Source organism: Oncorhynchus mykiss, chromosome 18, assembly GCF_057628025.1.
Source record: "Oncorhynchus mykiss isolate SJ-2025 chromosome 18, ASM5762802v1, whole genome shotgun sequence".
NCBI lineage: Eukaryota > Metazoa > Chordata > Actinopteri > Salmoniformes > Salmonidae > Oncorhynchus > Oncorhynchus mykiss.
In genome coordinates, this window is record NC_143039.1 from 72,282,334 (window position 1) to 72,346,913 (window position 64,580).

Here is a 64,580-nt window from a genome sequence, read left to right on the forward strand (position 1 = left end):
TTGAGCAAAGGACAGAATGAACTAATTGAGTATTGTATTGGCATTATGTGTGGATATCTTAAACATGGTTCACCCCCCCCCCCCCCCAAAACTGTGATTACGCTTTTCTTTTTACACAGATTTCTAGAATCATTCAATATTTAAATATTAAATATGTATTTATTTGCCTGTAAGAACTATAGCAAATGCGGTGAAAGTTGTAAGTGCACACAAAACAAAACACTCCATTTTGCACAATTCTCTGAAGGTTACAATATGTTCCAGTTTATTATTGAACATGTGAAATATACCACGTATAGTATTTATGAGCAAAGGGAAAATCAAGGTTGAAACTTCATATCAATGATAACTGCAAAAGCATCCATTCTGATCATGAATAAAATAGTCTGCACTGGATCGGTATGGTGCTTAATAGGAACGGATGGCGGGAGGGATAGCAGCACAGTCCTCTGCATCCAGTGAGTTATCAATAACAGGTCTGTATTTCAGAGTTACCTGTAACAAAAGCACAGAAGGGAGAAATGAGTGAGTGATGGCAAATGTACATTGGCATGTACCTAGACTCCGCTATCATTGTGCTGTTAAGCATGAACGTATGTTACAATTAGGCTTGAGGGATATACCGTATACAAACGTATGCTTTTGATTGGGGACCGGAGGAGGTGCTACGCCACTGCTTATAACTAACTATAAAGTTGTTATAACTAACTATAAAGTTGTTATAACTAACTATAATTGGAATTGGCTTCAGACCAATCAGACCAAGCTAAATGTCATTGACAGAAAACTTGAATTGTTGCATCTCATTGTGTGGTTGTCCTCCGGTGGGCTAAAATTGTCCCTTTCCTAAATTAGCCATGGATGGCGATAGGGAGTTGGACTTGTGGTTTTACTTAATTATCTGTACTGGCCAATGATTAGAACAGCGATTCTGATCTAACCCTAAATTCATACATTGTGTCTCTGGACGGAGAGGATGCAAGTTCAATATGTAGCTAGATGTAGTAGGCTAATGTTAACTAACTAATCGTTACCCATGAAATCAAGTTGGGCTAGCAAGCAAGTATTTTAGCCAGGTAGCCTAGGTCAATTTTTTATTTTTATTTTAAAGTGTAGAGTCATAGACCACGTCGCTAACATGAAAGAGGATGGCATTGGCGTTTCTCTACAAGTAGGGTGAATCAACATGTTTTTCTACTTACGCGCACACACACACACAAATCAGCGCCATTGGTAGCCACATTTCACTTCCGTTGATTGGACTAAATTGTTTTTGGAATCTTTTATTTGTTACTATTAGACTAAAACAGAGGTGATTTGATGATGTTGAAGTTGAAATGGTTCTCGAGTAGTGGAGGCAGCTCCTGTTTTCTATTTGGACTTGCGACAACTGTGGTTCTAAATCTGTGGTTCTAAATCTGTGGTTCTAAATGTGTGGTTCTAAATGTGTGGTTCTAAATGTGTGGTTCTAAATCAATAGTTGTGAAAATGTCAGCAACATTAACTTGATTGACCATGCTGTAGGTCCTTTAACTGTTTGTTACATGCAATGTGTTTTCTCGACTTCACCGGACATGTTGCTCTCTAGTTTTGTGATGAAACAAATGGTTGACTTTATATCACAGTGTCAAGGCATATGAACTAACAGGTTATAGAGCAACACAATTATCACAACACATAGGTTGTAATATGGCTTTTTTTCCCCCACTGGCTTGGCTTCCCCAGTTATACCACCCAACCCTAGTTACAATTAATCCTGTCATTTATATTTAGAAAAATGAAGTTAACGCAATCATTAGGCATCAATTTGGGTTTACCTTCCCGGTCTTTGGATCCACAGTGGACAGGGTGTGTTTCCTCCAGTGCTCTTCAATGGGCTTCCTCACCTGTCCTGCCAGAGGCTTGGCGTAGTCCAGCTCATCCATACGGTCCTGCAATGTTAAATAGGCCTCTTTCAGAATGACATCAGTCTACAACTACTGCTGGAGAGAGTGCGCCTATAATTGTTTTATGGTGCATGTCTACACAAAAGCATTGACTGTCAATATGCATTACTTTATTATGTCCACATCGAGACCCCTACTGTGAAGAAAAATGCAACCATTGGATGCATAGAAGTAAATCTCACTTTACCAGACAAAATGTTATTTGTGGACCAGGCTTGTATAGGAGTGGTTTGTGTCTTCAGTAAATTGTCATTGCAGACCAGGCTAGCATAGGAGTGGTTTGTTTCTTCAGTAAATTGTCATTGCAGACCAGGCTTGTATAGGAGTGGTTTGTGTCTTCAGTAAATTGTCATTGCAGACCAGGCTAGCATAGGAGTGGTTTGTTTCTTCAGTAAATTGTCATTGCAGACCAGGCTAGCATAGGAGTGGTTTGTTTCTTCAGTAAATTGTCATTGCAGACCAGGCTAGTGTAGGAGTGGTTTGTGTCTTCAGTAAATTGTCATTGCAGACCAGGCTTGTATAGGAGTGGTTTGTGTCTTCAGTTCTTACCTTGAAGTCCTCTCTGGAGTGGGCTCCCCTGCTCTCCTGGCGCTGCTCGGCAGAGTTGATGGTCTGCACAGCATTCAGCATAAGGTTCTGCAGCTCCAGGGTCTCCACCAGGTCAGTGTTCCACACAATACCTGAGGGGGAGGGAGACAGAGTGAATACCTGAGGGGGAGGGAGACAGAGTGAATACCTGAGGGGGAGGGAGACAGAGTGAATACCTGAGGGGGAGGGAGACAGAGTGAATACCTGAGGGGGAGGGAGACAGAGTGAATACCTGAGGGGGAGGGAGACAGAGTGAATACCTGAGGGGGAGGGAGACAGAGTGAATACCTGAGGGGGAGGGAGACAGAGTGAATACCTGAGGGGGAGGGAGACAGAGTGAATACCTGAGGGGGAGGGAGACAGAGTGAATACCTGAGGGGGAGGGAGACAGAGTGAATACCTGAGGGGGAGACAGACAGAGTGAACGAGAGTGCTACAGAACATCTTTACGTGCATGTTTGAAGTTTTTACAACCAAGCCCAACAAATGGGACAACAAAGATCGGCCTCTGTTAGAAGGGGCAATTGAAAGTCTATTCTTATCACATCAGCAGAGGGAATGAGATGCTGACCTCTGTCGAAGGTCTTGATGTCGTCCAGGGTTTGGTAGATGGCGTCCATCTTGTCACATCCCTCCTTCAGGACCTTGCCGGTACGGAACACAGCAGCGTGGTTCTGCATGGTCTGACAGCGGAGAGAGGGACACATGCTTAGAGAAGACGTGATGATACTGTACAAGTCCTCATTAAAGCCCATTACCTGTACTTTTGACAAACATCCAAGGTCAATTCCCTATCATGGATGTTAAGACATCCGTTCCATTTTTAGGATCCATACCTTCTGCATGTTCACTCTGATCTCAGAGGTCCTCATGTTGCCATCAGCAAACCTCAGCTTGTCCAGGTTGGCCACAGACTCCTCTCCTGCGTTGGGCTTCAGGGGGGAGAGCTTCTCTCCTTCAGAACCATCACATTGCCAGGATTGTAAAAAAGCATTTAACCATTTAAAAATCTGTTAGTCATCCAGGTTAGTCCCATTGTGATAATTTTTCAAGGGAGTCTTAGCATTCACATTGAAAAGGCTGTGGGACAATCCATTAATTCATGTGATTTTTGTCTTGAGGGCAAAGGTTTAAAAAAAATAAATAAATAAAAAACGGAGAGTATGAAGTTGTTACCTGGGGTGCAGATGTCAGCGATTGTGTGAGCGCAGGCGCGTCCAAACACCACCAGATCCAGCAGGGAGTTGGCTCCCAGACGGTTGGCACCGTGGACACTGGCACAGGCCGCCTCGCCACAGGCAAACAGCCCTGGCACCACCTTATCACCCTCCTCGGTTGTGTGGGTGATAACCTGTGGGAGAACAGGACAGTAAATAACTATATAATAAAAAGGTTAATGTAATCAAAACTAGGGGAGACCCAGTTAAGACTCGACACAGAGCTCTCATTGTATCTGTCTACTTATTTTAGAGTTATTCAACAGGACTTTTAAAAAGAAAAACATGCAGATCTAGTGCATTTATTTGGTTATGGGTACTGCTAGTTACCTGTCCCCTGTAGTTGGTGGGGATTCCTCCCATGTTGTAGTGTACAGTGGGCAGGACGGGGATGGGCTCTTTGGTGACGTCCACGCCGGCGAAGATCATGGCAGTCTCAGAGATGCCGGGGAGACGAGTGGCCAGCTGCTGTGGGGGGAGATGGTGCAGCTGCAGGTATGCATGGTCCTTCTCTGGGCCACATCCCCTAGGGACACATATTCAGGGCTGTTAGCATGACAGGTTCACGTGGGGCTTCTCTGGGTCACTCAGATACAGGGCTGTTGGCATGACAGGTTCACGTGGGGTTTCTCTGGGTCACTCAGATACAGGGCTGTTGGAATGACAGGTTCACGTGGGGTTTCTCTGGGTCACTCAGATACAGGGCTGTTGGCATGACAGGTTCACGTGGGGTTTCTCTGGGTCACTCAGATACAGGGCTGTTGGCATGACAGGTTCACGTGGGGTTTCTCTGGGTCACTCAGATACAGGGCTGTTGGCATGACAGGTTCACGTGGGGTTTCTCTGGGTCACTCAGATACAGGGCTGTTGGCATGACAGGTTCACGTGGGGTTTCTCTGGGTCCCTCAGACACAGGGCTGTTGGCATGACAGGTTCACGTGGGGTTTCTCTGGGTCCCTCAGACACAGGGCTGTTGGCATGACAGGTTCACGTGGGGTTTCTCTGGGTCCCTCAGACACAGGGCTGTTGGCATGACAGGTTCACGTGGGGTTTCTCTGGGTCCCTCAGACACAGGGCTGTTGGCATGACAGGTTCACGTGGGGTTTCTCTGGGTCCCTCAGACACAGGGCTGTTGGCATGACAGGTTCACGTGGGGTTTCTCTGGGTCCCTCAGACACAGGGCTGTTGGCATGACAGGTTCACGTGGGGTTTCTCTGGGTCCCTCAGACACAGGGCTGTTGGCATGACAGGTTCACGTGGGGTTTCTCTGGGTCCCTCAGATACAGGGCTGTTGGCATGACAGTAGTCTTTCACAACTGAAACTCATAGCAAGGTGGGGTCATCCCCATTGGAATTTGGAAGTTATGGGTAGATTACAAATTAATTCCATTTCCTGTTTCCAAATTCAAGTGCATTTCTTGCAGCTCGATTTTAGTTTACCAAAGCATTTTAAATGGATCTAGATTGACTATTTGAAGCCATTTGACTGGTTATTTTAAAACCGTGTATGTCGATATCAAATCACTGGTCTGACAGCCATGGAGCATGCAGTGCCTTCAGAAAGTATTCATACCCCTTGACTTATTCCACATTTTGTTGTGTTACAGCCTGAATTCAAAATTGATTTAAAAAAATAAAAAAATAAATAAATACATAACCCATCTACACACAATACCCCATAATGACAAAGCAAACACATCTTTAGATTTCTTTGCTAATTTATTCAAAATGAAATACAGATGTCTAATGTAAGTATTAACATCCAATACGTTAGAATCATCTTTGCCAGTGATTACAGCTGTGAGTCTTTCTGTGTAAGGCTTTCCACACCTGGATTGTATAATATTTGCATATTATTCTTTTAAATAATTAATTCTTCAAGCTCTGTCAATTTGGTTGTTGATCATTGCTAGACAACCATTTTCAATTCTTGCCATAGATTTTCAAGCCAATTTAAGTCAAAACTGTAACTAGGCCACTCAGGAACGTTCAATGTCGTCTTGGTAAGCAGCTCCAGTGTCTATTTGGCCTTGTGTTTTAGGTTATTGTCCTGCTGAAAGGTGAATTTGTCTCCCAGTATCTGTGTGAAAGCAGACAACCAGGTTTTTACCTGTGCTTAGCACTATTCTATCTTTTTATCATTAAAAAAACTCCCTAGTCCTTGCCGATTGACAAGCATACCCATTACATGATGCAGCCACTACTATGCTTAGAAATATGAAGGGTGGTACTCAGTGTTGTGTTTGCCCTAAACATAATGCTTTGTATTTAGGACATAAAGCTAATTTCTTTGCCACATTTTTGTACAGTTTTACTTTAGTGCCTTATTGCCACCATGATGCATGCTTTGGAATAGTTGTATTCTGTACAGGCTTCCTTCTTTTCACTCTGTCATTTAGGTTAGTATTGTGGAGTAACTACAATGGTGTTGATCTATCCTCAGATTTGGTCTTATCACAGCAATTCAACTCAAACTGTTTTAAAGTCACAATTGGCCTCAATGTTAAATCCCTGAGCAGTTTCCTTCCTCTCCGGCAAATAAGTTAGGAAGGGCACCTTTATCTTTGTAGTGACTGGGTGTATTGATACACCATCCAAAGTGCAATTAATAACTTCAACATGTTCAAAGAAAAATTAAAAAGCAGATATTACATTTTTGACCCATCTACCAATAGGTGCCTTTCTTTGTGAGGCACTGGAAAATCTCCCCGGTCTTTGAGATTGAATCTGTGTTTGAAATTCACTGCTCGACTAAGGGACCTCATAGATAATTGTATGTGTGGGTTACAGACATGAGGTAGTAACTCAAATCTGATTAGACACAGTGAGTCAATGCAACTTATTATGAGACTTGTTCAGCAAATTTTTACCCCTGAACTTATTTAGACAGGCCCTAACAAAGCGGTTGTATACTTTCTGAAGACAACTGTATGTATCAGTTATCCAGTGCAATGATTCTGTGGGTTGCTCAGGGAAGACGGGGCCTTGGCGGTGATCTTACCTGCCCTCTCGAATCTCGATGGTAATGGAGCGGGACACCACGTCTCTGGAGGCCAGGTCCTTGGCGTTAGGAGCGTAGCGTTCCATAAAGCGCTCACCCTCACTGTTGATAAGGATTCCTCCCTCGCCACGGCAACCCTCTGTGATCAGACAGCCGGCTCCATAGATGCCTAGAGGGATAACGTTATATGAAATATCAGCATTGAGGGAGGGCACTTCACACCCAATGACATTTATAGTATGATTATGTAGCCACAGTATGTAAAGGGTTAGTCTGCCAGCCCTCTGACTTACATCATCATGTGATTGACTTATCCGACATCAACAATACTATGTTATGAAACACACAGGATTATTCAGCAGTTACCTTCCGACTAAGCACAGAAACATTTTCAAGACGACACCTCTGATAGGCCTATTCTGAGCGCTAATCCAGTCTTCTCCAATAAATGTTTTATTTAAATGTTATTTTTGTCTCATAAGTCCATTCCCTAGCAGACAGGCCTGTATTGCCAATCCGATATGGGACTGACCTGTAGGGTGGAACTGGACAAACTCCAGGTCTTGGCAGGGCAGGCCTGCACGGGTCACCATGGCATTACCGTCTCCTGTGCTGGTGTGGGCTGAGGTGCAGCTGAAGTAGGTACGGCCATAACCACTAGATCGAGCAGAGAGGCAGGAGTAAGAATCAGGGCACAATAGGAGCACTTTAAATTGTCATCAAGGAGGCACCTTCTGTTCAGGTGCGAATTGTTAAAAAGTTAATGTTATAAACTGGGTATAACTGGTAAAACAAAGCTCACACACCCAAATTACTTGGGTAGCCTAGTGGTTAGAGCGTTGGACTAGTAACCGGAAGGTTGCAAGTTCAAACCCCCGAGCTGACAAGATAAAAATCTGTCTTTCTGCCCCTGAACAGGCAGTTAACCCACTGTTCCTAGTCCGACATTGAAAATAAGAATTTGTTCTTAACTGACTTGCCTATAAAGGTAAAATAAATAAAAGTCTTCTAAGTATACTTATTCACAACAGAAACACCCGACACAGAGACAGATACATACCCTGTGGCGATGACCGTGTTCTTGGATCTGAAGCGGTGGATCGATCCGTCCTCCATACACAGAGCAATTACTCCCTTGCATTCTCCATCCTCCATCAGCAGGTCCAGGGCAAAGTACTCCACAAAGTAGCTGGTGTCGTACCTCAGAGACTAAAATAGTGAGAAGCATAGAAGAGCGATAGATGACCGACTGGCAAAAACAGGCCAGAATTTGAGATTCTAAAAGCAGTGTGTCAGCAAAAGGGGATTCAGAGGACTGCAAGTGGTGAATTATGAGATTTAGAGTCCAGAGAGTGTGACGTACTCGCCCGTAGAGTGTGTGCAGGAGGGAGTGGCCAGTTCTGTCAGCTACGCAGCAACACCGGTGGGCCTGGCCTCCCTTGCCAAACTTCAGACTCTGGCCTCCAAAAGCCCTCTGGTAGATTTTACCATCCTCGGTACGGCTGAAGGGCATGCCAAAGTTCTCCAGCTGGGGACACAAAAACAAAAAAAAAGTCAACGCTGCTTCACAACAGTTTTCATAACAGGAAGTTAGACAAATTCAGTTAGCTAAGAAATAATACATGAACGTTTTAATTTGATCAGCCTATCAGTGTTTGTGTTGATGTTGTGCAAATCCTTTGTGATTAAGGGGATTTCAACTGAATCCCCCCCCAAAAGTAGAGGCTACATAATTACATTTGCATTTTAGCTCAATATTGAATTACACAGAATGTACTAAATCAAATTGTTTAAGTCTACAGAAAGGCAGCTATGCAACATTGCAGAACAGATTAAGGGCATTGAAAGGCCACTTCCACTTGTTTGGACACATCAGAAGGTATGAAAAAGGACATCCCATGAAGAGTCCAAGGATGAGGGGCCCTTGAGTTCTACTGCAGCTCTTTTAGAATGGACCCGTCTTCCACCTCCCCTGTTAGCAGGCCACATTCCCCTGTTAGCAGGCCACATTCCCCTGATGGACCCTTCTTCCACCTCCCCTGTTAGCAGGCCACATTCCCCTGACGGACCCTTCTTCCACCTCCCCTGTTAGCAGGCCACATTCCCCTGACGGACCCTTCTTCCACCTCCACTGTTAGCAGGCCACATTCCCCTGTTAGCAGGCCACATTCCCCTGACGGACCCTTCTTCCACCTCCCCTGTTAGCAGGCCACATTCCCCTGACGGACCCTTCTTCCACCTCCCCTGTTAGCAGGCCACATTCCCCTGACGGACCCTTCTTCCACCTCCCCTGTTAGCAGGCCACATTCCCCTGTTAGCAGGCCACATTCCCCTGACGGACCCTTCTTCCACCTCCACTGTTAGCAGGCCACATTCCCCTGTTAGCAGGCCACATTCCCCTGACGGACCCTTCTTCCACCTCCCCTGTTAGCAGGCCACATTCCCCTGATGGACCCTTCTTCCACCTCCCCTGTTAGCAGGCCACATTCCCCTGACGGACCCTTCTTCCACCTCCACTGTTAGCAGGCCACATTCCCCTGTTAGCAGGCCACATTCCCCTGATGGACCCTTCTTCCACCTCCCCTGTTAGCAGGCCACATTCCCCTGACGGACCCTTCTTCCACCTCCCCTGTTAGCAGGCCACATTCCCCTGACGGACCCTTCTTCCACCTCCCCTGTTAGCAGGCCACATTCCCCTGTTAGCAGGCCACATTCCCCTGACGGACCCTTCTTCCACCTCCCCTGTTAGCAGGCCACATTCCCCTGACGGACCCTTCTTCCACCTCCCCTGTTAGCAGGCCACATTCCCCTGATGGACCCTTCTTCCACCTCCCCTGTTAGCAGGCCACATTCCCCTGTTAGCAGGCCACATTCCCCTGACGGACCCTTCTTCCACCTCCACTGTTAGCAGGCCACATTCCCCTGTTAGCAGGCCACATTCCCCTGACGGACCCTTCTTCCACCTCCCCTGTTAGCAGGCCACATTCCCCTGATGGACCCTTCTTCCACCTCCCCTGTTAGCAGGCCACATTCCCCTGACGGACCCTTCTTCCACCTCCCCTGTTAGCAGGCCACATTCCCCTGACGGACCCTTCTTCCACCTCCCCTTTCAATAGGCTGTTGGTTAGGTTTCCATACAGGGCAATATTTGCTATAGAAGAACTGTCAGAGGCATAGTTTAATTTAAGTTACTCTGTGTGTGTGTGTGTGTGTGTGTGTGTGTGTGTGTGTGTGTGTGTGTGTGTGTGTGTGCGTCACCTCCACCACAGCATGTGGAGCCTGCTCTGTCATGTAATGGATGGCGTCCTGGTCTCCCAGCCAATCAGATCCCTTCACCGTGTCGTAGAAGTGCCACCTCCAATCATCTCCCTCCATGTTTCCAAGGGCTGCGTTGATCCCGCCCTAAATGCAAAAACAACTGTTTAGGACCACTGGGAGAAAGATAAATAATCTTAAAGGAATAATGGCCATTTTGTCAGTGCAGAGAGTGCGTCAACGGCAGTTTCAAAGTGCATGATCAGCATGAACTTTGGACGGCTTTATGTCAAGACCGCATGGAGGTAGGCTTAATACAAGTGTAACACATTAAGGTGGCTGATAACGCCACTGCAGTGGGATATGATTGATTCATTGGGACTTTAAAATGGCATTGCTGCCTTCCGTGGACAGAGTGAAAGTGGCCTCATTTTAATGAACAGTTACAAATGCAACACTACACTTAACTTCTCTAGGGTAGGGGGCAGCATTTGGAATTTTGGATGAAAAGCGTGCCCAAATTAAACTGCCTTCTACTCAGGGCCAGATGATAGGATAAAGTTAAAGTTTCCAAAACTGTTAAAATAATGTCTGAGTATAACAGAACTGATTTGGCAGGCGAAAACCTGAGAAAAATCCATTCAGGAAGTAGGATTTGTTTTGTTTGTTGTAGTTTTCTATTCAATGCTATTACAGTATCCATTCACTTACAACTCAAATTGCAGTTCCTATGCCTTCCACTAGATGCCAACAGTCTTTAGAAATTGTTTCAGGCTTGTATTCTGAAAAATGAGGGAGTAAGAGCAGTCTGGTTGAAATATTATTGATTATTTAGGCTAAAAACAACCTGAGGATTGAATATAAACATCATTTACGGATACAATTTGGATTTTTTTGTCTGTTGTGACTGCGTTTGAGCCTGTGGATTACTGAAGAAAACGCGAACAAAACAGAGGTTTTCAGATATAAAGAGACACTATCAAACAAAAGGAACATTTATTGAATAAATGAATGTCTTCTGAGTGCAACCATATGAAGATCATCAAAGGTAAGTGATTAATTTGTATCTCTTTCTGACTTGCGTAACTCTTCTACTTGGCTGGTTACTGTTTGTAATGATTTGTCTGCTGGGCTATGTTCTCAAATAATCCTAAAGGTATGCTTTCGCCGTAAAGCATTTTTTAAATCTGATACCGTGGTTGGATTCACAAGAAGTTCATCTTTAAACCTATGTAAAATAGTTGTATATGTTCTGAATTTTTATAATGAGTTTTTCTGTATTTGAATTTGGTCGCTCTGCAATCTCACTGGATGTTGGCCAGGTGGGACGCTAGCGTAATCACATACCCTAGAGAGGTTAAAAAGGGGACAATCTGTCATATTCCCTCCTGTGACATGGTCACATTCTATTGATTCTTGTAGATTGACCTACCTGTGCAGCCACTGTGTGTGACCTGGTGGGGAACAGCTTTGTGACACAAGCTGTGTTGAAGCCAGCCTCAGACAGACCGAAAGCAGCACGAAGCCCTGCTCCGCCGGCACCCACTACCACTGCATCAAACTCATGGTCTACCACAGGGTACTGTGTGGACATCTGCAAACAACGACCCACAAAACAAAACATAGAGCTGCATTTCAGTGTTTTTCAGTATTCTCTCTAGTTAAGAGTTTTGTTCATACAAATGTATACAAATTGCCCCTACAAGCACTGAGACAAATACAAATTGAAAAAGTCAATATAGGTTTGTGCAAAAAAATAAATATTGAATAATTTCATATAGTACTGTCAATGATGAACATGGGAGTTTGCAGACTTACGCCATCTGATACTTTAGAGTTGTTCTTCCCATAGACTGAGAAGTGGAGCTTCCTGGAGCTCTGGGATACTGCCGGAAGCTAAATGGGGAGGGGGGTAGGTCAATATAGGCCTAAATCATAGGTTATGCTTGGCTATTGATGTAAGTACTCGCTTAAAAAAACACTAGGCTAATCCACACAATGGCAATGGCTTTTTTTTCTTCAAGTTAATGTAAACCTTTACTATGGGTTTCTAAAGTTAGTCTAGTTTGCTCACTGTTTTCAAATGCAGCAGAAACCCATCCAGCTGATTGTGACATACGGTGAGAACAATGCAGCAACAAAGTTGTCTAGTTATGTGTTTTATTTTTTATTTTTTTTAATCACTACACAACATGCATAATAGTGCTTCATAAAAGCATTCCAACCAATATTTCTGAGAGGAGAGATACACATTTGTATCTGTGTAAACAGACTAATGTGTAGGAGAGTTCGGATTCATTTACATTACGTCGTGACAAATATAGATTTCAAAATCATATAGCTAATTTAGGTAAACGTCTCTGGTGTCGTAGATTATCCTCACTTCCTACCATCTAAACAAAAAACTTATTTGCTTTTTCTTCCACAACCAATCTCAAATCCCCTCTTAAAAACACAGCATGCATTCCAAACAGTCGAGGCATTATTTGTGATTAAAATAAATAAATCAGTGACTGACTGACAACAAACTCAGCCAACAGTTCGTTTTGCATGGCCCGGTGCCCCGGTGAGTGGAGAATTCTCCTTAGGGCCAATGGAATTGTCGCAAATATCAAAACACCGCCTAGTAGGGGCACCGGGCCATGCAAAACGAATTCGCCAACTGGGAACTAGCCACAGATTCTTAAGTAACTTGCCTTGCTTGACCTTCAATGCACTGATGTTTATGGCTACCGTAAGAATCAACCCAACCGCAATAATTAAGCAAAATGAAAAGTATATTAAATAAAGTTATTCGTCAGAATCGATTTGCTATGGAAACGTAAAATGACAACATTGAAACTGCGACAGAAACGAAGCTAGCTCCCTGTTCGTATCGTATAGAAAACAATAGCTACAGTAGCTAACGTTAGCTACGTTACGAAACCACAGCAATGGTGAACCATCATTACCGGCTGATGCTGCGAATACCAGCTCATATGAACACATTCACGAAGTCAACATATAAAGTAGGTCATAGTGATATTCTACAGCAAAAGTTTGTTTCCAAATACTTACCGCCTTGGCTGACAGCACCTTTTTGGCGAGGACACGGGAGGCAGTACACACCGCAGCCATGATGGGTACTCGTTTCGTCTGATAAAATCAACGTTACCAAACCCCTCTGACACGTCTTGGGTAGCAGTTTATGCCGGTGCCGGAGTATACCATCTCAAGAGAGGGTTTCATTTCGTCAAGTGAAAAATAAATAATCCTCATTGATGAAATACAGAATGCATTATATAGTCAAGTAATTTATATGTAAAGGTTATCATATTTGACAACCAAAATAATTCGATTTCCGTCATTATATTGACGATATCTAAATTAACTCAATTTTAACTCCCCTCTGCGGATTCTAGGTGGGAAATTACGGAATGTTTATTTTCCTAAGAGAGACGATTGAGGTTCGATTGAAGAGACATTCTTGAACATAAAGGTATCTATCTGCAAGGTTATTTAATCCATGCTTTCCTTTTGGTAAATATTTTTTACTAAATTGGTTTGAATGGAATTAAATGCATAATGTATTGAGACAGATTAGCCTTTCCAAAACAAAGCCAGGTGTGTTATTCCCTCATTAGTTCATTTACAAGTAAGCAGATAAAAGGTCTAGAGATGAATTTCAAGTGTATCATTTGCATTTGGAATCTGTTGCTGTTAACCCTCAATATGAAGTCAGAAAGAGCTGTCACTGCCAATGAAGCAAGCTGTTATTAGGCTGACAAATCAAAACAAACCCATCAGACTGATAGCTAAAATATTAGGGTGTGGCTAAATCAACTATTTGGTACATTCTTAAAAAGAAAGAACGCACTGGTGAGCTCAGGAACACCAAAAGGCCCGGAAGTACACGGAAAGCAACTGTGGTGGATGACAGAATCATTATTTCCCTGGTGAATAAAAACCCCATTACAACAGTTGTCCAGATCAAGAATGCCCCCCAGGAGGTAGGTGTCTCTGTGTCAAACTAAATACATACAGTTTATATTTTTACAAGATGTAAAACATTGGGAAGCCTCAAAAACAGGAAGACCATATTAGAGTTTGCCGAAAAACATCTAAAAACACCTGTATAGTTCTAGATTATCATCCAATGGGCAGAAATCTATGTTTATATTATGACAGACCAGCTATATCTACTGCCTCAATTAAAATACGAAAGACAAGCTAGATCTACTGTCTCTATTATATTATGACAGGCCAGCTATATCTACTGCCTCAATTAAAATACGAAAGACCAGCTAGATCTACTGTCTCTATTATGTTATGACAGACCAGCTATATCTACTGCCTCAATTATATTATGAAAGACCAGCTAGATCTACTGTCTCTATTATATTATGACAGACCAGCTAGATCTACTGTCTCTATTATATTATGACAGACCAGCTATATCTACTGCCTCAATTATATTATGAAAGACCAGCTAGATCTACTGTCTCTATTATATTATGACAGACCGGCTAGATCTACTGCCTCTTTTATATTATGACAGACCAGCTAGATTTAGTATCTCTACTATTTTATGACAGACCAGCTAGATCTACAGTCTCTAATATATTATGACAGACCAGCTACATCTACTGTCTCTATTATATTATGTCAGACCAGCTAGATTTACTGTCTCTATTATATTATGACAGACCAGCTAGATCTACTGTCTCAATTATATTATGACAGACCAGCTAGATCTACTGTCTCTATTATATTATGACAGACCAGCTACATCTACTGTCTCTATTATATTATGTCAGACCAGCTAGATTTACTGTCTCAATTATTTTATGACAGACCAGCTAGATCTACTGTCTCTATTATTTTATGACAGACCAACTAGATCTACTGTCTCAATTATTTTATGACAGACCAGCTAGATCTACTGTCTCTATTATATTATGACAGACCAGCTAGATCTACTGTCTCAATTATATTATGACAGACCAGCTAGATCTACTGTCTCAATTATATTACGACAGACCAGGCTAGATCTACTGTCTCTATTATATTATGACAGACCAGCTAGAACTATTGTCTCTATTATATTATGACAGACCAGCTAGATCTACTATCTCAATTATATTATGACAGACCAGCTACATCTACTGTCTCTATTATATTATGACAGACCAGCTAGAACTATTGTCTCTATTATATTATGACAGACCAGCTAGATCTACTATCTCAATTATATTACGACAGACCAACTAGATCTACTGTCTCTATTATATTTTGTCAGACCAGCTAGATCTACTGTCTCAATTATTTTATGACAGACCAGCTAGATCTACTGTCTCTATTATTTTATGACAGACCAGCTAGATCTACTGTCTCAATTATTTTATGACAGACCAGCTACATCTACAGTCTCTGTGTCTCTATTATAGTATGACAGACCAGCTAGATCTACTGTCTGAATTATATTATTGCAGACCAGCTAGATCTACTGTCTCAATGATATTATGACAGACCAGCTACATCTCCTGTCTCTATTATTTTATGTCAAGACCACCTAGATCTACTGTCTCAAAAATGTTTTGACAGACCAGCTAGATCTACTGTCTGAAATATATTATGGTAGACCAGCTACATCTACTGTCTCTATTATATCTACTATCTCTATTATGACAGAACAGCTAGAACTATTGTCTCTATTATATTATGACAGACCAACTAGATCTACTGTCTCTATTATATTATGACAGACCAACTTGAAGCAGAATGATGGGAAGAGAAGTGTCTGGAGAAGGGAAGGAACTGCTTATGATCCGAAGCATTCCACCTCCTCTGTGAAGCATGGTGAAGGTAGTGTGATGGTGTGGGCATGTATGGCTGCCAATGGAACTGGTTCCCTTGTATTTATTGATTATCAAATCAAATCATTTTTTTATTTGTCACATGCACCCAATGCAACAGGTGTAGGGTTAACCCTTCACCTTACAGTGAAATGCTTACTTACAAGCCCTTAACCGACAGTGCAGTTACTTACCGCCTTGGCTGACAGCACCTTTTTGGCGAGGACACGGGAGGCAGTACACACCGCAGCCATGATGGGTACTCGTTTCGTCTGATAAAATCAACGTTACCAAACCCCTCTGACACGTCTTGGGTAGCAGTTTATGCCGGTGCCGGAGTATACCATCTCAAGAGAGGGTTTCATTTCGTCAAGTGAAAAATAAATAATCCTCATTGATGAAATACAGAATGCATTATATAGTCAAGTAATTTATATGTAAAGGTTATCATATTTGACAACCAAAATAATTCGATTTCCGTCATTATATTGACGATATCTAAATTAACTCAATTTTAACTCCCCTCTGCGGATTCTAGGTGGGAAATTACGGAATGTTTATTTTCCTAAGAGAGACGATTGAGGTTCGATTGAAGAGACATTCTTGAACATAAAGGTATCTATCTGCAAGGTTATTTAATCCATGCTTTCCTTTTGGTAAATATTTTTTACTAAATTGGTTTGAATGGAATTAAATGCATAATGTATTGAGACAGATTAGAGACTATGCATAGATGACAACAGAGAGTGGCAGTGGTGTGGAGAGGGGAGGGGGGGGGGGGGCAATGTGAATAGTCTAGGTAGCCATTTGACTAGATGTTCAAGCATTTGACTAGATGTTCAGCTTCTACTGTTTAGAAGCCTCTTGGATCTAGACTTGGCGCTTCAGTACAACTTACCGTGTGCTGGCAGAGAGAACAGTCTATGACTAGGGTGTCTGGAGTCTTTGACAATTTTCAGGGCCTTCCTCTGACACCGCCTGGTATAGAGGTCCTGGATGGCAGGAAGCTTGGCCCCAGTGATGTACTGGGCTGTTTTCACTACCCTCTGTAGTGCCTTGCGGTCGGAGGCCGAGCAGATTCCGTACCAGGCAGTGACGCAACCAGTCAGGGTGCTCTCGATGGTGTAGCTGTAGAACCTTTTGAGGAACTGAGGACTCATGACAAATCATTTCAGTCTCCTGAGGGGGAATAGGTTTTGTCGTGCCCGCTTCACGACTGACTTGGTGTGTGTAACAGTATAACTTTAAACCGTCCCCTCGCGCGAACCAGGGACCTTCTGCACACATCAACAGTCACCCTCGAAGCATCGTTACCCATCGCTCCACAAAAGCCGCGGCCCTTGCAGAGCAAGGGGAACTACTACTTCAAGGTCTCAGAGCAAGTGACGTCACTGATTGAAACGCTATTTAGCGCCCACGCTAACTAAGCTAGCCGTTTCACATCTGTTACACTCACCCCCCTTTTGACCTTCCTCCTTTTTCCGCAGCAACCAGTAATCCGGGTCAACAGCATCAATGTAACAGTATAATTTTAAACCGTCCCCTCGCCCATACCCGGGCGCGAACCAGGGACCTTCTGCACACATCAACAGTCACCCTCGAAGCATCGTTACCCATCGCTCCACAAAAGCCACGGCTCTTGCAGAGCAAGGGGAACTACTACTTCAAGGTCTCAGAGCAAGTGACGTCACTGATTGAAACGCTATTTAGCGCCCACGCTAACTAAGCTAGCCGTTTCACATCTGTTACATGTGCTTGGACCATGTTAGTTTGTTGGTGATGTGGACACCAAGGAACTTGAAGCTCTCAAACTGATCCACTGCAGCCCCATTGATGACAATGGGAGAGTGCTCGGTCCTCTTTTTCCTGTAGTCCACAATCATCTTCTTTGTCTTGATCACGTTGAGGGAGAGGTTGTTGTCTTGGCATCACATGACCAGGTCTTTGACTTCCTCCCTATAGGCTGTCTCGTTGTTGTCGGTGATCAGGCCTACCACTGATGTGTCATCCAGTTGCAGAAGTAGGTGTTTAATCTCAGGGTCCTTAGCTTATTGATGAGCTTTGAGGGCACAATGGTGCTGAACACTGAGCTGTAGTCAATGAATAGCATTCTCACGTATGTGTTCCTTTTGTCCAGGTGGGAAAGGGCAGTGTGGAGTGCAATAGAGACTGCATCATCTGTGGATCTGTTGGGGTGTATGCAAATTGGAGTGGGTCTAGGGATTCTGGGATGATGGTGATGATGAGCCATGACCAGCCTTTCAAAGCACTTTATGGCTACAAATGTGAGTGCTAAAGGGTCTGGAGTCATTTAGGCAGGTTTCCTTTGTGTTCTTGGGCACATGAACTATGGTTATCTGCTTAAAACATATTGGTATTACAGACTCTCGTGTCACTGGGCCGTTCTTGTCACTGTGCTTCCCTTTGTAGTCTGTAATGGTTTGCAGGCCTTGCCACATCCAACGAACATCAGAGACGGTGTAGTACGACTCGATCTTAGTCCTGTATTGATACTTTGCCTGTTTGATGGTTTGACGGAGGGCATAGCGGGATTTCTTATAAGCTTCCGGATTAGAGCCCCACTCCTTGAAAGCGACAGCTCTAGCCTTTAACTCAGTGTGGATGCTGCCTGTAATCCATGGTTTTTGTTTGGGGTATGTACGTATGGTCACTGTGGCGATGACATCATCAATGCACTTATTGATGAAGCCAATGACTGATATGGTGTACTCCTCAATGTCATTGGAGGAATCCCGGAACATATTCCTGTCTGTACTTGCAAAACAGTCCTGTAGCTTAGCATCTGCTTCACCTGACCACTTTTTTTATTGACCGAGTCACTGGTGCTTCCTTCATTAATTTTTGCTTATAAGCAGTAATCAGGAGGATAGAATTATGGTCTGATTTGCCAAATGGAGGGTGAGGGAGAGCTTTGTATGGAGTAAAGGTGGTCTGGAATTATTTTCCCTCTGGTTGCACATTTAACTTCTTATGGTATAGGGGACGCTTGCGTCTCACTTGGCCAAAAGCCAGGGGAAATGCAGCGCGGCAAATTCAAATAAAATTATATAAAAATCAAACTTTCATTAAATCACACATGTAAGATACTCAATTAAAGCTACACTCGTTGTGAATCCAGCCAACATGTCAGATTTTAAAAAGGCTTTTCGGCGAAAGCATAAGAAGCTATTATCGGATAATAGCACAACAGTAAACAAAGAGGGTAGCATATTTCAACCCTGCAGGCGCTACACAAAACGCAGAAATAAAATATAAATCATGCTTTACCTTTGACAAGCTTCTTTTGTTGACACTCCAATATGTCCCATTAACATCACAATTGGTCCTTTTGTTCGATTAATTCTGTCCATATATATCCAAAATGTCCATTTATTTGGCGCGTTTGATCCAGAAAAAAACTGCTTCCAAAATGCGCAACGTCACTACAAAATATGCCAAAAGTTGCCTATAAACTTTGCCAAAATATTTCAAACTACTTTTGTAATACAACTTTAGGTATTTTTAAACGTTAATAATCGATCAAATTGAAGACGGGTCTATCTGTGTTCAATACAGGAAGACAACAAACCAAGCTACTTTTCAAGTCTTGCGCAACTCTCAACAGTGTTACGCAGTTCCTAGATGGCCGTACTTCTTCATTGCACAAATTAATAACCTCAACCAAATTCCAAATACTGGTGACATCCAGTGGAAGCGGTAGGAACTGAAAACAAGTTCCTAAGAAATATCGTTTGCCAATGAGAACTCACTGAACAGAGACCCAAAAAAAAGATTCTGAACGGTTAGTCCTCAGGGTTTTGCCTGCTACATAAGTTCTGTTGTACTCACAGACATGATTCAAACAGTTTTAGAAACTTCAGAGTGTTTTCTATCCAAACCTACTATAATATGCATATCTAATATTCGTGGCATGAGTAGCAGGAAGTTGAAATTGGGCACCCTATTTATCCAAAAGTGAAAATGCTGCCTCCTATACCTTAACATGCTGATAGAAATTTGGTAAAACTGATTTAAGTTTCCCTGCATTAAAGTCACCGGCCACTAGGAGCGCTATATGTTCTTAATGTCGTAGTTCAACCACGACTCGGTGAAACATGAGATATTACAGTTTTTAATGTCCTGTTGGTAGGATATACGTGCTTTCAGTTTGTCCCATTTATTTTCCAGCGATTGAACGTTAGCTAGCAGACTGGAAGGCAGATTAGCCACTCGTCACCTGATCCTCGCAAGACACCCTGATCTTTTGCCTCGAAATCTCAGTTTCCTTCTCTAGCGAATCACGGGGATCGGGGCCTGATCGGGTGTCTGCAGTATATCTCTCGTTACAAACAACGTGGGAAAAAAAATAGCATGATTGGTTGAGAGACAATAAGATGGCAGCCCTACCCTGTCCCTGATGTTTTTCCTAGAGAGAAGTGGCTTCTTTGCTGCCCTTCTTGACACCAGGCCATCCTCCAAAAATCTTCGCCTCGCTGTGCGTGCAGATGCACTCACACCTGCCTGCTGCCATTCCTGAGCAAGCTCTGTACTGGTGGTGCCCCAATCCCGCAGCTGAATCAACTTTAGGAGACGGTCCTGGGGCTTGCTGGACTTTCTTGGGCGCCCTGAAGCCTTCTTCACAACAATTTAACCGCTCTCCTTGAAGTTCTTGATGATCGGATGAATGGTTGATTTAGGTGCAATCTTACTGGCAGCAATATCCTTGCCTGTGAAGCCCTTTTTGTGCAAAGCAATGATGACAGCATGTGTTTCCTTGCAGGTAACCATGGTTGACAGAGGAAAAACAATGATTCCAAGCACCACCCTCCTTTTGAAGCTTCCAGTCTGTTATTCAAACTCAATCAGCATGACAGAGTGATCTCCAGCCTTGTCCTCATCAACACTAAGACCTGTGTTAACGAGAGAATCACTGACATGATGTCAGTTGGTCCTTTTGTGGCAGGGCTGAAATGCAGTGGAAATGTTTTGGGGGGGATTCAGTTCATTTGCATGGCAAAGAGGGACTTTGCAGTTAATTGCAATTCATCTGATCATGCTTCATAACATTCGGGAGTGTATGCAAATACAAACTGAGGCAGCAGACTTTGTGAAAATTAATATTTGTGTCATTCTCAAAACTTTTGGCCAAGACTGTAATTGAGAACTTGTTCTCAACTGGCCTACCTGGTTAAATAAAGGTGAAACAAAAAAATAACAAAATAAATACTACAGAACCTGGTAATTTCAGAGCTAGTGTGGATTGTAATATTCTTACTAAAACCCTCGCGATACACTTAGAGAAGGCACTACCTAATATTATACACAGTGTCTAAGTAGGATTTATTAAGAACAGGACCTCAACTAAACCGCACAAATATAGCTCCTACATCTGCTGTCTCCTTAGATGCTGAGAAGGCATTTGACAGGGTAGAGTGGGCTTTTCTCTTAAGAACCCTAGAAAAATTTGGCTTTGGACCTGACTTTTGTAAATTGATAGGGGTCCTCTATTCCAATCATAAAGCAACAGTACTTACGAATGTAATTATGTCTGCTTTCTTTTGGCTTTCTAGAGGTATAACCAATGTGAAATGGCTAGCTAGTTAGCGGGGTGCCGCTAATAGCGTATCAATCGGTGACATCACTCACTCTGAGACCTTGAAGTAGCTGTTTCCCTTGCGCTGAAAAGGGCCGTAGCTTTTGTGGCGCGATAGGTAACGATGCTTCGTGGGAGGCAGTTGTTGATGTGTGCAGAGGGTCCCTGGTTCAAGCCCAGGTAGGGGCGAGGAGAGGAATGGAAGAAACACTGTTACAGAGGCACAAGGCAGGGTTGCTCCACCTCCCCTCTCCTGTTTACCATTTAGAGCCTCTTGCGACATTGATAAGAACAGATGCTTGCTAGAATCCCAAGGATGAAGGAGGCTTGGCTTTGCCAGATGTTAAATGTATCATTTGAAATGGCTGAATTGGGAAAGCATTGGGGCAAAAGGGATGCTGGCTTGGATTGGATAACAATAGAACAGGAACTAAGTTATCCTTTCACCTCTGTCACATAGTCGTACAGGGGAGAGGTCTGTTGATACTCTGTCACGTAGTCTTACAGGGGAGAGGTCTGTTGATACTCTGTCACATAGTCTTACAGGGGAGAGGTCTGTTGATACTCTGTCACGTAGTCTTACAGGGGAGAGGTCTGTTGATACTGTGTCACATAGTCGTACAGGGGAGAGGTCTGTTGATACTTTGTCACATAGTCGTACAGGGGAGAGGTCTGTTGATACTCTGTCACGTAGTCTTACAGGGGAGAGATCTGTTGATACTCTGTTACATAGTCGTACAGGGGAGAGGGCTTGGGAACTTTGTCACGTAGTCTTACAGGGGAGAGGGCTTGGGAACTTTGTCACGTAGTCTTACAGGGGAGAGGTCTGTTGATACTTTGTCACGTAGTCTTACAGGGGAGAGGTCTGTTGATACTCTGTCACGTAGTCGTACAGGGGAGAGGTCTGTTGAAACTCTCAACCCAATTTTGTTACACTCAAGAGGTGTGAAGAACATTACACAAGATATGTGGAATTTCACATCTAAAACAAGGATACTCATCATTGTGGCACAAACCTAGGCTACGGATAGAAAATAAGTCTGTGTACTGGAAACAGTGGCTAATGAAAGGAATTCATACTATAGGTGATCTATATACTGGAGATGTTTTAATGTCATACTCAGATTTGGTACAAAAATATGATGTGGGAGACAAGGGACATTTCTGGAAATATTTACAATTAAGAGAATGTTTGTTGACCAGCTATCAACAAAATCCAGGAAAGAACCCAATAGCTGAGTATTTGGAATTACCCAAACATAAAGCAGCCATTTTGTACTCAATATTCAGTCATCTGCAGAGTAAAGACTGCAAAAACCTCAGAACAATATGGCAAATTGACCTTAATAAGTGTGAAATTGAGGATGATACCTGGTTGAAGATCTTGTCCAGCTCAGGGAGGAACATAAGGGAAGCAAGAGGGAAACTTACTCAATATAAGATACTACATAGGTTTTATTGAAGCCCAACCAGGCTTCATCAGATGTGGCTGACCAACAGTTTTCTGTGTTGGAAATGCCAAAAAGGCACTGGGACATTTTTACACGCAATATGTGAATGTACATTAGTGCTACCTTTCTGGAAGGATGTTTTGAAATATCTGGAGGAAAGATTGGAAAAGTTAGAACAGTTACCTAATGTAACAAATGAGGAATTTGCACTGATCACTGTTGGTATGGTTACAGCAGCTAGAATAATCCTTAGAATTTGGAAGGGTCATGCCACTCCTACTCTGAAACAGTCAATCAATGTTCAATGTTCAACAATCAATGTTGGAGGTAGCATCTTATGAACAAATGCTTGCTAGAATCCCTGGTATAAATGACATTTCTAGAAGCTGGATGTGTTTTATTTGTCATGGTGTTTCTAAAGACTGGGAGGTTTGTGAACCCATTTAGTTCTGTACTGTAGCTTCTGAACCCATTTAGTTCTGTACTGTAGCTCGTGAACCCATTTAGTTCTGTACTGTAGCTTGTGAACCCATTTAGTTCTGTACTGTAGCTTCTGAACCCATTTAGTTCTGTACTGTAGCTTCTGAACCCATTTAGTTCTGTACTGTAGCTTGTGAACCCATTTAGTTATGTACTGTAGCTTCTGAACCCATTTAGTTCTGTACTGTAGCTTCTGAACCCATTTAGTTCTGTACTGTAGCTTGTGATCCCATTTAGTTCTGTACTGTAGCTTGTGAACCCATTTATACTGTAGCTTCTGAACCCATTTAGTTCTGTACTGTAGCTTGTGAACCCATTTAGTTCTGTACTGTAGCTCGTGAACCCATTTAGTTCTGTACTGTAGCTTGTGAACCCATTTAGTTCTGTACTGTAGCTTGTGAACCCATTTAGTTATGTACTGTAGCTTCTGAACCCATTTAGATCTGTACTGTAGCTTCTGAACCCACTTAGTTCTGTACTGTAGCTTGTATGTGTGCTATGTTGGAGAATATGTCTGGATGTCAAGCTCAATGTTTTATGCTGTACAATGTTTTATTTAAACAAACAAAAAATATTTGTTTGTTTGTAGGAAAAAGGAAAAAATGAATAGAACGTTAATAACAAAAAAACAAACAGAAATTCCACATTTGCATAAGTATTCAGACCCTTTACTCAGTACTTTGTTGAACAACCTGTGTCAGCTTTTACAGCATTGTGTCTTCTTGGGTATGATGCTACACACTTGGCACACCACTATTTGAGGAGTATCTCCCATTCTTCTCTGCAAATCCTCTCAAGCTCTTTCAGGTTGGGTGGGGAGCATTGCTGCACAGCTATTTTCATCTTTCCAGATATGTTTGATCGGGTTCAAGTCCGGGCTCTGGATGGGCCACTCAAGGATATTAAGATACTTGTCCTGAAGCCACTCCTGTATTGTCTTGGTTTTGTGCTTAGGGTCGTTGTACTGTTGGAAGGTGAACCATCGCCCCAGTCTGAATACCTGAGCGCTCTGGAGCAGGTTTTCATCAAGGATCTCTTTGTACTTTGCTCCGTTCATCTTTGCCTCAATCCTGACTGGTCTTCCAGTCCCTTCCGCTGAAAAATATCCCCACAGCATGATGCTGCCACCACCATGCTTCACAATAGGGATGGTGCCAGGTTTCCTCCAGACATGATGCTTGGCATTCAGGACAAAGAGTTAATCTTGGTTTCATTAGACCGGAGAACCTTATTTCTCAAGGTCTGAGTCTTTAGGTGCCAAGTGGGCTGTCATGTGCCTTTAACTGAGGATTGGCTTCTGTTTGGCCACTCTACCATAAAGGCCTGATTGGTGGAGTGCTGCAGAGATGGTTGTCCTCATGCCCAATCAATTGAATTTACCATAGGTGGACTACAATCAAGTTGAAGAAACATCACAAGGACACTTTATCTGGACGTAGTTCGTCAGGACCTCCACCAGCCGAAGCTAAGTAGTAACATTAACATGCTGCCTTCTAATTGCAGTCGCTATACTCATAATATACAGGAGAACGATCGCCTTACGGCGAGGATAGCTGTGCTGCAACCCCAGCTGCAATCGTTAGGCAAGGGTAATTTCAGTGTAGGGAGAAGGGAAATGCTGTAGGAATGCTCAACTGGTTCTACCCATTAAGCAGCGATTGGAAACCCAAATTGGTCTACACGGACAAGTTCTGGCCTGGTTTAGATCTTATCTGTCGGAAAGATATCAGTTTGTCTCTGTAGATGGTTTGTCCTCTGACAAATCAACTGTACATTTTGGTGTTCCTCAAGGTTCCATTTAAGGACCACTATTGTTTTCACTATATATTTTACCTCTTGGGGATGTCATTCGTAAACATAATGTAAACTTTCACTGCTATGCAGATTACACACAGCTGTACATTTAGATGAAACATGGTGAAGCCCCAAAATTGCCCTCGCTGTAAGCCTGTGTTTCAGACATAAGGAAGTGGATGGCTGCAAAGTTTCTACTTTTAAACTCTGACAAAACAGAGATGCTTGTTCTAGGTCCCAAGAAACAAAGAGATCTTCAGTTGAATCTGACAATTAATCTTGATGGTTGTTCAGTCGTCTCAAATAAAACTGTGAAGGACCTCACCGTTACTCTGGACCCTGATCTCTCTTTTGACGAACATATCAAGACTATTTCAAGGACAGCTTTTTTCCATCTACGTAACACTGCAAAAATCTGACATTTTCTGTCCAAAAATGATGCAGAAAAATTAATCCATGCTTTTGTCAATTCTAGGTTAGACTACTGCAATGCAAAGCACTAAATAAACGTCAGTTAGTGCTAAACATGGCTGCTATAATCCTGACTGGAACCAATACATTTGATCATATTACTCCCGTGCTAGCCTCCCTACACTGGCTTCCTGTTAAGGAAAGGGCTGATTTCAAGGTTTTACTGCTAACCAACAAAGCATTCCATGGGCTTGCTCCTATCCTATCTTTCCGATTTGGTCCTGCCGTACATACCTACACGTATGCTATGGTCACAAGACGCAGGCCTCCTAATTGTCCCTAGAATTTCTATACAAACAGCTGGAGGCAGGGCTTTTACCTATAGAGCTCCATTTTTATGGAATGGTCTGCCTACCCATGTGAGAGACGCAGACTCTGTCTCAAACTTTAAGTCTTTATTGAAGACTCATCTCTTCAGTAGGTCCTATGATTGAGTCTGGCCCAGGAGTGTGAAGGTGAACGGAAAGGCACTGGAGCAACAAACCGCTCTTGCTGTCTCTGCCTGGCCTGTTCCCAATCCCAATGGGGATTCTCTGCCTCTAACCCTATTACAGGGGCTGAGTCACTGGCTTACTGGTGCTCTTCCATGCCATCCCTAGGAGCGGTGCGTCACTTGAGTGGGTTGAGTCACTGACGTGGTCTTCCTGTCTGGGTTGGCGCCCCCCCTTGGGTTGTGCCGTGGCGGAGATCTTTGTGGGCTATACTCGGCCTCGTCTCAGGATGGTAAGTTGGTGGTTGAAGATATCCCTATAGTGGTGTGAGGGCTGTGCTTTGGCAAAGTGGGTGGGGTTATATCCTGCCTGTTTGGCCCTGTCTGGGGGAATCATCGGATGGGGCCATAGTGTCTCCTGACCTGTCTCAGTCTCCAGTATTTATGCTGCAGTAGTTTATGTGTCGGGGGGCTAGGGTCAGTCTGTTATATCTGGAGTATTTCTCCTGTCTTATCCAGTGTCCTGTGTGAATTTAAGTATGCTCTATCTAATTCTCTCTTTCTTTCTTTCTCTCTCTCTCGCTCTCTCTCTTGGAGGACCTGAGCCCTAGGACCATGGCCCAGGACTACCTGGCATGATGACTCCTTGCTGTCCCCAGTCCACCTGGCGTGCTGCTGCTCCAGTTTCAACTGTTCTGCCTGTGGCTATGGAACCCTGACCTGTTCGCTGGACGTGCTACCTTGTCCCAGACCTGCTGTTTTCAACTCTCTAGAGACAGCAGGAGCGGTAGAGATACTCTCAATGATCGGCTATGAAAAGCCAACTGACATTTACTCCTGCGGTGCTGACCTGTTGCACCCTCGACAACTACTGTGATTATAATTATTTGACCCTGCAGGTCATCAATGAACATTTGAACATCCCTACCTTTCTAGGGAGTTTTTCCTAGCCACCGTGCTTCTACACCTGCATTGCTTGCTGTTTGGGGTTTTAGGCTGAGTTTCTGTACAGCACTTTGAGATATCAGCTGATGTAAGAAGGGTTATATAAATAAATGTGATTTGATGATCGACGTAAACAAGATGCACCTGAGCTCAATTTCGATTCTCATTGCAAAGGGTCTGAATAAGGTATTTCCATTGTTTGATTTTTTATAAATTAGCTAAATGTTCTAAAAACCTATTTTCACTTTGTCATTTTGGGATATTGTGTGTAGATTGAATTAAAAATACAAAAAATAATACATTTTAGAATAAGGCTGTAATGTAACAAAATGTGGAAAAAGTCAAGGGGTCTTGACTACTGAATACTTTCCAAAAGGCACTGTATACTGTAGCTAGGAAAGTAAGTGTATGTTGTGTAGTAAGCTGTTAGTAACCCATGTATCTCACACTAATAATTTGGTCCATGTCCTAGCTCGCTCATTAATGTCTTTTAATCAAAATGACGGATTGCCTCTTATCCGCTCGTCTTCCCCTTATGCCATTTCAATTGTCATTAGAAACCACATTTGTTTAAGCAAGTCAGCAATATCGCCCATGTTTTTTTTTAAAGCAGTAAATGAGGCTGAATGAACTGTTTCACTGCCAGACAAGGCTCCACTGATAACCTGGGGTAGCAGTGGTAAGATGTTGAGACTGCTGTTGGGACTCTGCTGTTGGGACAGCTTTATGTAGGCCCTAACAGATTGTGGGCACCGTTTGTCTCCGTTATAGTGCAATTAATGTATTGTTTAGTGTTGTGTTATTGCTGGCATGCATCCCGCTAATTTGTTTGGAGTTTGCACCACCAAGATTGGCATGCTAAAATTGACACTGAAGGGTTTCCAGTCCTCAGTTCCCTTTGACATTGTTTCAACTGACACAAAATGTGCCCCTCGTTTTACAGATGCTGTCTCAATGAAGACTGGACTTCTTTGCCGATTATCTCCCATAGAAGTGAAGGCGTGTTCCATTGGGAATGACTGACATCACACATTTTCCTAAAAAGACAAAAACGGCCAGCAGGACCTAAAACTACTCTGTCTGAATAGATTATTGTATGATACATTCATCGTTTTTTTTTTTTGTAACAAAGTGTATATTTTTGTACTGAATCTATGTTAATACCTCATGTTTAGCCATTCAAAAATGCCTTAATAATGACAGTCAAACTCAAGAATATTGCATCCGTGTTTGCAACAACAACAACAAAAAAATAGGTGCTGTGTCTGTCGGTGGTCTTTAAAGCATACGTTCTGCCCATTGAAACAAGACAAAATGGGAAACTTCTGTTCTTTTAATAAAATGGTTGAAAACAAAATCAATTCATGAATAATAATACAACAAAAAAAAATGTAATCTCACAATTGACCGGCAGCGCCCTTTATACTTGGACTGAAACAAGAACATTTACAATGCATAGTACTGCTTCCAGTGATGGCCCGTTCCAGTCAAAAGGAATAGGGAGGAGGAAGGTATTGCATTCGATCACACAAATGTACTCTATAATTCATTATGCTGGAGACAGTATTGGCAACAATTAAAAATTGGATCTATTGAGGGAGTCAAATTTCGCATGGTTATAAATATGCTATAGACATGAAACCACCAGCATCCAAGTGGTAAAAAAATATTTTTAAAAAATTATAGAAAAAGTTACAAAATTTAAAACACTAAAAAATTCTAACATGAAAATAGTGATTCCAGATCACCAAAATATTTAGACAATTCACATATTTCTTTTTCACCATAACACTGTAAACTCATGCAATAAAAAATGGGGTTGTTGTGTCAGTAACAATTGTGCCATCTTCCCGGCAAATTTGTTACTCAACGTTTTCCCAAAACAAAGTCACTATTCCAGTATCTATAATATCCCTTGAACATGACTGAGTTTCCAACCATCTTTATCAAAGGTTCATCGTAAGGGCAGTTTCTGACTTATTTTCCTTCTCTGCCATAGTTTCTGGTGAAGAATGAGGGGGATTCGTGACCATCTTTATCAAGAGTTCATCATCGGAGTTCTCCTTATCCCCTGGCAAATAAATAAACAACTATAGGTGCTCTGCATAATAGGTAGAGAATAGCCGATTTCAATGTTATCTATCAAACAGTGCAGCTGTAGACTATGTCAAAGATATTCCATTTGGGAACGGAAATATACGATAAGAGGAATTCTTACCTGCACTTCTTTTACCGGTGTTTCCCACGTTGGCTCTATAGTTATCTTCCAAGACTTCTTCAGTGTCACATCTCTCCAGAATCACCATTAGGCTCTTCATTTGTGGATTTCTCACCATCTTTTTACTCAAGGGCTCATCGTCTGAGCTGTCATCCAAAGACCCTGATAAAGCAATACAAATGATCAACTATTGCATAAAACAAGACAACCTATTTTATTCTAAGGTGTATTTTGGATTGTGCTGAAAAAGAATTCTCACCTTCACGTGTTCTTTGGACAACTTTGGTGCTCTGTCTGATGACGTCTTTGTTCATAATGTCTGGTCTCGTCTTCTTTCTGGCCACCACAGTCTTTCCTGATACGCTCCTCTTCTTTAACGGCGTCGTGGTCTTCTTTACAGCTTTAAGAGGCTTCTTGACTAGATTTATCAAGGGCTTATCATCAGAATCAGAACTCACCTCTTCCTCTGACAATTCAAACAGGATGAAGCAAAAAATATTAGAGAGATTTAACGACCCAAATTCAGCGACCCAACCTGATCTGCCAGGATATTGTGCAATAAAATTGAAAAAGTGCTTTGCAGAATTAGTTACCTCTGCTCATTTTCCCTTCAATTTTATTACAGTTGTTGCTGTTTGATTCCTTAGTGACACACCTCTTCAGTATTGTCCTTTCAGTCTCTTTAGATGGAGACTTCTTGGTCAGATATATTAATGGCTCATCATCAGAGCTGTCATCTGAGGTCTCTGATCATGCAATCAGAAAACAAAACATTTGAATTAGAAACAAGGATACAAGTCTCCAAAATATTATGTCACGGTGAAAGCATCGGAGCCAAGAGGCGATATGTATTCTCACCTATACTCCTGTTGTGTTTTTTAAAAACTTTTCTGGGCTTTTTAATGCCAGGTGTTTTTCTGGCTGTAGTGGTGGGTGTCTTCGTTCGCATTTGTGTCTTGAGTTTGTCGACCATGTTAATCAGGGGCACTTCATCTGAGCTGTCACCTGATGATGAATCTAGTTACATAGAAGAACAAATGTGAAGAGGAAAGCAAGTTTAGTCCCGCTGAATCCATTTAGCTAATTTCTGTATTTATATTCTAAATACAAGATGTGGGGAACTAGTCTCACCTGTGCTCATTTTATTAGTGTTCTGTGAGCTATTTCTGCGCTTCTTCACATCGTTCACCTCTCTGGCTGTGTTGAAGGGTCTCTTTTTGAATGGCAATGATGTCTGTTTAGGGATCTTTCTAACCATCTTTATCAAGGGCTCATCGTCTGAGCTATCATAGGAGTCCTCATTCTGGGTTGAACCTACAATTATGACAAAGACTAAATAAAATTGATACCTCCTTTCCATTCGGAATAGTAGTGTGTGGGTTTGTGTGTGTGTGTTGTATTCAGGGCATAGCCTACATGTTGAGGAGCTTGAGAGGGGTTCCCACCTGTGAATTTGTTGTTTGTCTTCTTGATGCCATTACCTGTTCCTTTTTTGATATCAGTAGTCCCTGGCCTCTTTGCTTGTACAGTGGCTTTTTTAGCTCTGGAAAGTTTATTCAGTAACTTCGTCAAGGGCTCATCATCTGAGGTGTCATCCAACCCTAATCACATAAACAGTGAATATGATGATCAACAATATATAATTATAAATATATAATTATAAATATATTTAAATAGGTGTTTAAAGGTTTTAATTTCACTGTAGTGTTCGCTCACCAGAATCTTTTCTAGTGCTATTCTTTGACTCAGGTTCAGGTTGTCGGTTCTGGTCTTTTTCACCCTGAGTCCCATTGTGTTCCATGTGCTGCGGCTTCTTCTTTACTAATGCAATTAGGGGTTCATCATCGGAGCTGTCCAAGGACTCTAACGGTACTGCCAGAAAACATGTTAAAAGAATACAACTGCTAGCTATAAGTCATTGCATATGTTCGAGGGGCATATCGTTAAGAGTCCTTGGATGACTTGTCTAATTCAATAAAGGTTAAATAAATAAAATATTCACCTGTGCGTGTCTCCACCATGTTTTGACTTTCACTTCTTCTGCTCAATCTGAAGCTCAAGTTAAAATGCGCGAGGATATACACAAAAATTGAATACTCAAATAACACACTAGTATGAAAATATAGCTAGCGATTTACTCAACAAGTAAAAACCTTGATCCGCCGATTGCCTTTCCAAGATATGCAAGACTGCAAGATGTCAATTTCCTTTTGTTTACACTTGCTAGAAGCACCGAGCTCTGCGCTAGAACAGAGAGGAAAAGGCGGAGCGAGAGATTTTACTCCACCTAAAATCTTTCCACGAAATAAACCCACGAAGTGAGGAATTTTTGTATGTAATTGTATGTAAAAAAAATGTAATTGCTCATTTACTACCTAAGGCTTATTTTATCGAATAGAAGTTTCGAAATGGTTAGGTTGAATGCACTGATATAAGTAGACCTACGTGGCATTTCGGAAACGACTTTATATTGCAGTTGTGCCTGTTGTCATAGAGATAGATAGAGGACTCATCATAGATAGCATAACCATTGCCATTGTTGGATTCCGCCATTTTAAGGTAGCCAACTGGGATGGGGATTCTAATAAGTTGTGAGCAATCAGCCAATGTAAAAGAAGAAAATGGACTACTTAAAAAATTGAGATAGCCCCAATGGCGCTGCCCATGCTGTCACAGACGCTATAATGGCACAATTACAAATATGAGTCCTCTATCTATCTCTATGGCATGTTGTTCTGCCTTGTCATTGGCTAGAAGGGTCCCACCTGATGTCACCTCCTCACGTCTGCCTTCCATCTTTGAGGACATGTAAATTCCATTTTTAGAGCGGTCACTTTACTATCTTGTCAATCTAAATGACAATCTTCGACTAGACGGCTCGATGTCCCTATTTGATGACGTCATGGTCCAGCATTTTGTGTTCGATATTGAAACTACTGGGAGCCTACTTGTAAATGAAGAGGGTCTTTTACTTAATTATAAGGCATTCTTATCACTTTACAAGGTCCCTGTAACATCTAAAGATTTTGCAATTGTTTTAGATGCCATTCCATCTGGTGTTGCTTTATTTTTCATTAAATCTGTTGACTCATCAGTAGGAAAGATTTGTTTTTCTTTCAGTCCATCCAACAACAGTAGAGCTCTACGAGCCTTGTTGGAATGGTTTTATTGATAAAATCGTCTTTGGGAAAAAGTTTTGATGTTACCACACACTTATTATGCTAATTATATTATTATACTTATACTTATTAATAAAATTAGGACGTTTTTTTTTATTATTCATAAATATTATCCTGCCAACCACTATATGAAGAAATTTAAGAAAAACATCAATTCAAATTGTACCTTTTGTAATGACCACCCAGTAACAGTGTTGCATCTTTTGGGGGGGATTGTATTCATGTAAGAGAACTGTGGCAAGACATCAGTAGATTTCTAACTGAACACATTTATGAAGATTTTAAACCTTTGTGGAGAGATGTACTGCTTGGATTCTTTTTTAAGTTGAAACAATTTTAAGTAATTCATTTAATTATTATTTCGGTCAAATTTCATATTCACAAATGTACATTTACAAACAAAACTTTTTTTTTTATCTTACAATTTTTTTTTTGAACTATATTTGAAATACTCTACCAACAAAAAAAGCTGTTAGAATGATAAAATGTGTGTATGCCCCATAGAAGGTCCTTGTGTAATGTGATATTGTACACCCTAGCCCAAATGTTCTTTATATAGACTTATGTTCCCCAATGTACTTTTTGTATTGATTTGTTAATAATAATAATAATAAAAACGTATAAAAAGGATGAATACTCGAACCCCCCCAAAAAATACAAAGCAATAATGTAAACAATTGGGTGTATTCATTCTGCCGATTAAGTTACAAAACATTTCTTAAACGGAAGCAAACTGAACTTAACAGGGAGGAACATACCTGAATTATTATTTATTTGCTTCAGTTTGGTTCTTAAACGCTAAACAGCTTCCATAGTGAATATACTAGAGTTTGTAGTTGATAAATTCAGATCCCTCCCCATTTGATTCCGTTTTCGCCATTTGGTTCCTAGAGTAAGCAATTAACGGTTTCGCAACAGAAGTCGTTTACTCCAATTAGAAACCGTTTACTCCAACCGTTTACTCTAATTGCAATGAAAACAAATTTCTATTGGACAGATTTAGGTAGGTCCCTCCCCATTTCGTTACCGTTTGCTTCGTACAGTAAATGGTTAATGGTTTCCGTTGCAAAACATTTTTGCAAAAGACTAAACGTTTTGCAACGGACTCTGACTAATGAATGCACCCCTGTAGTGTGCAGTGCACTACGCAGCTAGTGACAAATCAGTGCAGTCATTAAGTCTCAATTAAGTGAGTCAGTCATAATGTAGTTAGTTTGGTTCATTTATTAAGCTACACATGTTTAATAAATGTCATGTTCGAACATGGTGTCAGAATATAGACAGAGGAACATGATAAGTATGGTAGCCAACTAAAGCCTCAATAACCTGGCAAGAGAGAGAGAACTGTCAAATGTTTTCAACTTTTCTTGCTAAAAACAATGCAGGTACAACTAATACCCAATTGAAGGCTACACTAACTAACCAGTCACTCTGATTAAAGCCAAATGACCCATCCTTATTTGGTGTTTTTTATTTTGGCCCAGTTTATGAAAACGTGAATTATAATGAATTAATTCATCATTACAAAACCCCCCCAAAAAAACACTAATGCAGAAGTACTCATTTACATAACGTCTCAACTAAAATAATATTAGTCCTTGGACAGTTAAGCCGCTCATCATCCCCACACACACACTGGAACATTAAAAGGACAGTAGGTAGCCTAGCGGTTAGAGCGCCTAGCGGTTAGAGCGCCTAGCGGTTAGAGCGCCTAGCGGTTAGAGCGTTGGGCCAGTAACCGAAAGGCTGCTGTTTCCGATACCCAAGTCGACAAGGTGAAAAATCTGTCGATGTGCCCTTGAGCAAGGCACTTAATCCTAATTTGCTCCGGCGACGTACTACTATGGCTGATCCTGTAAAAACAACACATTTCACTGCACCTAGCTGGTGTATCTGACTATAAAACATATATCTTTTTTTATTTTTTTTAAAAGCCATTAATGATGTGTGATATTGACAAACAAATGGCGAAGATCCATATTGAATGCAAATACCATTTAACCATTTGTACATCAAAATGAATTGTTTAGGAGCATACGTGTGCTGCTGATCCTGAATTATAGTGATCTCCAACTAAACCCACAAGATGCGTCATATTTCCTCTCATAATAAACAGAAGAACTTAACCATAACATTTCAAACAGCCTTATAGCCATCTCTGCTCACACGAGGTACTGTACACACAAGAAGAAGACACCACTTAAAGAGGAGCAACTTGGGGAACGAATGCTTTGCGCTGTACAACGTCGATGTCTTTATGCTGGTATCGTGTGACTGCTCAAAAGGGAAGGAGTTACAAAGCAGCTATTTTACTTGCTTCTCGGACGCCACTCAAATAGGCTCCTGTTACCGTCTGAGGAAAGTGCCTGTTGGTCGCCTGAAGATAGAAAGACAGGAGAAAAACAAAATGTTAAATCAGGCGCCGTATCTATCAAGCGTCTCAGAGTAGGAGTACTGATCTAGGATCAGGTCTCATCTGTGCATGTCATCTGATTCCTTGTGATCTAAAAGGCAAAACAGGTCCTAAATCAGCAGTCCTACTCTGAGATGCTTCTCATGGATGTTCTCTTTCAAGTGAAGGCCTGTAGTAATACATTGGTATAAGATACAGGAGGCTGGTGGCACCTTAATTGGGGAGGACAGGCTCGTGGTAATGGCTGGAGCGGAATTAGTGGAATGGTATCAAATACATCAAACACACATGGTTTCCATGGTTTCCAGGTGTTTGATGCCATTCCATTTGCTCCGTTCCGGACATTATCATGAGCCGTCCTCCCCTCAGCAGCCTCCACTGGTGTACGATGATAAAATGGGGTCAAGGTCTTACCTCCCCAGCAAAGAACACCTTTCCTTGCACATCTTCAGCAATGATGTCATAGGCCTCCCCGCTGCCCCCTGTCTTCACGAAGCTGTATGACATCTGAGACCACATGTCTCTGCTCCACCGAGTCACAAAGTAATTCACCGGATCGGGGACCTCCTACAGGGGAAAAATACGTAAAGATACAGGTACAACATTATTTATTTATTTGACATTTATTTTGTATACCTTAAAAATGTCACTTGTAGCAGTCCTAATGTAATGTGTGGTTCTCTCTTCAAAGTAGTAGACAGTTGTTCTAATACCTGCTCTTTGAAGAGTTCACGCAGCACCTTCATGCACTGATCAGCGACATCTTTGTCCTCCATGTCCCTGATAGAAGGCACAGCTTCACCACTGATGACGGACATCAGAACACTCCTTTTTCCCTGCGGAATGGGCCAAGACAGGAACACGTCTTTTTCTCTGGTAGGAAACCTTTTTTTTTTACATATTCAGCATACATTCCTGTCCACAATTCAACAGGTTCACTTCAACGAACATGCTGCAAAAACCTCAGCTGTCTCTAATGTCTACATAGCAGCATTTCTCTCCTTTGAAATAACAGATGTTTACATAGTAGTTAAGTAAGTTTAGCTAGAGTACAAAGATGATTGGTGGAATCTCACCTGTGGATCCATGTCATAGAACACACCAAACATCCCTCTCTTGTCAGGACTGGGTGGAATGTGGCCAAAGTAATCTGCTCCTTGGATCTTTCCGTCCCAGAAGCGAAACGGGAACTGCAGAGCAACCTGAGAGTAGGAATGTGTGTTAAGACAGTTTCTGATGAAGACAACTTGTCTGTTGGTTATTAGGTTATTAAATTATTGCATCTGAGCTCCGAGAGAGTGAGGGTCTCCTTTTCTGTTTTCAAGTGTTCTACTCCACTAGCCAGCACCTCTAATAAACAGGTGTTCTACTCCACTAGCCAGCACCTCTAATAAACAGGTGTTCTACTCCACTAGCCAGCACCTCTAATAAACAGGTGTTCTACTCCGCTAGCCAGCACCTCTAATAAACAGGTGTTCTACTCCACTAGCCAGCACCTCTAATAAACAGGTGTTCTACTCCGCTAGCCAGCACCTCTAATAAACAGGTGTTCTACTCCACTAGCCAGCACCTCTAATAAACAGGTGTTCTACTCCACTAGCCAGCACCTCTAATAAACAGGTGTTCTACTCCGCTAGCCAGCACCTCTAATAAACAGGTGTTCTACTCCACTAGCCAGCACCTCTAATAAACAGGTGTTCTACTCCGCTAGCCAGCACCTCTAATAAACAGGTGTTCTACTCCACTAGCCAGCACCTCTAATAAACAGGCATTCTACTCCGCTAGCCAGCACCTCTAATAAACAGGTGTTCTACTCCACTAGCCAGCACCTCTAATAAACAGGTGTTCTACTCCACTAGCCAGCACCTCTAATAAACAGGTGTTCTACTCCACTAGCCAGCACCTCTAATAAACAGGTGTTCTACTCCGCTAGCCAGCACCTCTAATAAACAGGTGTTCTACTCCACTAGCCAGCACCTCCAATAAACAGGTGTTTTACTCCGCTAGCCAGCACCTCTAATAAACAGGTGTTCTACTCCACTAGCCAGCACCTCTAATAAACAGGTGTTCTACTCCACTAGCCAGCACCTCTAATAAACAGGTGTTCTACTCCGCTAGCCAGCACCTCTAATAAACAGGTGTTCTACTCCACTAGCCAGCACCTCTAATAAACAGGTGTTCTACTCCGCTAGCCAGCACCTCTAATAAACAGGTGTTCTACTCCACTAGCCAGCACCTCTAATAAACAGGTGTTCTACTCCACTAGCCAGCACCTCTAATAAACAGGTGTTCTACTCCACTAGCCAGCACCTCTAATAAACAGGTGTTCTACTCCACTAGCCAGCACCTCTAATAAACAGGTGTTCTACTCCACTAGCCAGCACCTCTAATAAACAGGTGTTCTACTCCGCTAGCCAGCACCTCTAATAAACAGGTGTTCTACTCCGCTAGCTAGCACCTCTAATAAACAGGTGTTCTACTCCGCTAGCCAGCACCTCTAATAAACAGGTGTTCTACTCCGCTAGCCAGCACCTCTAATAAACAGGTGTTCTACTCCGCTAGCTAGCACCTCTAATAAACAGGTGTTCTACTCCACTAGCCAGCACCTCTAATAAACAGGTGTTCTACTCTGCTAGCTAGCACCTCTAATAAACAGGTGTTCTACTCCGCTAGCCAGCACCTCTAATAAACAGGTGTTCTACTCCGCTAGCTAGCACCTCTAATAAACAGGTGTTCTACTCCGCTAGCCAGCACCTCTAATAAACAGGCGTTCTACTCCGCTAGCCAGCACCTCTAATAAACAGGGGTTCTACTCCGCTAGCCAGCACCTCTAATAAACAGGCGTTCTACTCCGCTAGCCAGCACCTCTAATAAACAGGCGTTCTACTCCGCTAGCCAGCACCTCTAATAAACAGGTGTTCTACTCCGCTAGCCAGCACCTCTAATAAACAGGTGTTCTACTCCGCTAGCCAGCACCTCGCCTAAACAGGTGTTCTACTCCGCTAGCCAGCACCTCGCCTAAACAGGTGTTCTACTCTGCTAGCCAGCACCTCGCCTAAACAGGTGTTCTACTCCGCTAGCCAGCACCTCGCCTATACAGGTGTTCTACTCAGCTAGCCAGCACCTCGCCTATACAGGTGTTCTACTCAGCTAGCCAGCACCTCGCCTATACAGGTGTTCTACTCAGCTAGCCAGCACCTCACCTAAACAGGTGTTCTACTCCTCCGCTAGCCAGCACCTCGCCTAAACAGTTGTTCTACTCCGCTAGCCAGCACCTCACCTAAACAGGTGTTCTACTCCGCTAGCCAGCACCTCACCTAAACAGGTGTGTGTTTCTTTCACCTCCAGATTATCAAGACAGTTTCTGGTGACAGGGTGAACCAGTTTCATTTACATCGCCCAGACCGTGTCGCAGCTCTAAACCCTTACCTTTTCAATGAGACCTGCTCCAAGACTGTGGATGGCTTTCAGCTTTCTCTCAGGAAGAGGAGGGTTGAATTGAATGATATTCTTCTGGAGTAAAGTCAATGGGACTGTCACCAGAACCTAAAAAAAAAGACAAAATAATTGTTCCCAAAACTACAGTTAAGAGTGGAGTGTCAGGGAAGACAACTGTACTTTAACATGCATCGTTACTCTGTAAATAAACACGAGTCCTTACTTTCTGTGCTGTCCACTGAGTCCCATTGGATGAGGTAACTTTGACTATATCCCCTGAGTAATCGATAGCTTGAACCTACAATGAAACAAGTGTACTGTGATTGTGAGGCATTGCTCGAAATGCTTGAGTACAAAAACAAATTTGAGAAACCTCTCACTTGTATCTAACTATATACTACAACCAAGATGAGAGGAGAATGGGCAACGAAAGGAACATAAGGAGATATTATTTGGGACGCACACTAAGTGTGCACTTGTTCACACATCTAAAAAGCATTGAATTGCTTAAGGCATTGGCTAGTAGGAGTTCCCAGCATATTTCTCATACCAGTCATTTCATTTCAAATCAGTGAAGGGAAGTAGACAAGTGCACACTTTGCGAGGAAGGAGAGATAATTGGGACATAGTATTTGATGGCTCACCGGGCTCTTGATGCGGATGTCGAGGCCCTCAGCCAGTTTGTTAAGCACAGACGAATAGCCCTCTGTCAGCAGTGTATGGTCTCCTGAGAACTGAGCGAAGAACTCATTGTGGTCCCAGGATCGAGCCGACACCTGCGAACACACACGCGCACACACACACACACACACACACACACACACACACGCACGCACACACACACACACACACACACACACACACACACACACACACACACACACACACACACACACACAGACTAAATTCAGGGGTTAAAGCAACAACAAAATATCCCATGACTGAAAGTTAAGACGATCTCAGATGGATTGTCTGGGGACAAGTTAACCTCCACTTTCATGTAAGAACGTCATAACCATCATGCTTTCAGGAAAGATAATCATTTTGTACATGTACCCTTGCTTAGGGGGTCCCGGGTCCTCAACGGGATAATGTTTATCACAAGGACTGAGAAGCTCAGTTCTAGTGACTTACATTTTTTTTTTTAAACATTCTACTCAAAAAAGCATGAAAATAAAATGACACTGACACCATCTAAAATATAATTTCCACTTCCAAAAATGGGCCCAATAACTATTGGTAAAAATGATATTAAAATTATTTGAACATATTGGATCATTCATATAGCCTATGCATGGTCTATATTATCAGGTATGCTATCAGGAATAAGCATTAGCACCTGTAGCCCAACTGATAGCATAGTGGCTATAAATTATACCTAGGCTGAAGCATGGGGTTGGTCCATCTGCATTTACCCCAGAGAACACCACATCCTGATTGTTATTATTCATTTATTATAAATACATCCTTATTCATTAGTATTCACTTCACTTTTTTTTTTCTATTACAGAGTATGTCACTGCCCTTCGAAGGCAACATTGCCCATTTTAAGAGCTCAGTTGCACCTAAACCATTCTTGAAACTCTGGTTGTAAAAACTGCATTTGTAAAACTCCGCCACGCGCAATTGAAGGAGTATAGAAATAACCGTGGTAGCAATGGAAAACTGGGATCCCACTCTTCTTTTAGCAAAGGTCAAAACTGCTTTCAAAAGTGTTTTCCCACGACTGCATTGGCTCTTGTATGAGCCTCGAGAGGAATATTTATAAAACACAACAAGCCGACTTGGCAAATAGGTCAAATATTCTACTATGGGGTTGTCTGATTTTGTTTTAATAACATTAAAATGGCAAAAAAAATGTTTAGCATAGTCTTTGAATGACTTTACAAGCAGCTACAGTAGACTAGACGCCGCTGTCGGAGTGGAGCGCTGCTGTGGTGTGCATGACAGACTATTTAATTCCCTTCGTCTGAACATCGGAGTGTCATCCACAATCATGCAGGTCAGTTGAATACAAACAGTGTAACAGAAAATAAAATACTTGAGAATACATTTATTTGGGAATATATTTCATAGCCTAATAGAGACAAGCATGTCTGTTCTATGTCATCTCCAAACCAGATTTGATTGAGCATCTTCACTGATCGGGGAAAATAAAAAAAATAAAAAAACTTCTCCAGAATCCATATGATGGAAATCTGTTGCTGTAACGGAGAACTTTGACCCCTGACTATGTTGTCATAACTCTCCTACGGTCACTTCATGGACTGTCACAAGAGACAGGGTAGGGATTGATCTCATCCTCAGACCTGGTCCAGTGTGCTTCCACAGGCATATTCCAGGTTGCTGAGGTGGAACTGAAGCACTTTTTCCTCCAGCTGGCTGAACTGGACCCCAGACTCCTGAAGGAATGTCTTGTAGACCTCCTGGATTTTCTCTGGAAGTGAACATTGTAAAATGACAGAAACTAGAAACTGACCAAATGTCTATCACTACTTTGTACTTCATATATAAGCACATCATTGAGTGACTAGGGTTGCAAAATTACGATACCTGTCCCGAAATTCCCAAGTCTTCCAGAAATCCTGGTTGGAATATTTCTGGAATCAGGAGTAAATAAATATAAATTCTGTGATTATTCTAAAAGCCGGGTTTATGCTACACGATTTTGCCCCATATTTATTTCCCAGACAAGTTGAGATCGGAGACAAAATCCCCATGTCTGTGCCACACCATTTAGTGTGTGACTCCCGTCCGTGCCACACCATTTAGTGTGTGACCCCTGTCTGTGCCACACCATTTAGTGTGTGACTCCTGTCCGTGCCACACCATTTAGTGTGTGACCCCTGTCTGTGCCACAGCGTTTAGTGTGTGACCCCTGTCCGTATGTGACCCCTGTCTGTGCCACACCATTTACTGTGACCCCTGTCTGTGCTACAGCGTTTAGTGTGACTCCTGTCTGTGCCACACCATTTACTGTGACCCCATGTCTGTGCCACACCATTTAGTGTATGACCCCTGTCTGTGCCACAGCGTTTAGTGTGTGACCCCTGTCCGTGCCACACCATTTAGTGTATGACCCCTGTCTGTGCCACAGCGTTTAGTGTGTGACCCCTGTCCGTGCCACACCATTTAGTGTGTGACCCCTGTCTGTGCCACACCATTTAGTGTGTGACCCCTGTCTGTGCCACAGCGTTTAGTGTGACCCCTGTCTGTGCCACACCATTTAGTGTGTGACCCCTGTCTGTGCCACACCATTTAGTGTATGACCCCTGTCTGTGCCACAGCGTTTAGTGTGTGACCCCTGTCCGTGCCACACCATTTAGTGTGTGACCCCTGTCTGTGCCACACCATTTAGTGTGTGACCCCTGTCTGTGCCACAGCGTTTAGTGTGTGACCCCTGTCCGTGCCACACCATTTAGTGTGTGACCCCTGTCTGTGCCACACCATTTAGTGTGTGACCCCTGTCTTTGCCACACCATTTAGTGTGTGACCCCTGTCTGTGCCACACCATTTAGTGTATGACCCCTGTCTGTGCCACACCATTTAGTGTGTGACCCCTGTCTGTGCCACACCATTTAGTGTGTGACCCCTGTCTGTGCCACACCATTTTGTGTATGACCCCTGTCTGTGCCACACCATTTAGTGTATGACCCCTGTCTGTGCCACACCATTTAGTGTATGACCCCTGTCTGTGCCACACCATTTAGTGTGTGACCCCTGTCTGTGCCACAGCGTTTAGTGTGACCCCTGTCTGTGCCACAGCATTTAGTGTGTGACCCCTGTCTGTGCCACAGCATTTAGTGTGTGACCCCTCTCTGTGCCACATCACTACAGGAAAGGTGGTTGTTTAATGTGAGAGGTTAAGCGATGTTAGGATTTTGAAAGTAATGTAGTATATACACCAGGCTTTACCGCTATTTCTGTAAAACCTTGGAATTTTGGGGAAAGTTACCAGATTTCGCAACCCTAGGAGTGACCACAAATGTGTTGTACCTCCCAGAGGAGTGTCCTGGTTCTGAGACTTGTCTTTCCTCCATTCTGACACCACATCCAGGATGGCGTTAAAGTGGAAGTCCATGCGCTTATCGATGGCCGGGTCTGTGGCACTCCCTCCCTCCTGGAACAGGTCACACCTCTCCCCCAGCTTGTGCATATTAATGCTGAGCTACATACAAGAGAAGCAACTGAGTATGTGAATACTTGTAGGACCCGAAAGACTTCTGAGGCATCTATTTGCAGTTACACAATACTAAATGAAATGAGGCAGCAGCATAAAAAATACAAAGTTCTTTGGTTGAACTGTGGGTGAATGATTAGAAATGTTGACATTGAAAAATCCTGTTTTCAAGGTACGGTTTGTGAGTGAATGACTGAGTGCCAGTAGTGTGTGTCAGTGTTGTTACAAAGACTCTCTCACCTGCTCACTCATTAGTGCAATTGGGTTGTTCACACAGCCGTTCACAATCTGAGCCCCCCGACCCACAGTGACGCCGCCCAGCGATGTATCGTCCCACACCCGCCCTCCAATCCGCTCACTCGCCTCGAGCATCACCACCTGTGATTGGATCAAACACTTGGAGGTTAAAGTTCACAAAGAAGGCACAGCCACAGAACTCATCAGCAGTTATTCATTCAATATGTTGTGAACAATATTATGTGTACCTCATTTCAGACCAAGAACATCTTATGGGTTATTATAGGAGTAGGTTCCATATCTGAATTAACCTAAAATTAGGACACCCAGCTAGCACATTTGTTTCCTTGGAAGTTGTGGAAACGTATGTTATTGATTTCCATAGGTTCTGGGAATGAACTCCTACGTTTCCTGACGGGTAAAACTGAACATTTTTTTAAATGTTCTGAGAATGTAAGTAAAAAATATCAACTGTTCGGGGAACATACATTTTTAGAGGTTTCAGGGAGGTTCTGAGAACAAAAATTATAGGTTATTTGAAGGTAATTAAACAACGTTCTGAGAACATGTTCAATAAGACTTTTAACGACACTGCTAGCTTAGTTTGGGTTCACTTTTTGAACTCCAAGCAGATAGGACACATGGAAATTAATTTGCTTAGGCATTAATTATGCAAAAAAAAATGTAGGAGTGAGATTCAAATGTATGATCTTCTGTTGTCTATCCATGGAATTAGTCCTCTGTGCCACCAGGATGGAGCTAGCATACCATGTTTTTTTTTAACTCATACAAAGCTGTTAATTTGAATCTAGTCAGGAAACAAGCACTCATTAATATCAGGTGTGGCCAATTAGTGGACTCACCTGAACACACTTAAGACAGAAGATAGAGTTTTGTTGAGGCTGAGAACAGAATGTATATATTTTTAAATAACGTTCTCAGAACGTTCTTTGAACGTTACTAATGTCATCTTGTGGTTTTTATGGAAAGTTTTCTGAGAAAATTACTTTAAATAGGAAACCTGTAGAAAACGTTATGCTGAAGTACTGAAATTCCCACCTAACATGGAACCCAAACAGGCTGCGCACGTGCGCCATCGTGCATACATTTATTTTGTCCCCCCACACGAAACGCGATCACAACACGCAGGTTAAAATATCAAAACAAACTCTGAACCAATTATATTAATTTGGGGACAGGTCGAAAAGCATTAAACATTTATGGCAATTTAGCTTGCACTTGCTAGCTAATTTGTCCTATTTAGCTAGCTTGCTGTTGCTAGCTAATTTGTCCTGGAATATAAACATTGAGTTGTTATTTTACCTGAAATGCACATGGTCCTCTACTCCAGAAATTAATCCACACATAAAACGGTCAACTGAATCGTTTCTAGTCATCTCTCTTCCTTCCAGGCTTTTTCTTCTCTTGACTTTATATTACGATTGGCAACTTTCATAAATTAGGTGCATTACTGCCACTGACCTCGTTCATCTTTCAGTCACCCACGTTGGTATAACCAATGAGGAGATGGCACGTGGGTACCTGCTTTAATAAACCAATGAGGAGATGGGAGAGGCAGGACTTGCAGCGCGATCTGCGTCAGAAATAGAACTGATTTCTATTTTAGCTCTTGGCAACGCAGACGCTCGTTGGCTCGCGCAAGCAGTGTGGGTGCAATAATTGAATAACATAGATTCCTAAATATATTTTGCGATGCGAGCGGTGTAGTCAGCCTGTTAGGAACATATGGTTCTCAGAATGTTACGTGCTAGCTGGGTATCCTGCACCATTCCCAGAACATTGTAGGAAGTTCTGGGAATGACCATAGGACAACCACGCTCTCACCAAGCTCTAAGAAACATAAGGTTCTCAGAACGTTATGTGCTAACTGGGTATGGTCAAAACATCAAAAAGAAAAATGAACACTTGAAGTAGTTGTACATTTTAAACCTTAAAATAATACCTGCATGCCAAAGTTTTGCAGTTGCCGCGCAGCAGCCAGCCCCGATGCCCCGGCTCCAATCACAATCACGTTCTTCTGCAAAGACCAACAAAAATTATGTATGAGCTGCAGAACATAACTGGACAAAGTTGATGGTAGAAAATTAGACACACTCACGTTGTGGTAGCGCTCGGGAAGCAGGGGCTGTTTGACTGATAGAACCCCAGTGTTGATCAGACCCTTCCTGGTCATGAAGAGAAGCACCCTGTCCATTTCCTGTACACAACGCACACGTACCAGCCCTCTCACAATGATGTGGGGAGCACAGTTCTGGGGTGTCAGCACCTCCTAGACATGAGAGGAAGGGACGTGTTTAATCATTACCACCAGGCCCTGTTGTGTTTAATTGATAGAAAATAAATGTAATTTCTCCTAGGTCATGTAATTTTTTCCTCACTATTCTATTAGTCTCTCGTCAAATATAGGTATGTGACTAGATGGCTGGGTTATGTGAAATAACATGTGGAAAGAGAAAAGTACTCCACACAAACCAGGTGGATGCTAGTGGATGATCCAGCCTACCTACGGAGGAAGAGGAGACGGCGTGTCTGATGTAGAGCTCTAGGCCTGTCTACCAGTATCTGACTGACACTTCTCCCTGCCTGTCTATCATCGACGCTCCCTCCGCTCAAGCTACTGACTGTCCTTTCAAACTGCCTCTGAAGCTGTGAAAGACCATTAATTCATGAACTGACAGATCTCTACATTTCTTTTTGTTTTCAAAGCAACTTTGAGATTCTTGTTTGTAAACTATAAAAATATATATTATTATTATTATTACTACTATTACTATGACGCTTCCAAAAAGCGTCTAATTTAAACAGCGTAGGACTTATCTGTCTGGCTACCTTACAGCCTCTGTGCCAGGAGGCCAGGATAAGGTTACGCAGGGCCAGGTACATGGTGGGGTCACGGGAAAACTCTGGAAACTCATAGAGCTCATCCAGCTCCATCATGTCCGGTCGCACACACAAGGCCTTCCCACACTCGTTGGGCTGGTAAAAAGGCTGGAAGTATGGACACAGCCCTGGAACTGAACACAAAGTATGAGTTAGAGAACATGCATTTACTGACCACGAGTGACTGGTGGTTCAACAGACTAGTTAAGATAATAGAAAGAAAAGAAGCCTAGACTTAAGCAATAAGGCATGAGGGGGTGTGGTATATGGTCAATTATACAACGGCTAAAGGCTGTTCTAGACACAACGCATCACAGAGTGCCTGGACACACCCCTTAGCCATGTTATATTGGCCATATACCACAAACCCCTGAGGTGCCTTATTGCTATTATAAACTGGTTACCAATGTAATTAGGTCAGTACAAATACATGTTTTATCAAACCTGGTGCTATACGGTCTGATATACCACGGCTGTCAGCCAATCAGCATTCCGGACTCGAACCACCCATTTTATTATGGATATTAACTACTTGCCGATTTACTGGTTCCTTAGCTCTGGGTCACACTCCCTTCTCTGTGAAGTAGAGCAACAGAGTTGAGATGTGGATTCTCTCCCGCCCCCGATGGACTTACTCTGTGGTGGGATGGCTCTGCAGTGCTCTGCCCTCAACTCAGCATGAGAGTGGTTGCTGGTGGATCCTGAGGGGCTCATGCCCACACAGTCGGGATAGTAGGCTGTGAGGAAAGGGTTGGCCGGGCTGTCCTTAAATAACGGGGGCAGGATCAACATGGAATGCCACCAGCTGTCGATCACCTCCGCCACTCTCTGTGGAACACAACAAGGTTCCGAATAAGGACAAGGCTGCAGTGATACTTTAAATTGTTGACTGAAAATGAAGGAACACAGAAGGTAATTTTTAAAGACAGTCACTCACCAAATCTTCTGGCAGAGAGCACTGGTCTGGCCCTTCGGTCTGTAGATGTAAACACGTGATATTATGGCACTATCATGAAATGTCAATCAAGTTATTGTTGATTATGTTGTTGTCTCTTCCTCCTGCTACTTCCTGTTTACCTTGACATTGTTGAACTTCATGCCACAGCGATACGTGGCTGCTAGTGAGGCAGTGAGCTGGATCTCCTTGGTTAGCTGACGCCATTTCCCACAGTCTGGCTTAGTGCATTGGACCTGGAAACCAATCACAATGGAGTGAATGTGTTTGAATTACTCACTTGATGGAGAGTGGCTGCATTGACCTGAATACTATGCCAGTTAGCTGGACATTTCGGGGTTGAAAGGCAGCTGTGTTGCTCTCACCCAGTATGGAAGCTGTTGATCTGCCATGAAAGCTTTCAGACTGGGCTCACTCTTCCCATTGCCAGTCCAAACCCTCTTCCAGGATGCATATGTCTCATAGCCATCTTTGTGACTGATAAACCAAGGAAAGATATAGTCAATACATTCAGATCAACAGAGAACAGGTGTCCATGATGACATGTTTGACAAAATGACAACGTTATTTTTTTTAATTAGACTGTTAACCTTCTATAGTAGTGATCAAAACACTCGTTGCAAAAGTGCTCCCCGCAGGACAAATGGTACCACCGAGAAGTGTAGCCGTTTTTGGCGCACCTGAAAGAAAGACGGAGAGCAGTCAGAAACCTGTCAGCAAGTACTCAACACACTGAATGTGATGTCGTACTTTCTCTCCATTGTGTTCCAACAGGTGGCATCACTCATACGGGACACTTGTACCTCAACTGATCAGTGCAGGGCAGAACCGTCACACTATTTTGATGTAAGACAGTGGCAGAACTCCCATACTTGCGTTCTAACTAGTAGGCATACGAAAATAGAACGTATAGGACATTTCTAAAACTTACTATGCTTTAAATAACAGGATATCCTACTCCTTTTGGCTTTTCATCTAGTACAATTCACTGTACACTTATTGAGGGGGGAACAAAATGTGTCTTTCCAGACGCATGTGTGTGTGTTTGACAACAGCTGATAATCAGAGAAGGTGACGCGTTGTACCAAAATGAACGAGCGGCGGGAATCAACGCAATTGTGCATCAGATGACGCATCCTCAGTATAGATTAGTATGTTGATATTAGTTGCTTACTGCATTAATTTGTATTAAACAGTACATTCTAAATAGTACGTAGTACAATTAGTACACAGTATGTAGTTTTAGTAAGTAGTAGGCAAGACAGATTTCGGACACAGCTGCCAATGACTCTCTCTGGAAACCACCAGTGAAGTATAAACAGGAGATGATACCAGATAGAACAATGAGATAGATATTTCACCAGATGTATAAATGTGAATTATCCAGTTGGCGTTTCCACTCAATACCAAATATGGTAGTGAGAGAAAGCCAAATGGCTAGCAGTGGATGGATTTTAGCCGACATTCTGATAACTTACTCATCGATGAAACATTTGATCTCAATACAGTTTTTTGTTCCCAAAACTACAATCTGTTACAAACAGAGTGGACTAAGTTTTGTAGACTTTACCCTTTGCCAAAGCTTTAAAAAACTGCATTGTTTAGAAGGAGTGCAAAGGCAAATTGAGTTATTGCACACGAGCACTTCAGAGTAGGTGTTCCATAACGGAAATATGCAAATGTGACTAGAAAGCGCCAATAGGATCTCGCTAGCTCGTGCTTGGCTCTAACCACCTCCTTGCTTGTTCTGCCCACTATGACTAATTTGTTCCCATTTGAAATACCAGGCTGTTGTCTATGTTGGTTAAATTATAAAAAATATTTGATGATACCTTTCAGAGGCACTAGCAAAGCACACTGGGTATGTGGCCGAGCATCCAGCCTTTTCACACTTTCTGTACTTCTTCTCAGATTGGTCCTCTTCTTCCTCTGTGTCAGTGGCTTTTCTTTTAGTCTGGAATCCAATAACAGACAGACTTCAATATCAAGGAAAATATGTTCATTACTGAAAGCAGAGAGATTGGTAAAAGGCAGGAGGCTCTTAATTAATAAAGCTGACTGGATGGCAATGGGTAAAGTGAATGAGAATGCCTGAAAAAAGGTGGTCTCACTACACCACACAGTCCCAAACTAGCCAGAGCCGACAGATCTAGTATTGTGCCTAGCTCAGGTACAATACTTGATCTGCCAGCTCTGGTTTGTCCCAAAGCAACTGTATGAAGTCTGTTTTGTCTAATAGTAGGGTGCACATATACCTGTCCAGGTGGAGGATTATTGCAGCGCTTCATTCTGACGTTGACCTGTCTACCGGAGGAGCGAAGGGACGACTGACCATCCCCAGATGATGACTCCATTGCTGTCCTCTTCTTGGCACGCCGAGCACCTGAAGCATTCACTGTATAATCTGTCAATTGACCACATATCATATCACTGAATGTGACCATGTCACAGCCTAGATAAAACATGTCATAACACATGACCTCTCATTAATTATTAAGTAATAATAGATTGACAATACTCAGCTTCCCAAAACTAACAGCAATGTGGATATGCAAATGTGCCGCTGGCTAGCTGTTACGCTGGCTAGCGTTAGCTCAAAAGCTGAGCTGTCAGACAATACCGTCAAGAGTATGGAAATAGCGCGCTAACCTGCATCTGTCAGCATAGCTGGCTGTGCTCTATCTCTCCGATTCAGAGTCTATTCCTTTGTTTGAGACGATTTGAAGAACTATTTGTTATCAATTTGTCTTTGTTGTTGTTGTTATTCTAAGTAGGAAATGAAGGCGAAGCCAAAGATAGAAACTGTGGCTAAACTGACACCAAAACCTACTTCCGGTGTGTCACAACGGGGAAAGTATGCGTTTCGAGTTTGAACTGTTTGCTATCTCCTGCTTGCCGTAGTAGGGGGGTGATAACCATAGTAACGTATACATGCGTACTTCGGTGTGTCAGTCGCATTGAGTTATGTTCGGATGCCAACACATCCACATAAGTAGGTGTTTTTGTGAGAAGCGTTGAAAGTAGTTATAATTCTTCCAGGTATTTGCAATGTTTTTAATGGCAACTACCTGAAAACCATGAGTTGTACACAGTGGTGGAAAAAGTACCCAGTTGTCATACTTGAATAAAAGTAAAGATACATGAATAGAAAATGACTCAAGTAAAAGTGAAAGTAACCCTGTAAAAAAACCACTTGAGTAAATTACTTAAGTATCAAAAAGTAAATGTAACTGCTAAAATATACGTAGGTATCAAAGTAAAATTACAAGTATAAATGATGTAAAACTCCTTATTAAGAAAACCAGACGTGCCGTCACTTTCTTGTTTTTAAATGTATTTAAGTATAGCTAGGGGCACATTCCAACACTCAGGACATAATTTACAAATGAAGCATTTGTGTTTAGTGAGTCCACCAGATTTTTTAAAACTTAACCTTTATTTAACTAGGCAAGTTAGTTAAGAACACATTCTTATTTACAATGACATCCTATAGATAATAGGCAGTAGGGATGACCAGGGATGTTCAATTAATTGGTGTGTGAATTAGACCATTTTCCTGTCCGGCTAAGCATTCAAAATGTAACAAGTACTTTTGGGTGTCAGGGAAAATGTATCGAGTAAAAAGTATATGATTTTATTTAGGAATGCAGTGAAGTAAAAGTAAAAGTTAATGTAAATATATAAATATAAATAGTAAAGTACAGATACCACAAAAAAACGACATGTCGTACTTTTAAGTATTTTTATTTAAGTACTTTACAACTCTGGTACAAGACGAACTCTGTAAAGCGGTATTTTTCACAAATGCTCTCATCGGAGGCTTCAATAACTAAGTTAAAAACTTCTTGATACCATTTGAAAGGAAACACTTTGAAGTTTGTGGAAATGTGAAATTAATGTAGGAGAATATAACACATTAAATCTGGTAAAAGATAATACTAAGAAAAAAACATGTGCTTTTTATTTTTGTTTTTGTTCCATCATCTTTGAAAGGCAATTAAAAAAGCCCATTATATGTAGGAGTTTAGATTCCAATTCGATTTTGGCCACTAGATGGAAGCAGTGCATGTGCAAAGTTTCAGATTCATCCAATGAAGCATTGCAATGCTGCACAATATTTTGTATCAAGTCTGCCCAAATGTGCCAAATTGGTCAATTGATACATTTTAAGGTACATAACTATAGAGAACATACAAAAATGATATAATAATACAACATTTTAGCTTACACACTCCCAGGAATGTCACACATGATGGATCACTAGTTTATACATTAACTTTCACACATCTAGATAGTGGGGTGGGTGTGGAGCCAGAGACAGCAGGGGTTCAAACTGTAGAAACCAGTTCCTACATTTGAACATAAAAATGTATTTTATCAAACAAAGCTATGCTACATTTTATCTCTGGGACCTTCAGGATGACAAATCAGAGCAAGATTACTGAATGCAAGTACATTATTTACCTTCAGAGGTGAATGTATCAAATCAGTTGCCGTGATGGATTTTTTGTTGTTGTTGTGCACTCTCCTCAATCAATAGCATGGTATTTTTTCACTGTAATAGCTATTGTAAATTAGCCAGTGCAATTAGATTAACAAGAGTTTAAGCTTTCTGCCCATATAAGACATGTCTATGTCCTGGAAAGTTTGCTGTTACTTACAACGTCATTCTATAGTGTCATGGCGCCAGAGAAGGTGGCTGACTTTTTTCGTGCTCCTAACCAACTGTGTTTTTTTGTTCATTTTTTTGCATTGCTTCGAACTTATTTTTTTACTTATTTTGTACATAATGTTGCTGCTACTGTCTCTTATGACCGAAAATAACTATTGGACATCAGAACAGCGATTACTCACCACAAACTGGCAGAAGCTTTTTTTCCCGGGAACAGGCCCAAATCCCCATCATTTCCGTGAAGAGAAGACGGAGAAAAAGAGGGCGGAGGGCGTGCTGCCTTCGGAGAATTCGTAGGCGATCGAATAAACCCCTACTGCCTTCTGTTCTACTAGTTAACGTGCAATCATTGGAAAACCTACAAGGAAGATTAAACTACCAACGGGACATTAAAAACTGTAATGTCTTATGCTTCACGGAGTCGTAGCTGAACGACGACATCATCAACATACAGCTGGCTGGTTATACGCTGTATCACACTAATGTATTCAATGAGCGATGGATGCCTGAGACACCGAGGTATCTCTCCCCCTTATAATTTGGGATCAAATATGCTCTGAAAGCAAACATGTTGACATGAGTACCCTGATATCGGGGAATTTGTGCCATTCTGAAAAAATTGTTAGATTTATAGAACAGCAGCATCCGGTAAGACATGGGGTGGCGGACTATATATATTTGTAAACAACAGCTGGTGAAAAGATATCTAAAGAAATCTCAAGGTTTTGCTCGCCTGAGGTAAAGAATCTCATGATAAGCTATAGACCACACCATCGACCTAGAGAGTCTTCATCTGTATTTTTCGTAGCTGTCTACATACCACCAAAGACCGATGCTGGCACTAAGACTGCACTCAATGAGCTGTATTCTGCCATAAGCAAACAAGAAAATATTCAGCCAGAGGCAGGGCTCCTAGTGGCCGGGGACTTTAATGCAGGGAAACTTAAAACGTTTTACTACATTTCTATCAGCATGTTAAATGTGCAACCAGAGGGGAAAAAACTCTAGACCACCTTTACTCCACACATAGAGACACGTACAAAACTCTCCCTCGTCCTCCAAATCAGACCATAATTCTATCCTCCTGATTACTGCTTATAAGCAAAAAATTAAAGCAGGAAGCACGAGTGACTAGAGCAATAAAAAAGTGGTCGGATGAAGCAGATGCTAAGCTACAGGATTGTTTTGCTTGCACAGACTGGAATATGTTCCGGGATTCATCCAATGGCATTGAGGAGTACACCACATCAGTCATTGGCTTCATCAATAATTGCATCGATGATGAGGACAGAGCACGCCCCCTTTCTCATCGAGGCTGTAGTGGAGCAGGTTGAGAGCTTCAAGTTCCTTGGTGTCCACATCACCAACAAACTAACATGGTCCAAGCACACCAAGACACTCGTGAAGAGGGCACGACAAAACCTATTCCCCCTCAGGAGACTGAAAAGATTTGGCATGGGTCCTCAGATCCTCAAAAAGTTCTACAGCTGCCCCATCCAGGACCTCTATACCAGGCGATGTCAGAGGAAGGCCCGGAAAATTGTCAAAGACTCCAGCCACCCTAGTCATAGACTGTTCTCTCTGCTACCACACGGCAAGCGGTACCGGAGCGCCAAGTCTAGGTCCAAGAGGGTTCTAAACAGCTTCTACCCCCAAGCCATAAGACTCCTGAACATGTAATCAAATGGCTACCCAGACTATTTGCATTGACATTTGCATTGACCACCCCCCCCCCCCCTGCGCTGCTACTCTCTGTTGTTAGCTATGCATAGTCACATTAATTAACTCTACCTCCATGTACACTACCTTTCAAAAGTGTGGGGTCACTTAGAAATGTCCTTGTTTTTGAAAGAAAAACAGATTTTATTGTCCATTAAAATAACATAAAACTGATCAGAAAATACAGTGTAGACATTGGTAATGTTGTAAATGACTATTGTAGCTGGAAACGGCTGTTTTTTTATGGAATATCTACATAGGCTTACAGAGGCACATTATCAGCAACCATCACTCCTGTGTTTCAATGGCACGTTGTGTTAGCTAATCCAATTTGATCATTTTAAAAGGCTAATTTATCATTAGAAACCCTTTTGCAATTATGTTAGCACTGCTGAAAACTGATTAAAGAAGCAATAAAACTGGCCTTCATTAGTCTAGTTGAGTATCTGGAGCATCAGCATTTGTGGGTTCAATTACAGGCTCAAAATGGCCAGAAACAAAGAACTTTCTTCTGAAACTCGTCAGTCTATTCTTGTCCTGAGAAATGAAGGCTATTCCATGTAAGAAATTGCCAAGAAACTGAATATCTCGTACAACGCTGTGTACTACTCCCTTCACAAAACAGCTCAAACTATCTCTAACCAGAATAGAAAGAAGAGTGGGAGGCCCCGGTGCACAACTGAGCAAGAGGACAAGTACATTAGAGTGTCTAGTTTGAGAAACAGACGCCTCACAAATTCTCAACTGGCAGCTTCATTAAATAGTACCCGCAAAACACCAGTCTCAACGTCAACAGTGAAGAGCCGTCTCCGAGGATGCTGGTCTTCTAGGCAGAGTTTCTCTGTCCAGTGTCAAAATAACACAGACACTGGACAGAGGAACTCTGCCGAGAAGGCCAGCATCCCGGAGTTGCCTCTTCACTGTTCATGTTGAGACTGGTGTTTTGCTGGTACTATTTAATGAAGCTGCCAGTTGAGGGCTTGTGAGGCGTCTGTTTATCAAACTAGACACTCTAATGTACTTGTCCTCGAACATGTAAAAAAAAAAAAGAGTCTGCAAGACCTGGAGCTTGACAGTAGACGGGTTCTCCAGGAAGTCCATGGACAGGACCAGAGTCTCAGCCAGCTCGTTGTGCTCTAACAGCTGCACCAGGTCTTGCAGACTCTTCAGATGCTTTCCAGCTCCTCTGGTAAATAACAATAACAGCAGCCACCGCAATTCAAACATGAATTGCTAAAAAGGACATGTTTATTGGTTTCTGAATGCGTCCCAAATGGCATCCTATTCCTTTAATATTACACTACACCGCTCTGGTCAAAAGTAGAGCACTATAAAGGGAATAGGGTAGCCTCTGTCGTGTATGTCATATGTCTTTAATCCATAAGATAATGTAGCTAGTAGCTCTCGAAGGAACGACTAATCAATCAGCAGTCACTTACAGTCGACCTCTGTCAATGTCAAGAGCTCTTTTTCGACGAATTCCATTTCCTACAATCCTATTTATGTTTTGTTTTACAGATACGAACTGGAACCTTGTGTTAAAGGCACAGAGGGCACAGAAGATCTGCTTCTGTATGAATGAGTCACAGAGCTCCATGTCGTCTATACTTCCGTTAGTTCAAGGGTCAATTAGCTGCATTATTTTACGTTAGTGTTTTATTGATAGACTGAAAAACATTCCAAAGTACAAACAAATTATTAATACTTTCTGACTATTGCGTTTTCGATGTGTTATAAACTATAACTTCATAGATAATGTTTGTGTCTGCTAGCTGTTCAAAGAAGGCTGTGTTGAACCTGCTGCACCTGGTGAAGTCTACAGCTGCTCCCCTGAGGGCCAGTCACGCAACTGGACCCCTGTCCAGCAGGAGGCGCTGCAGCTGCGGGCTCTGGCCGCTCTGGCCACCGTGGCTCCACTGATGCTGGAAGACTACATGACCTGTCAGGGGATACACCTGCCGTCTGCTGCTGTTGTAGTGGTGTGCCGAGCAAGGTGAGGAGAGGAGACACATCTGGAAGTTGGGATACAGTCGAGCTGTATTAGTGGTTTGTATGAGTGAAGTTGCAGATAGACTACCCCAAATTAATGGCCACCATTTCCTTCCTTTTGGTTTATGGAATAAGGGACTAGCTAGGACATTTTTTTGGCCACTTTTGATGACTGAATTTCATTGAACATCTCCGTGGTTACTTGGTTTAATTGATGGGAGATTTAATTTATTCAGCCTCTTCTGCCAAACATATGCCTACATTGGACAGGGCCATAGTTTCCATGGCACTGGAGGGAGGGCAGTAAGAAGTCTCAGATGTGTTACTGTGTGAGGCTGCTGAGATCCATGGCATCCCTAGGCAACGAAGCAATCAACCAGGACCTCTTTGATCAAGGAGCCATCAGCCAGCTGCTTGGAAATGACAGACTGAACCTCCTCTTTTGGAACATTACAGCTGTGTTGAATATTTATAAAATGTAGAACAACTACAGAATTAAAATCTAAATCCCTTAATACTAAAGTAACACTGTAATAACATATTTTGGATTACAAATGAAAGCTTCACAAAGTCTCATAAAAGGCAGTTATCTGAAACATCTGTATTGTCCATAATACTGAGCACAACTCTCCCAGGGATCACTATGCAGATGGAGGGGAGTCCTGAGGAGGAGGACATTATTACCGATCCTGTCATCACTCAGCGAGTGAATGAGTGGGGGGGTAAGTGAATGAGTGTATGCATCCCACATCAGTTTACTAAAATGTTGAATTCCTACTGCCAGCCCTTGTTATAGGTAACACTCCTTTATAGAAGAGCTTATATTATTACGCAAATGAAAACATGTAAAAAAAAAAATTACATAGATTTTTTTTTTTATAAATACACAGAACAAAATATAAACTCATCAGTTGGTCCCATGTTTCATGAGCTGAAATTAGTTATCCCAGAAATGTTCCATCCACAAAAAAAGCTTATTGCTCTCAAATTTTGTGCACAAATTTGTTTACATCCCTGTTAGTGAGCATTTCTCCTTTGCCAAGATAATCCATCCATCTGACAGGTGTGGCATATCAAGAAGCTGATTAAACACCATGATCATTACACAGGTGCACTTTGTGCTGGGGACAATCAAAGGCCACTCTAAAATGTGCAGTTTTATCACAACATAATGCCCACAGATGACTCAAGTTTTGAGGGCGCGTGCAATTGGCATGCTGACTGCAGGAATGTCCAGCAGAGCTGTTGCCAGAGAATGCAATATTCATAAGCCAGCTCAAAAGTCATTTTAGAGAATTTGGCCGTACGTCCACCTGCAGACCACAGACCACGTGTATGGCGTCCTGTGGGCAAGTGGTTTGCTGATGTCAACGTTGTGAACAGAGTGACTTGCCTAGTAAAAAATATATATATATTATTCTAATAATATATATTTTTTAAACAGTGTCCCATGGTGACGGAGGGGTTATGGTATGGCATAAGCTACGGACAATGAACACAATTACATTTTATCGATGGCAATTTGAATGCACAGAAATACTGTGACAAGATCCTGAGGCCCATTGTGAGGCCCATTTTTTAAGGTATATGTGACCAACAGTTGCATATCTGTATTCCCAGTCATGTGAAATCCATAGATTAGGACCTAATGAATTTATTTCAATTGACTGATGTTCTTATATGAACTGTGACTCATGTTGCGGTTATATTTTTATTCAGTATGTGGGGGATAACAGCTCTGCAGATTTTTCTGCGATAAGACAGAATCATTAGATCACTTGTTTTGGTACTGACCATACAGTGCATTCTGAAAGTATTCAGACCCCTTAATTTTTTCCACATTTTGTTACATTACAGTCTTATTCTAAAATGTATAAAATGTTTTTTTTCCCTCATCAATCTACACACAATAACCCACAATGACAAAGCAAAAACAGGTTGTCAGAAATTTGTGTATAATTTAATAAACCCGGAAATATCACATTTACATGAGTATTCAGACCTTTTACACAGTACTTTGTTGAAGCACCTTTGGCAGCGATTACTGCCTCGAGTCTTCTTGGGTAGGATGCGACAAGCTTGACACACCTGTATTTGGAGAGTTTATCCCATTCTTCTCTGCAGATCCTCTCAAGCTCTGTCAGTTTGGATGGGGAGTGTTGCTGCACAGCTATTTTCATCTCTCCAGAAATGTTACATCGTTTTCAAGTCTGGGCTCTGGCTGGGCCACTCAAGGGCATTCAGAGACTTGTCCTCAAGCCACTCCTGCATTGTCTTGGCAGTGTGGTTTGGGTCGTTGTCCTGTTGGAAGGTGAACCTTCGCCCCAGTCTGAGGTCCCCTGTCTGAGGTCCAATCAAATCAAATCAATTGTATTTATATAGCCCTTTGTACATCAGCTGATATATCAAAGTGCTGTACAGAAACCCAGCCTAAAACCCCAAACAGCAAGCAATACAGGTGTTGAAGCACGTTGGCTAGGAAAAACTCCCTAGAAAGGCCAAAAACTAGGAAGAAACCTAGAGTGGAACAAGGCTATGAGGGGTGGCCAGTCCTCTTCTGGCTGTGCCGGGTGGAGATTATAACATAACATGGCCAAGATGTTAAAATGTTCATAAATGACCAGCATGGTCAAATAATAGGTCTGGGACAGGTAGCACGTCCGGTGAACAGGTCAGGATTCCATAGCCGCAGGCAGAACAGTTGAAACTGGAGCAGCAGCACGGCCAGGTGGACTGTGGACAGCAAGGAGTCATCATGCCAGGTAGTCCTGGGGCATGGTCCTAGGGCTCAGGTCCTCCGAGAGAGAGAAAGAAAGAGAGAAAGAGAGAATTAGAGAGAGCATACTTAAATGCACACAGGACACCAGGATGCCTTGCTCCCAGGCAGATTAAGTAACTTTTTTGCCCGCTTTGAGGACAATAAAGTGCCACTGACACGGCCCGCAACCAAAACATGCGGACTCTCCTTCACTGCAGCCGACGTGACGAAAACATTTAAACGTGTTAACCCTCGCAAGGCTGCAGGCCCAGACGGCATCCCCAGCCGCCCTCCTCAGAGCATGCGCAGACCAGCTGGATGGTGTGTTTACGGACATATTCAATCGATCCCTATCCCAGTCTGCTGTTCCCACATGCTTCAAGAGGGCCACCATTGTTCCTGTTCCCAAGAAAGCTAAGGTAACTGAGCTATACAACTACCGCCCCGTAGCACTCACCTCGGTCATCATGAAGTGCTTTGAGAGACTAGTCAAGGACCATATCACCTCCACCCTACCTGACACCCTAGACCCACTCCAATTTGCTTACCGCCCAAATAGGTCCACAGACGATGCAATCTCAACCACACTGCACACTGCCCTAACCCATCTGGACAAGAGGAATACCTATGTGAAAATGCTGTTCATCGACTACAGCTCAGCATTTAACACCATAGTACCCTCCAAACTCGTCATCAAGCTTGAGACCCTGGGTCTCGACCCCGCCCTGTGCAACTGGGTACTGGACTTCCTGACGGGCCGCCCCCAGGTGGTGAGGGTAGGTAACAACATCTCCACCCCGCTGATCCTCAACACTGGGGCCCCACAAGGGTGCGTTCTGAGCCCTTTCCAGTACTCCCTGTTCACCCACGACTGCGTGGCCACGCACGCCTCCAACTCAATCATCAAGTTTGCGGACGACACAACAGTGGTAGGCTTGATTACCAACAACGACGAGACGGCCTACAGAGAGGAGGTGAGGGCCCTCGGAGTGTGGTGTCAGGAAAATAACCTCACACTCAACAAAACGAAGGAGATGATTGTGGACTTCAGGAAACAGCAGAGGGAACACTCCCCTACCCACATGGATGGAACAGTAGTGGAGAGGGTAGTAAGTTTTAAGTTCCTCTGCGTACACATCACAGACAAACTGAATTGGCCCACACAGCAGCGCCTCTTCAACCTCAGGAGGCTGAAGAAATTCGGCTTGTCACCAAAAGCACTCACAAACTTCTACAGATGCACAATCGAGAGCATCCTGTTGGGCTGTATCACCGCCTGGTGCGGCAACTGCTCCGCCCACAACCATAAGGCTCTCCAGAGGGTAGTGAGGTCTGCACAACGCATCACCGGGGGCAAACTACCTGCCCTCCAGGACACCTACACCACCCGATGTCACAGGAAGGCCATAAAGATCATCAAGGACAACAACCACCCGAGCCACTGCCTGTTCACCCCGCTATCATCCAGAAGGCAAGGTCAGTACAGGTGCATCAAAGCTGGGACCGAGAGACTGAAAAACAGCTTCTATCTCAAGGCCATCAGACTGTTAAACAGCCACCACTAACATTGAGTGGCTGCTGCCAACACACTGACTCAACTCAAGCCACTTTAATAATGGGAATTGATGGGAATTGATGTAAAATATATCACTAGCCACTTTAAACAATGCTACTTAATATAATGTTTACATACCCTACATTATTTCTCATATGTATACGTATATACTGTACTCTATATCATCTACTGCATCTTTATGTAATACATGTATCACTAGCCACTTTAAACTATGCCACTTTGTTTACATACTCATCTCATATGTATATACTGTACTCGATACCATCTACTGCATCTTGCCTATGCCGCTCTGTACCATCACTCATATATCTTTATGTACATATTCTTTATCCCTTTACACTTGTGTGTATAAGGTAGTAGTTTTGGAATTGTTAGCTAGATTACTCGTTAGTTATTACTGCATTGTCGGAACTAGAAGCACAAACATTTCGCTACACTCGCATTAACATCTGCTAACCATATGTATGTGACAAATAAACATTTGATTTGATTTGATAAGACAGGAGAAGTACTCCAGATATAACAAACTGACCCTAGCCCCCCGACACATAAACTACTGCAAGGATCTCTCTGTACTTTGCTCCGTTCATTTTTCCCTCGATCCTGCCTAGTCTCCCAGTCCCTGCCCGCTGAGAAACATCCCCACAGCATGATGCTGCCACCACCATGCTTCACCGTAGGGATGGTGCCAGGTTTCCTCCAGATGTGATGCTTGGCCTTCAGGCCAAAGAGTTCAATCTCGGTTTCGTCAGACCGTCTGGCCTCTCTACCATAAAAGCCTGATTGGTGGAGTGCTACAGAGATGGTTGTCCTTCTGGACGGTTCACCCATCTCCACAGAGAAACTCTGGAGAACGTCAGAGTGACCATCGGGTTCTTGGTCACTTCCCTGACCAAGGCTCTTCTCCTCCGATTGCTCAGTTTGGCCGGGCAGCCAGCTCTAGGAAGAGTTCTGGTGGTTCCAAACTTATTCAATTTAAGAATGATGGAGGCCACTGTGTTCTTGGGGACCTTCAATGCTGCAGACATGTTTTGGTACCCTTCCCCAGATATGTGCCTCGACACAATCCTGTCTCAGAGCTCTACGAACAATTCCTTCGACCTCATGGCTTGGTTTATGCTCTGACATGCACTGTCAGCTGTGGTACCTTATACAGACAGGTGTGTGCCTTTCCAAATCATGTCCAATCAATTGAATTTAACACAGGTAAATTGGGTATATGCATTATACTGGAGACCCATTTGGGTTTTTACCTTATACTGTAGACCCATTGGGTATATACATTATAATATACACCCACTCTGTGGGCGTGTGATGACTGTAGAGAGTTATTCAGCCCACCTGACAGGAGTGCCCCTGGCCAACACAGAGCTGGCCCTGGAGAGGGTGCCCATCCAGGGGGAGCCCTGAGGAAACTCCCCCCTACTCCTCAGGAGGACCCAGAGTATTTCAACACATTCTCAGTCAAATAAATACCTCCAGGTCGTCTAGCTTTACTCAGTGTTTGTTTACTATTTACTACATGTCTCCATAAACAATGTGGTGTGTTAGCTTGAGAGTAAACATAAAGACAAGAATTCATCAATCCAGAATGAGTCATCAAAAGTAGACTAATGTTATCTACTAGGAACGGATATTAATGGGTGGATTAAAACACACATTTATTTGCTACATGCAGATTTGAAATGTGTGTTTCTGTCAAATAAACCTGTGCTGTAACTTAATCTTGTTATTGGAATGAATCCATGTTTAAATTGTGATGTAACAATGGACTGGAGTCACGATAATTTGTGAAGACTCATTGTGACATAGTGCACAAGGTGTTTCATTTGCAATGTCACGGATTCCGTTAAACAGATTCCGTTACATTAGACATTAAATGATAAAGATTCTACTTCAGTGTCTTCATTCATAACCTGCTCATTTACTGTGGTTGTGATGTGTGCTTACATTTCTGTGTGAATATTTAAGTAATGTCTTATTCAATAGTTTGAAGAATACAAGTCAAATATTTGAGTATAAATGATAGGCTGCCATCCTGTTATTGTTGAACATTATTAGTGGTAAGTCAATGTCCATCATTTTTGTTTAGTTTTTCAGTTACAAACATGACAGACACAGACAGTCTTTATTGTCTGTGAGTTTCTTTTAATTTACTTAATTCTTATATTCTGCAGTCATCATCAGTCGGAAGTCCAAAGGAAAGAAAACAGATTCTGTAAATAGCCTGAAATAAACGGTTTATTCAAGGTTTGTATCTCTCTTTTACTACAGACGTATTGATCTAAAGGACTCTTAACTTTGTATTTTTTGTGGTTCTTTGGGTCAGTTGGTATTTAAATCAAATCAAATCAAATCAAATTTTATTTGTCACATACACATGGTTAGCAGATGTCAATGCGAGTGTAGCGAAATGCTTGTGCTTCTAGTTCCGACAATGCAGTAATAACAAGTAATCTAACTAACAATTCCAAAACTACTGTCTTGTACACAGTGTAAGGGGATAAAGAATATGTACATAAGGATATATGAATGAGTGATGGTACAGAGCAGCATAGGCAGGATACAGTAGATGGTATCGAGTACAGTATATACAAATGAGATGAGTATGTAAACAAAGTGGCATAGTTTAAAGTGGCTAGTGATACATGTATTACATAAGGAGACAGTCGATGATATAGAGTACAGTATATACGTATGCATATGAGATGAATAATGTAGTTCTATTTACATGTTTCGTGATCGCATACATGATTTTGTGATGCGATTAATGGTTACATGGAGATCAATATGCTACCAGCATCTGCTGTTGTGTAATAATGTCTAAGTTTACTGAGTATGCTGACTGTGGGATGAAGTAGCCCACAATCAGCATGTTGTATTGTACCCTCCCCTCCCCTAACAGATTGACTGGCCTTTCCTGCAGACTATTGACAAAGAATATATTAACACCAACACTAAACAAGACAAACAGTGAGTAAAGATAGGGGAAGATGGCGCTTTCCTCCATTTTCTTTGGTTTGGAAATGTTGTCATTTCCATTTTAAAAGAAATGTCTATGGTTTATGGTCGTCAATAGTCACTCCTTTCATGCTGGATATGTTTGAAGAACATTAAATTTTTCCACATTTATTTTCAAGATACTTTTTCAATGTAAAGGAGTATTACAATGGTCATGCCATGAAAGAGGGGGCCTATTTAAAAATAGTAGTTGGGCCAGATTATACAGAAATGGCCCACAGAGAAATCTATGTGACATAGAAAATGGAAAAAGCCTGTCAGAGAAAGACTTTGAAAATGCGGAACTGGCCAATATGTTGAAATAATGCGTCATTAGAATTACTTCCTGCTGGGATCGTTGAATGAGTATTGCAATGGATTCTGTTGGATAGGTTCCTGTTTTGGGGAGGAATCCGAAGTGCCCTTTCTCATGTTGCATAACCCCCTGCAACGCGTTAAAACGTGTTCTATAACCCACTGCAGAGTATCATCATGTATTCTATAACCCACTGCAGAGTATCATCATGTGTTCTATAACCCCCTGCAGAGTATTATCACGTGTTCTATAACCCACTGCAGAGTATTATCATGTGTTCTATAACCCCCTGCAGAGTATTATCACGTGTTCTATAACCCACTGCAGAGTATCATCACGTGTTCTATAACCCACTGCAGAGTATTAGCACGTGTTCTATAACCCCCTGCAGAGTATCATCACGTGTTCTATAACCCACTGCAGAGTATTATCACGTGTTCTATAACCCCCTGCAGAGTATCATCACGTGTTCTATAACCCCCTGCAGAGTATCATCACGTGTTCTATAACCCACTGCAGAGTATTATCACGTGTTCTATAACCCCCTGCAGAGTATTATCACGTGTTCTATAACCCACTGCAGAGTATCATCACGTGTTCTATAACCCCCTGCAGAGTATTATCACGTGTTCTATAACCCACTGCAGAGTATTAGCACGTGTTCTATAACCCCCTGCAGAGTATCATCACGTGTTCTATAACCCACTGCAGAGTATTATCACGTGTTCTATAACCCCCACCAGAGTATTATCACGTGTTCTATAACCCACTGCAGAGTATCATCACGTGTTCTATAACCCCCTGCAGAGTATTATCACGTGTTCTATAACCCACTGCAGAGTATTATCATGTGTTCTATAACCCCCTGCAGAGTATTATCACGTGTTCTATAACCCACTGCAGAGTATTATCACGTGTTCTATAACCCCCTGCAGAGTATTATCACGTGTTCTATAACCCACTGCACAGTATTATCACGTGTTCTATAACCCACTGCAGAGTATTATCACGTGTTCTATAACCCCCTGCAGAGTATTATCACGTGTTCTATAACCCACTGCAGAGTATTATCACGTGTTCTATAACCCCCTGCAGAGTATTATCACGTGTTCTATAACCCCCTGCAGAGTATTATCACGTGTTCTATAACCCACTGCAGAGTATTATCACGTGTTCTATAACCCCCTGCAGAGTATTATCACGTGTTCTATAACCCCCTGCAGAGTATTATCATGTGTTCTATAACCCACTGCAGAGTATTATCACGTGTTCTATAACCCCCTGCAGAGTATTATCACGTGTTCTATAACCTCCTGCAGAGTATTATCATGTGTTCTATAACCCACTGCAGAGTATCATCACATGTTCTATAACCCACAGAAGCTCTCTCCTCTCCTCTCCTCTCCTCTCCTCTCCTCTCCTCTCCTCTCCTCTCCTCTCCTCTCCTCTCCTCTCCCATTTTTAAACTGGATGACTAAAATCATATCTGACAGAGAAGGGTATTTATGCAGTAGGCCAGACTGAGTCCATTGACATTTTACTGGATGGGATGGGGCTGGGGTGTACAAAAGACTAGGGACACACAGGAGCTTCCTCAGTAGCCTATCACAGATGTCCACTGTGTGTTCAGGGTCAGTATCACAGGTTTCCACTGTGTTCAGGGTCAGTATCACAGGTTTCCACTGTGTGTCAGGGTCAGTATCACAGATTTCCACTGTGTGTTCAGGGTCAGTATCACAGGTTTCCACTGTGTGTTCAGGGTCAGTATCACAGATGTCCACTGTGTGTTCAGGGTCAGTATCACAGATTTCCACTGTGTGTTCAGGGTCAGTATCACAGGTTTCCACTGGGTGTTCAGGGTCAGTATCACAGGTTTCCACTGTGTTCAGGGTCAGTATCATAGATTCAACATTTGAGAAATACATGGTCCGTTGGAGCTTTGACAGGTTGATGCAAAGTCACGATGACAGCAACATAACGAAACCACTGATAACCATGACATGAGACCAATACCACAATTGAGA

At 42.4% G+C, this 64,580-nt stretch overlaps 3 protein-coding genes across 11 annotated transcripts in view; all 3 read right to left on the reverse strand.

Annotated features, from left to right (window-relative positions):
* The window catches only part of LOC110496683 (succinate dehydrogenase [ubiquinone] flavoprotein subunit, mitochondrial), a 13,300-nt gene extending 79 nt beyond the window's left edge, over window positions 1–13,221 (reverse strand). The window contains exons 1-15 of the mRNA XM_036953495.2: window positions 13,065–13,221; window positions 11,826–11,903; window positions 11,440–11,601; window positions 10,011–10,154; window positions 8,116–8,280; window positions 7,813–7,961; window positions 7,285–7,409; window positions 6,753–6,921; window positions 4,082–4,277; window positions 3,711–3,885; window positions 3,371–3,489; window positions 3,106–3,217; window positions 2,496–2,626; window positions 1,818–1,931; window positions 1–495 (exon numbers count right to left, since the gene is read on the reverse strand). The exon at window positions 1–495 is cut by the window's left edge and continues 79 nt beyond it. Coding sequence (XP_036809390.1) covers window positions 409–495; window positions 1,818–1,931; window positions 2,496–2,626; window positions 3,106–3,217; window positions 3,371–3,489; window positions 3,711–3,885; window positions 4,082–4,277; window positions 6,753–6,921; window positions 7,285–7,409; window positions 7,813–7,961; window positions 8,116–8,280; window positions 10,011–10,154; window positions 11,440–11,601; window positions 11,826–11,903; window positions 13,065–13,124 — 1,986 coding nt within the window. The 5' untranslated portion in view covers window positions 13,125–13,221 and the 3' untranslated portion in view covers window positions 1–408. The remainder of the gene's footprint in view (window positions 496–1,817; window positions 1,932–2,495; window positions 2,627–3,105; window positions 3,218–3,370; window positions 3,490–3,710; window positions 3,886–4,081; window positions 4,278–6,752; window positions 6,922–7,284; window positions 7,410–7,812; window positions 7,962–8,115; window positions 8,281–10,010; window positions 10,155–11,439; window positions 11,602–11,825; window positions 11,904–13,064) is intronic.
* Window positions 13,222–28,323: 15,102 nt separating this feature from the next.
* LOC110496685 (uncharacterized) lies at window positions 28,324–31,920 on the reverse strand. Of its 9 annotated transcripts, none has more exons than XM_090209290.1 (9): window positions 31,226–31,920; window positions 30,940–31,095; window positions 30,705–30,824; window positions 30,355–30,537; window positions 30,082–30,240; window positions 29,817–29,969; window positions 29,483–29,641; window positions 29,224–29,385; window positions 28,324–29,076 (listed from the first exon to the last, which is right to left on the reverse strand). In XM_090209290.1, exons 1-9 carry the CDS (start codon window positions 31,242–31,244, stop codon window positions 28,952–28,954), a joined length of 1,236 nt encoding a protein of 411 aa, XP_090065416.1. In that variant the 5' UTR covers window positions 31,245–31,920; the 3' UTR covers window positions 28,324–28,951. The 9 variants fall into 9 exon arrangements, with proteins under 9 accessions (XP_090065416.1, XP_021428383.3, XP_090065415.1 ...); XM_021572708.3 differs by having other exon boundaries at window positions 29,483–29,689; XM_090209289.1 differs by having other exon boundaries at window positions 30,669–30,824.
* Window positions 31,921–33,611: 1,691 nt separating this feature from the next.
* Window positions 33,612–49,335, reverse strand: kdm1b (lysine demethylase 1B). The gene is made up of 21 exons (XM_021572706.3): window positions 49,176–49,335; window positions 48,782–48,930; window positions 48,359–48,480; window positions 47,117–47,206; window positions 46,892–47,003; window positions 46,649–46,762; window positions 46,509–46,547; window positions 46,207–46,399; window positions 45,521–45,705; window positions 44,790–44,960; window positions 44,634–44,708; window positions 42,674–42,811; window positions 42,250–42,421; window positions 40,563–40,690; window positions 38,898–39,029; window positions 38,477–38,551; window positions 38,245–38,361; window positions 35,892–36,017; window positions 35,529–35,651; window positions 35,230–35,382; window positions 33,612–34,779 (listed from the first exon to the last, which is right to left on the reverse strand). Exons 1-21 carry the CDS (start codon window positions 49,189–49,191, stop codon window positions 34,696–34,698), a joined length of 2,514 nt encoding a protein of 837 aa, XP_021428381.2. The 5' UTR covers window positions 49,192–49,335; the 3' UTR covers window positions 33,612–34,695.
* Between the last annotated feature and the right edge of the window lie 15,245 nt (window positions 49,336–64,580).

What these genes read in the sequence shown, in the direction of transcription:
- LOC110496685 (XM_021572707.3), bottom strand. An exon ending in TAGCACTAGAAAAGATTCTG is followed by an intron (nt 30,825 to 30,939) that starts GTGAGCGAACAC and finishes TTATGTGATTAG; the next exon opens with GGTTGGATGACACCTCAGAT. An exon ending in TGTCCAAAGAACACGTGAAG is followed by an intron (nt 29,386 to 29,482) that starts GTGAGAATTCTT and finishes TTGCTTTATCAG; the next exon opens with GGTCTTTGGATGACAGCTCA.
- kdm1b (XM_021572706.3), bottom strand. An exon ending in TGCAAAACTTTGGCATGCAG is followed by an intron (nt 42,812 to 44,633) that starts GTATTATTTTAA and finishes ATCCAATCACAG; the next exon opens with GTGGTGATGCTCGAGGCGAG. An exon ending in CTCAGTGGACAGCACAGAAA is followed by an intron (nt 38,362 to 38,476) that starts GTAAGGACTCGT and finishes CTTTTTTTTTAG; the next exon opens with GTTCTGGTGACAGTCCCATT.